The following is a 72,089-nucleotide window of genomic DNA, read 5'->3' on the forward strand; positions in this document are numbered from 1 at the left end:
TAGAGGATACAGACCTGTGAAAGCAGGGTGCGACGAACACGCGCGATTTGCGCTATAAACGCACGCGTAATTAACGCCGAGCAATTACAGCTGCAGTTAATGGCGGTCGGGAACTGTGTAGCGACGCCGTCCAGTCAGTCGTACCTCCGCGATAGCTATCGAGAGGTCGTCAGGGGCTGAGGGGTTTGGGGGGGGGGGGGGGGGGGGGGGAAGGATCAGAAGGTAAACAGGAATACGTAACGCGGCACGTCATATTCAGATTAACGGCGGCGCCGATGTGCAGGAAACGCGCGGTGCGAAGCGAGCGGCGACCCCGCGGGGGTAGGTAGGCGCCTGCGATAAGCACGACCCGGGCCGGACATGGAAAGCGGCCATTACGCTACAGCTCGCATGGGTTAACCAATTAGGGGCCAGGAAATTAGGACTGCACCGTCTTGCGGCATTACCCGCGTCACGGCCGCCTATCGGAAGCCGGCGCGCCGCCCTCTGTAATCTTCCCACTCGCGCAACAATGCGAGACCCTCGAGAATTCCGGGTGCACTGGTTTCTTGATCCGTGCCGGAGTTTTCTGCCTCCTCTCTGGGGGACGGAGTCTGTCACGAGAGCTCGCCCAGTTCGTGGGCGTATATTTTCTTTCCCCCGCCCGTGTGAGTCTGTATGGAGAGGGAATTCGCGTGCTTGGGGCGTTAATGGTGCGACGGCAGCGCCTATGACTGTAATTTGCCAGATCGTATTTTATAAGAGCCGAGAGAGCCACGCGAACTGTTTTCGTTCGAGGAAAAATGTAAGACACTTCCAGCTTCATTATTTACGTCACCGCCTTTACCTTTTGTCTTTATTGTGCGTACGAGCTGCAGTCATAAAGATTTAACTATCACCTTGAAGAAGTAAAGTTACGTGTTTTTATTACTTGCTCGTGAATCTTCCAGATTGTGTGGTCGCCGTCCAAGATTCTTTCTTGCTAAAATAATTATTATGTATACGTTATGGTGAACTGTTATCCACGGCCATATAGAGAAGGTATCGAAATACATAGTTTTTTGAAAAATTATGGTTTGCACACAGATGTATTGTCACTTTTTTTAAAGAACCAGTTTCGGTCAGAAGGGTGCCATCCTCAGGTATCTACATACCACGAACAAGGAGAACAAAACAGCCACAGTCAGTAATTACAAATACCAGCAGAAAATCCTAATCACCAGTCTTGATCCATTGTAGCCTATATTGAGATTTGCGTAACTTGGCTTTTAGTTTGTCCTGTAGCAGTGCGGGCATCCGGTTGGACCTTTATAAAACAAACATGGCCCTCGCAATATTAAGATCTGCGTGACTTGTCTTTTAATTTGTTCTGTAGCTAGGATGATGGCCAATGACAGCCTAAAGCGGTAAATTCGCTTAGAGATTAGTGCAGCTGGCGTCAATCTGGGGCACGCGGGCCGCATGCGGAGCAAATCAAGTACTCTTGCATCCCCCTGTTCTCATCCGTATTTTATAATAATATGCACCTAGTAACTAACAGTCGAACGCGGAAACCGCAACTATCGTTAGGAGCTTTTTTAAGAGTGTGGTTTTCCTGCTCGGTAAGAAACAAAAATACATACTGAGATGTGCCAAATTTTAATTGATGTTGGTGAATTCAGCCATGAGCTTGGCACTTACCCCAGTGTCAGTTAAATAGTAACGGGTACACTGCGGGGTTAGAGGATGTGAGAGTGTGAATGGTTTACTGCTTGTCTTCCAGCTCCGACAACTCGCGGGAGAATGCGACTTGTACTGACCAGCTGCAATATTATAAATTTTGACACGGAAGTAACATGTATTCGTGAATGTGCATTGCAAAGACGGTCACCTGCAAGTGTGGTATTTCATACAAGCAAGGAACTTTAATTAAGACTGTTGTAATACAACGCAGTAAGTAGAAGGGAAATTTACCAAACATTTATGATCATGTTCCACACTGCATAATGTATTTAAATTCAGTCAGCTCAGTGGTTGCCGTCACGGTAGCTTAGCCTCTTCGTTCAGGCGACTGGCCACTCTGTGTGATAAAGGACCTGAGTGAAATTCTCATAGGATCTGAAAATGTCGTACGACGTTCGCACAGAACCACTGATTTCATAGCGACGAATGAACAGATCGAAAGAAATAAGACGTAGTCAGCGTGCGTGGTAGCTGTGCGGAGGACTCGGTTTCGACTCCCGGCACGGCCAGGGATTTTCCATTGGTGGGAGGACTCCAACGGGGTGCACTCAGCCTTGTGATGCCAGCTAAGGGGTTACTAGAATGAGAAGTAGCGACTCGAAAGTCCAGAAAGCCAACAACCGCCGGGAAGGTGGAGTGCTGACACTTGGTCCCTGCATACTGCATCTAATAGCGCTCTTGGCAGAGGATAGCGCGGGGTGTGGCCCATCATGGTCAGAAGGTGCAGTTATTAATGAATTAACCATCCGTTCACACAAATACTACAATATTTCGTCGGGTAATTACAGTGTCACAACTTGGGGATCGCTGAGGGTGGCAGCGATCTGACACAGAGGTCAACAAGATAGGCGGCAACATATCGGGACCTAGTCTACTGAAGGTTCATAACCCACTTCCCTATGCAGGCTTCCAATTAGTGACAATTTCAGTATCTAAGGGGCCCGACGTGTCGCCCCAGAATGTCAGTATTGTCTCTTGAGCAAAAAGTTCTGACGGCCAATGGACAAAAGTGCGCGTCGTTTAAGACGGCGGCCGAGTTTAGGTTCGTTCTGCGCATCTGACGTCACAAAACACAGTCAGCCAATGAACAGAGAACGACGTTGCCAGAGCTCGACTGCAGTGCAGAGCATGGACGAGTGTCTTCAGTTTTAGAAACGTTCAGTCATAAATAAAGCAATTGAACAAAAGCAATGTCTTGATAGCAGAATTTCTTTTATAGAAAGTTTGGAAAAAGCATTCTTTATACCAGTTGCTCCTAATTCAGGCGATAGCAAGGAAAGTTGTTTGTATCATTCTCACTAACCGCTTTTTCGCAATAAAGAACAGCGGTAATTGTTTATATCCTATTGTACTTCGACGAAACGTGAGTAATTCATACTCATACCAACAGTGTTTGTCAGTATTTTGCGTCATATTTTAAAATCCTTCAGGAATCCTGTTGGATGCTGAGCTCTGTTAGCGTAATGGTTAAAGTGTTTGGCTGATATGTGAAAGGTTCTGAATTCAAACCTTGTTCGGTGCTTAATGTTTTCTTTATTTAAAAACAATATCGAAGTGTCTTACTTCATGAATTTTATTCGTTTGAATGTAATTTTTTGAAATTTCTAGTGGCAACTAAAATCGACCATACGGAAAGTTTACGCTATGGACTTTTACCTCTGCAAACTCTTCAAAATTTCGTGCAATGGTTTACTACATTTAATGCTGCACAATATCTGCGTTGAACATCGAAACAAAATTAAGTCATTTATGGGGGGAAGGTATCAGTCAAGAAGATGTGTTAAAATCAAATTTTTGGACCAAATAGTTTTTGTGAAATCGAATAAGTGTGTCAAAGCAGTCGAAACACCATGTGTCTGCACAGGCGAGCAGTGAATGCGGGGAGCACGTTTCTGTAGCAGCGAAAGGGTTAATGCGGCCGTGGTGGCTTTACTTCATAAACTGCGCGCTCTCCCCTAAACGTAATTTTGCTTGGTGCGTACAACTGGCAACGCAGCAATCTTCCGCGTCTGGGCGGGCATGCGCGAACCGCCAAGATAAAAGAATTGAACTCTAGTGTGATTGTGCCCGACAAGAGGTTACGTTTAGATTCGGCAAGGCTTACGGCCACTGCCATGGAGATGTAGCAAGGTGTGGTCGTACGGGAAAGCAAGGCGGTTGGGCGGCGAGGATGGACGCCGGTTTCCGGACCTCGGCCAAACGTTACTCGCCGATGTAGGATAGAGACGGTCCAGCCAGTGTCTGGCGGCTTATGGAGTCGAGCTTGCGGTCTCCGCCGCCAGACCACGCATTCTCTAGACGGAGTTCCGCAGCCGGCAGACAGCTCTCCCTCAAATTAGACGCTCTGCCCCCCACTGTCCTCTACCATACGGTCCGCAGCCGGAGTGGATTAGCTCGCATGTAGATGCACGTCGGATTCCGCCAGTCCGCGGAATGAGTTCCCGCTAAGCTCCTCCGCAAGCGGACGGCAATGACGTACTCCGCACGGGGAACAAAAGCCGACCGCTTCATTGTTACAACGCTGCACTCGCAGTTACCTCTCCCACACGCTCCATATTTATTGCGCAGTCAGCTACTGTCTTAACACGCTCCATATTTATTGCACAATAATGTTCCGTCTCAGAGCTGTTTTGACGGTTTGCGCAATATGTCGAAGGAAAAGTGCCGAATTTTAAAACGATAACCATCGCGCAGTATATTGTGCAATATATTTTATCTTCTAAGGGTGCTATCTGAAATACGAGTCACAACTGTTACTGCCGAGACTTGGTGATATTCGTATAAGCAAACATCTGTTACAGCCACGCCATATGAATATGAATACAACATGAAAGCCAGATGTAAGGAATTAACTGTTGAAGAGCATTCAAGGGAATGGTTTGATTTCATACTCTGGAATTAATTGTAGAGACATTCCATGAAAGTGTTTTAAGTTCAGGGAAATAACACTGCAACTGCTTATTTGTTCGTTTCAGAAGCTTGAATCATGTACCGCAGACATATGTAACAGCACTAGCTATCGATCGTTTGCAATAACGTATCTTACACTTTTCAGGTTTTCTTACGTCGCTTCCATCATTGCGGAAACTGAAATCCGACGATTACATGAACAATACACTTTCTGTGCCCGTAAGCGTAACGAAATTAACCAGTTCGTTGAAAGTATTCTCGTTCATCTTGACTCTGCTGCACCTTTTAGTGTGGTGGCGTGGCTGTGTGTAAAACGCTTTCCAAACCACCCTTTCGCCCATCACCGCTTCCTCTTTTACTTCTGTCACACGTACCGAATGCAATCGCAGTATATGCCAGTTTCGCGTCATGGACCGCCGACATGTTCCCCATTAACGCAATGTTTTAACTGACGCATCCCGGGCACAAATATTGCGCAATAGTATTGTGCCGTTCTCGGCCTCGCACTTTCGTGTAGTATATTGACACAATTTCATTGCACAATAAATATTGAACGTGTGTGAGTGTTTCACTCTGCAAAGAGTATGTCGGATCGGGTCTCGAAACCAGAACCTTGTTCTCCGCGCTCAGTTCTCTTACCATACGAGTTGTCCAGGAGTAGGACGCACACCACTCCCCAAGTCCTCCCCCCTCCCTCTCTCTCTCTCTCTCTCTCTCTCTCTCTCTCCAGGCACGCTCATTCATTTCTTTTAGTATCTTTTTGCAATATCTCCACGTATCATTGCTGCTGAAAACGTGATGATGTGGACAGTTTGTAACAGCCAGACATTTCACGCGAGCGTTCTAATTGGAGATTAGGCACACGTCTTGCTACTAATCTTGCGTCTTATTAATGAAAGAAATACATATCCGTTATGAATCCGCGATCATTGTAATTATTTGGTGAATAAATTCGTCTAGATTGCTTAATAAAATTTCCTTATTTATTACAGCGTTTCGGCTGCTACCATCATCAGACATCAGCAATTAAAAGGAAAGGAACGCAAGGAGCGACAGGTGTTTTTTATAATTCAAGCAACAAGGAATGAAAAAGCAAAAAGTTTAAAATATTTAAATAGTGCACTTACCAGAAAGGTTGCAAAACAAATCAGTATTAAAACTCGAGGCATTGACTAACTGCTTGGCTCAAAAAATTATACAAAGATGTGAGTTCTAGCCGAAGGCGTCACTTGTTTGGGGTCTTGCCTTGAATTTTTTTATTTCTCCCCCCCCCCCCGCCCCCTTCATACTTATAAAAAGACAGATTGTCTTTAAATTACAATCATTTGAAGCCATTTTTTAAAAAAGTATTTAAGTGAGTACTGTTGTCTACTAATCAGGTTAGCTTTTCTGATGGCCCCAATTATTACACTTGAAGTTCTCCTAAACTTTACACCAAGTGTTCATTGAAATTGCTACACAACGATAGCTATACACAAACAGCATAAAGCTTCATCAATTTATATTCCATTAGGTTGGTTGGTTGGTTGATATGGGGGAGGGGTCCAAGCAACGAGGTTATCGGTCCCATCGGATTATCTATACACAAACAGCATGTAGCTTCATCAATTTATATTCCATTAGGTTGGTTGGTTGGTTGATATGGGGGAGGGGCACAAGCAACGAGGTTATCGGTCCCATCGGATTAGGAAAGAATGGGGAAGGAAGTCGGCCGTGCCCTTTCTAAGGGACCATCCCGGCATTTGCCTGAAGCGATTTAGGGAATCACGGGAAACCTAAATCAGGATGGCCGGACGCGGATTTCATCCGTCGTCCTCCCGAATGCGAGTTCAGTGTGCTAACCACTACGCCACCTCGCTCGGTCCTTCCATTAGGAACGTGGGCGCACTCAACGAATGTGATATGATTTTCAAATGATAGAGTACGGCAACCAGTCGTCCTTTTCTTTCAGGTTTTATTAGACAATTCTAGATTTCGGCCAGAGTCTGGCCGTTATCAATGCATTATTTCATGGTATCATGCATGTCCTAGTACGTCAGTCCCCTGTTGTTCAGACTTCTGTCACAGTTCGTTCAAGACTACCTGAGCGAGCTATGACGGAAGCCCGAATAACAGGGAACTGACGTACTAGGACATGCATTGATACCATGAAACAGTGCACTAGCCCATATATAGATTTGCCTAATAAAACCTGAATGAAAAGGACGACTGGGTGCGATGCTCTTATCAGTCGAAAGTATGAAGTTTATTTAATACTAGTATCGATACTGTCTGTGCCGTCAAACCATTAATTACCGTCACCCGATTCCCACTTTCGCCGTTCAGATGGGTAGCATCCTTTCTTCTGTGCCAATGAAAATGTAAAGATGAGATAAATGGTCTATGTATTAGGGACAGCTTCATCGCCGACGCCAGCGCCCCTAGCGGTAGCTCACGGGCTAGCTCGGCCGCTTGCGCGTACGCCACATTTTTCAGCTCGGTGCTACCTGTGTCATCAAGCCACTAATTACTGTCAGTCCGTTTCCAGTTTCGCTGTTAAGATAGGAAGCATTCTTTCTTCAGCGAAAGTGACAATGTAAAGATAAGGTTAACAACTTTTGTGACACGACGCGAGAGCTTCGTCGCTTCGCCGGCGACGCCAGCGCCCCTGGCGGTAGCTCAGCGGCTGCTTGCGGCCGGTCCTAATTCGCGGTATCGGCCGCTGCTGCTGGCTAATGACGGCCATTAGGGGGGCCCCGCGTTATTTAAGCGGCGGCTTTGTGTGTAAACAGCACTCGCCGGCGCTGACCGCGTGCTATCACGGTCGCCTCAACTATTCACAGGCGCGCGTCCGTCCGCCCGCGCACACTATTTATAACCGCTCCCAAAATTTAATAAGCCGTCCGCAGCAGTGCCGTCCACTACACGGCCGAGTTGGTTAATCACAGTGACGTGAAGTGACGCCGGCGCTCGGTGATGGAGATGGGAGAAGTTTCGAGTAACACAACTTGACAAATTGTTGTGTCGGGGGGGGGGGGGGAGGGTGCGACAACGAATGTGTCAGTGGTTGCTAGTGGTCATCGAATTAAATGAATGGCGAAGTTGGAAATTTGTGCTGGACTGGGATTCGAAAACGGGTCTCTTGCTTTATATCCAGATACGGTGACCACTGGACACAGATGGACACTCTAGAACTTAGAACTACTTAAACCTAACTAACCTAGGGACATCACACACATCCATGCCCGAGGCAGGATTCGAACTTGCGACCGTGCGCCTAGAACCGCTCGGCCACTTCGGCCGGCCAGAATGAAGTGGTGGTTCCTCATGAATACACAATGGATTTGCAGTACTCCACATACGAGAATTTTGGGAGTTCATGTACCCAGATAAATGAAACCACGCCTCATCAGTGAAAAATGTTTCATTAAGAATATCCCTTCCATTTTGTTGAACGAAATTTTTTGAACCATTGACAGTAATGCTGTCTCTTGCGATGATCAGTATTTTTCAGTTATTGCACGACTGTCACTTTGTATGGGAAAAGTTCTAATTTTTTTTTTCCTTACAGTTGTGTGGGCTCTTCCGACACTAACATCGATTTCCTGGGCTAGTTTTCTTACTGACTTGTTCGGACTCATGGACATTTTATCGAAAATATCGAGTAGTTTTCAGACAAAACGCTAGGACGACCACTTCTCGGTGCATCTGTCACTGAACCCGTACTTCGAAATTTGCTAATAAACTCTCGCACAGTGTCGCGATTTGGGAGTTTTGTCTCCGGGAAAACTGAATTAAATGTTTGACGAACTCAGACTGTGTATTTACCGCCAGCTTTGAACACTTGTTCAACTAAAAACATACGTTATTCAATGGTTAGCATTTTAACACTGACAAAAACGAAACAAGCGAACAAAGGAACTAGAACGTTCACATCGACACGTAACGACACACACCAACGATACTACTGACGATGGCTGAGATAAACGAAACAGTGGAATGTTTGAAGTCCACTCGAAGGGAAGTAACCCAGGCAGGCGAACAATCACACGGCACGCGTGGCTAACAATCATACGGCAATGCGGATAGACTTTTTGAACACCACGTAATCCACCACGACAAAGACAATGCCTGGTCCGGCTCAAATTTTCATTGTCGTCATTCCATTACACACCTGATGGTTGTCTATATTCGCAACTGTGAGTACATTTCTTGTCTGGCTATGGTAATTATACAATTTTGGTAAACATTTTTGGAATACAGTGATCAATAGATTATTATATTTTGACTAAAGTTCAGTCTTGATCACACCATTTATGTTTCAATGATATAGGTAACCGGTTTCGGATCAGGAGTGTACAAGATCCAATGTAGAGACTGTGAGAAAATATACATCGGCCAAACAGGTCGAAATTTTGCAGTAAGGTACAAAGAACATACGTCGGGTACCTCACGAACAAAGTCGGTATTCTGCCATCATAAAGCATTCAATAATCATGCTGAGGGGACAGTAGAGCAGAATTTACAAGTTCTTCATTATGCAAATAAAGGCTTACTTATGAATATCTTAGAAGATATATGCTCATTTGAAAACCAAATCATCAATGCTGCTCAATGAACAATTAGATTTTCGCGAAAAATATTTTTACGACCTTTTTCATGAAATTTTATCATAAAAGCACCTACTCTTTTGTTTTAAAATATAAGACTAGTTATACCCACGGCAAAAGCTATGTATGTAAAATATGCAGTACAACATATAAAAATTTTATTAAATTGAATTTGATTATTATAAAAACTATTAGATCGATGAGTTCTAAAAATTTTATCAGCGGTCTCATCAGTTATTCAGACATACATAATGCGGAACGTACTCTTGGCTGCTACCCTACTGCTATAAAGAATATTGCTACGAAAACTACAGTTAAAATAAGACGATTCTGCAGCATCCAACAAAGATGCAATTGTGATGTAGGCGACTCGGTATAATTGATATATACCACAACTCCAAGGACTTTCACATCTTTGATGTAACTGACACTGTAATAGTATTAAGGTTGCCCATAGAGGGCACAACTATTACACATCGTAGTTTACTGTCTTTATGTAAAATATAAATAAGCTGTACACATACTAACTATCTGTTAATCAGACATTTTAAATGAATCAATTTTATGTTATTAGTGTATTTCCTACTTTTATACTTTGACGATGGCGTCATATTATGAACGCTGATTGGCAGTTGTGAAGTAGTGTGACAGGAAGTAGGCGGAGCCTCTGCATATTTAAGCTCGTGCTCAGCACTCATAACCATCAGTTGACTGCGTAGCAGCTGAGGAGAGCTCCGCCTACCATCCTAAGGGAGCCATGGGTATAATTAATTTTATTTTATCTTGTTAAATTTTGACGTCATTAGACACTTTCATTTTATTTAAAGATTGGTTTCTAGTATTTCCTAAAAATTAATCCACAGGTCTGATGATGGTTATGTAAAAGTAACCGAAACCGGATACCCGTATCATTGAAACATAAATGGTGTGATCAAGACTGAACTTTAGTCAAAATATGGTAATTATCTTTTGTCGGAGTGGATACACCCTGCTTAAATGCCTGTACTCAGAGTTCCCAAGCCTACCAGACTGGAAGGTTAGAGATTAACACTAATGGAATGTAGCAAACGCATGTAAAAAGAGGTATATGCTTTTAACAGCTGTTTTTAGCGCCTCCAGTAGTTCCATCAGGAGCATCCGATTGTTCACCTACAACCTCCCTCCCCCCCCCCCCCCCCTCTACCATGCGATGTGTAGTTTCAGTAAGACAATGTACCATCCAATCACGCGCGAACTTCGTCACAATGACTGGATTCTCTAATCCTTAAAGTTACTACGTACTTCTAATGATGATGATGATGGGAATGACATCACAATATATTCCTTTCTTTATACACTGAATCTTTCTATGTGCTGTCCAACAAAACAAAGCCGTCATTTGTATCCCATATTTCAAGATGCTCATTCTATCAGTTTTGCGGAATCGTTGCTTTCTGCTATAACTTTTTGGGGGAAAATGACTAACCGTACTCGATTAGGATTCACAGTTGTCCACCACTGTCTCGCTTTTCTGCAGGGCTAAACCTGTCGCCCTCTCCCATAGTCCTTTCGTCTAGCCGGACAACCGTCACATTCGAATGACCACCGGGAGTAGTTTTTGCTGCGATATCATGCCTCAGTTGCTTGTCACGATTAGGGACGCCGTCTTCCGAGAACTACTACAACATAAAAAAAGACGTTCGCTCCTCTAATTACAGCCGTCTGCAGGTGTCTCGATCCCGATTCCAGATCAATGAAGCGACGCTTAAAAATTGAGCACAAAAAAAAAAAAATCTGGCTACGGTGGACTGATCTGAACAGTCCACTGAACTTCAGATCGCAAAGGCAAAAAAAAATAAATAAATAAATATGGGCGTGAGCCAGTTTGCGCTGTGATTAAAACGCTTATTCGGTGAGTAGGATCATCGAAAACATCATCCAGTCCTTCTGCTGTAGCACGTCCTTGGTAGCCGTAAATCATGTGAGCTAAATTTGCTCATCACTGCCACTACTAGTTTCTTTCATCACTCGTGGAAAATTGAACACTTTTTTTTTTTCTGCGGCAACGTCCGATAGAACGTCGTGTTAGTTGGGATCCCCAATTTGCTACGACGCTACAGAGATTCGGAACACAGTGGGTCATCTGACGACTGCAGAACTACTTACCACAAACTTAAGAAGAAAACTTGGAATAAGCTGCATAGAAATTAAAAGCAACTTCTGTTGATACCTGTGTAACGTCCCCTTAGAAAAATTAATGAATTACTGTGCTGACAAGCATCTACGTTATTTGATTTTCAAACAGCTGAGCAAAACTGAACGTACTCAGACATTCACTAAAGTAACACACAATATTTTTAGCGCAACGCAATCTGACTTTCAGTAATCGCTACAAAAGAATGGCCCTGACTAATAATAACCTATACCTTTCATGAATTCTTACCTCACAAAAATCTTCGTTACTCGAACTACTGCAATACAGCGAGCGCCAATACTGCCAGCTAAATAAGGGATTCTAACTACTGAAGGCACTAACTACTGATAGGCATAGTTAGCAAATGAAAGATTTTGATAGAGAACAAACAATGTATTTACCTTAATAGTGTTCAAAAGTCATATATATATATATATATATATATATATCAGTTCATGACAAATTTACTGTCTCTGTACAGATCATCCGCTCTCAAAACTCTGCCATCTCCCTCCCCACATCCACCACTGCTGGCGGCTCACCTCCAACTGCGCAGCGCTACGCGCTGTTAACATCCAGCTGCCCAACACTACAATAGCGAACAACAATGCAAACCAGCCACAGACTGCACACAGCACAGACAGTGATTTTCATACAGAGCGCTACGTGGCGTTACCAATAAAAAAAACCTAAACAACCTACTTACACCTGTTATGATGTATAGAAATTAAAACTTGGCGCACAACAAAACACAACAAACTGTTTCTCAGAGATGAGGATCTCGAAGGAAATTACGGGGCACACCTTGAAAGATCCCATCTGCAAATCAATTGCAGGGCATATTCAATTTCGGGAGGCGTTGGGAAAGGGGGGGGGGGGCAAGGGACACGATGGTTGTCATGCGACACTGGTGTTCCCACAGGAGAAATATGAGAAGTTACCCGACACAGCTGTTGGCAAATAGCCTCATATATGGCACGTCCCCGATAGCCTCATCATGGACAATTTCCAAACATGTCACGTATTTGCTTAGTAGTGGAAAGAGTTATAGCTCTTCTTCTAGCGTTAAAAACAATTTCGATTTTATTAGCTTCATTTGCGATGCATCAATGTATGACCTAAAATGCACCAAACGTAAACAGCCAGTGACTACATTTTTTACTGCATACTTCTCAAAATACACGCTGTTTTACCCGATTTCGAAGTATGACAGTAACTATGAGCAACATTGAAAGGAAACCAGTTCACTGTCAAGCTGTGACGTCAGACTACAAGGTGCAAAAAGTCATTTTTTTAACGAATAGTTTTCTCGAAATCTAATAAGTAATACATCGTGGAGACCATACACCAAGCCCAAGATACACTGAGGTGACATCGAGCGAGGTGGCGCAGTGGTTATACACTGGAGTCGCAGTCGGGAGGATGACGGTTCAATCCCGCGTCCGGCCATCCTGATTTAGGTTTTCCGTAATTTCTCTAAGTCGCTCCAGCCAAATGCCGGGATGGTTCGTTTCAAAGGGCACGGCCGACTTCCTTTCCCGTCCTTTCCTAATCCGTTGAGACTGATGACCTCTCTGTCTGGTCTCTTTCCCCCAACAACCCAACCCCAACTGAGGTGACAGAAGACATGGGATAGCTATATGCAAATACTCGTATACAGATGGCGGTAGTATCGAACTTTTTTTTTTTTTTTTTTTTTTTTCATCAGTGTACTGACTGGTTTGATGCGGCCCGCCACGAATTCCTTTCCTGTGCTAACCTCTTCATCTCACTTGCAACTTGCACTAGCAACCTACGTCCTCAATTATTTGCTCGACGTATTCCAATCTCTGTCTTCCTCTACAGTTTTTGCCCTCTACAGCTCCCTCTAGTACCACGGAAGTCATTCCCTCATGTCTTAGCAGATGTCCTATCATCCTGTCCCTTCTCCTTATCAGTGTTTTCCACATATTCCTTTCCTCTCCGATTCTGCGTAGAACCCCCTCATTCCTTACCTTATCAGTCCACCTAATTTTCAACATTCGTCTATAGCACCACATCTCAAATGCTTCGATTCTCTTCTGTTCAGGTTTTCCCACAGTCCATGTTTCACTACCATACAATGCTGTACTCCAGACGTACATCCTCAGAAATTTCTTCCTCAAATTAAGGCCGGTATTTGATATTAGTAGACTTCTCTTGCCCAGAAATGCCTTTTTTGCCATAGCGAGTCTGCTTTTGATGTCCTCTTTGCTCCGTCCGTCATTGGTTATTTTACTGCCTAGGTAGCAGAATTCCTTAACTTCATTGACTTCGTGACCATCAATCCTGATGTAAAGTTTCTCGCTGTTTTCATTTCTACTACTTCTCATTACCTTCGTCTTTCTCCGATTTACTCTCAACCCAGACTGTGTACTCATTAGACTGTTCATTTCGTTCAGCAGATCATTTAATTCTTCTTCACTTTCACTCAGGATAGCAATGTCATCAGCGAATCGTATCATTGATATCCTTTCACCTTGTATTTTAATTCCACCCCTGAACCTTTCTTTTATTTCCATCATTGCTTCCTCGATGTACAGATTGAAGAGTAGGGGCGAAAGGCTACAGCCATGTCTTACACCCTTCTTAATACGAGCACTTCGTTCTTGATCGTCCACTCTTATTATTCGCTCTTGGTTGTTGTACATATTGTATATGACCCGTCTCTCCCTATAGCTTACCCCTACTTTTTTCAGAATCTCGAACAGCTTGCACCATTTTATATTGTCGAACGCTTTTTCCAGGTCGACAAATCCTATGAAAGTGTCTTGATTTTTCTTTAGCCTTGCTTCCATTATTAGCCGTAACGTCAGAATTGCCTCTCTCGTCCCTTTACTTTTCCTAAAGCCAAACTGATCGTCACCTAGTGCATTCTCAATTTTCTTTTCCATCGCATACAAGACGTAAAGAATGACAGTGAATTGGCGGAGCTGTTCAAAATGGTTCAAATGGCTCTGAGCACTATGGGACTAAACTTCTAAGGTCATCAGTCCCCTAGAACTTGGAAGTAATTAAACCTAACTAATCTAAGGACATCACACACATCCATGCTCGAGGCAGGGTTCGAACCTGCGACCGTAGCGGCCGCGCGGTTCCAGACTGTAGCGCCTAGAACCGCTCGGCCACCCTGGTCGGCGGCGGAGCTGTCATTTGTACTCCGGTGATTCATGTGAAGACGTTTCCGAAGTAATTATGGACGCACGACTTTGAACACGGAGTAGACACATATGACATTTCATTTCGAAAATCGTTAGGTAAATCAATATTCCGTGAGCCACAGTGTCAAGAGGGTGCCGAAAATGCCAGATTTCAGGCATTACCTCTCATCACGGACAAAGCAGAGGCCGACGGCCTTCATTCAATGACAGAGAACGGCGACGTTTGTGTAGAGTGCTAACGTACAAGCAACACTGTAAAATAAACGCAGAAATCAATGTGGTACGTCCGACGAACGTATCCGTTAGGACACTGCGGCGAAATCTGCGGTTAATGGGCTATGGCAGCAGACGACCGACGCGAACGCCTCTCCTGGGCTCGCGACCGTATCTGTTGGACTCTAGACGGCTGGAAGACTGTGGCCTTGTCAGACGAGGCCCGATTTCATTTGGTAAATTGACAATGTTGACTGGAACACTCTCTTTCAAATTCTAAAGGTGGCAGGGGTAAAATACAGGGAGCGAAAGGCTATTTACAATTTGTACAGAAACCAGATGGCAGTTATAAGAGTCGAGGGACATGAAAGGGAGGCAGTGGTTGGGAAGGGAGTAAGACAGGGTTGTAGCCTGTCCCCGATGTTGTTCAATCTGTTTATTGAGCAAGCAGTAAAGGAAACAAAAGAAAAATTCGGAGTAGGTATTAAAATTCATGGAGAAGAAATAAAAACTTTGAGGTTCGCCGATGACATTGTAATTCTGTCAGAGACAGCAAAGGACTTGGAAGAGCAGTTGAATGGAATGGACAGTGTCTTGAAAGGAGGATATAAGATGAACATCAACAAAAGCAAAACAAGGATAATGGAATGTAGTCTAATTAAGTCGGGTGATGCTGAGGGAATTAGATTAGGAAATGAGGCACTTAAAGTAGTAAAGGAGTTTTGCTATTTGGGGAGCAAAATAACTGATGATGGTCGAAGTAGAGAGGATATAAAATGTAGGCTGGCAATGGCGAGGAAAGCGTTTCCGAAGAAGAGAAATTTGTTAACATCGAGTATAGATTTAAGTGTCAGGAAGTCATTTCTGAAAGTATTCGTATGGAGTGTAGCCATGTATGGAAGTGAAACATGGACGATAAATAGTTTGGACAAGAAGAGAATAGAAGCTTTCGAAATGTGGTGCTACAGAAGAATGCTGAAGATTAGATGGGTAGATCACATAACTAATGAGGAAGTATTGAATAGGATTGGGGAGAAGAGAAGTTTGTGGCACAACTTGACCAGAAGAAGGGATCGGTTGGTAGGACATGTTCTGAGACATCAAGGGATCACCAATTTAGTATTGGAGGGCAGCGTGGAGGGTAAAAATCGTAGGGGGAGACCAAGAGATGAATACACTAAGCAGATTCAGAAGGATGTAGGTTGCAGTAGGTACTGGGAGATGAAAAAGCTTGCACAGGATAGAGTAGCATGGAGAGCTGCATCAAACCAGTCTCAGGACTGAAGACCACAACAACAACAACAACAACAACAACAAAGGTGATGGTAGGCTACAACGGTGGCGCTGACTTCACGAAGTTGTGTACCCAAGTTATCAAGAAGACACCGTGCAAACTGGTGGTGGCTCCATAATGATGTGGGCAGTTTACTTGGCACGGAATAGGTCCTCTGGTGCAACTGAACCGATTATTAGCTGGAAACGATTATGTTCGGCTACTTGGAGATCATTTGCAGCCATTCATGGACTTCATGTTCCCAAACAACGATGGAATTTTTACAGATGACAATGCGCTACGTTACTGGGCCACGATTGTTCGCGATTGGTTTGAAGAACATTCTGAACAGTTCGGGCTAATGATTTGGCTACCCAGATCGCCAGAGGTGAATGCCATCGAACACTCATGGGACCTAATAGAGAGGTCAGTTCGTGCAGAAATCTCTACACCGACAACACTTCCGCAACTGTGGACTGCTGCAGAAACAGCATGGCCTGGTATTTCTGCAGTGGACTTCCAGTGACGTGAGTTCATTCCATGTCGCGTTACTGCGTTGTGCCGGGCAAAAGGAGGACCGGCACGATATTAGGAGGTCTTGCACGACTTTTGTCACTTCACTACAGTGGTTTCTAATATTTTACGCGAAAAGTAAGAGCTTTACTGCGCAACTAATTGCAGAGACGGATGCAACATTGCTTCATATACGTAAAACAATTTTCTGAGGCGCATCAGATGATTTGAAATTTCCCTTTCCTTGTGTTGAATGATAGAGTGGCGAGGAGCAACCAGTACTCCGTGACATGCCGCGTGACACGACAGAGAATATTATCTTAAAACTCTGTTGGTCCGTTATGGACAGGGAACATCAGCTGGTTCGGTAATTGTCTATGTCAATGAGACTCAGCAACAGCCGTGTAACTTAAGATGTTATTTTATTTTGAAGGCTACTAATTTCAGAATTTCATTATCAGATCTGCTTTCTCAGGCCCCATGTGCATCTCTCCAAATAAACGAAGATTTATATATAGCCATATATCACAGGATGTCTTGAATGGCATCAAGTCTTCGAATGAAGCACGACTGAATTCACTACATCCAGTGATTTATGGCTATATATGACATCTTTGTTTATTTGGAGAGATGATTATGGGGCTTGAAGACCGCATAGTGAAATGCTGTAACTGGTAGCCTTCTAAATAAAATATGATAATATCTTAAGTTACACGGCTGATGACCAACTGCATTGACACGGAGAATAGTACCAGTCTGTCGTCCTAGTGTGGAACAAATAAGTAGCTTCAACTACGTTCCTACGCGCTCCATCAATGCGGACGAGCTAGGTGTCGAGTGGTTAGCACAGTGGACTCGCATTCGGGAGGACGACGGTACAAAGCCGCGTTCGGCCATCCATATTTAGGTTTTCCGTGATTTCCCTAAATCGCTTCAGGCAAACGTCGGGATGGTATCTTTGGAAGGACACGGCCGACTTCCTTTCCTATCCTTCCCTAATCCGATAGGACCGATGACCTCGCCGTTTGGTCCCCTTCCCCGAATCAACCAACCACCAACACTTGTTGCTCTTGCGTCGAGTGGCGAGTCACATCGCGTACGGTATCGCATATCTCATCGCCTTTGTGAGAACCGCGCCGTAGAGCGCTTGCCGACGTGCGTGGTGTGACGTCCACGATAGGAAGTCGGGCGGTATCTCCGCAAAGCAGAGTGCTGGGCGCGCGTCATTTGTCGCACAGTGGCGAGCGCCTGGCTCAGGCAGAAATACGCGGCGCTGCAGCAGCGGCAGGGGGCAACGTATCACCCCCTCAGGTCCGGCCGGCGCCCACGTGCACCGTCCTAAATCAGCACGTGGTGGACGGCGGAGGGGGGCGCAAGGGGGGGACGGGCGCTGCCAGAAGGGGGCAGCCAGCGGCCAAATAAATGAAACGCGCCGGCGTCCGTCCCCGCCTATCGAGCGCCGCCAGTGCACGAATGGCGCGCCATTGTCGGAACGAATGTCGGACATTATCCGCGAAAAGTTCCGCCTCCCCGCGGCCCAAATTCGCCACTAAATCCTGACGGCGCTGCACCGGGAGAGCCCTAGCGAAACGTCGCAGATGCACTGCGGGGCAGCTATTGTGCAACACGCGGTAATTGCGCCAACATAATGGCCGTGCATAGTAATACAGGTCGATAGCAGACGGCGAGTAGCCTAGTCCCTCCTTCGTGTTATTAACTGGGGCACGGAAAAAGTAGCGGCGATTCGCCAAGGGGTATTCGGGATATTCCTCATGTTGTAACTTTGTAAGGTTTTCATATATTCTCCGACATTGTAAATGATTCTCCTTTGCTGTACTGGGACAAAGATGAATGAGCGCGCTGCAAGAGTAATGTATAAGATTCTTGACTCTGGCTTTCCCCGTGGCTCGATTGCTCCCCAGTCACTTGTGTGGCGCTGTGCCGTTCTTACTCGAGGCATAGTAGCGAGCAGTTGAGATTCTAGAGAAGGAGATTTGATACTTGTGAATCTGAGAGAATTATGTGGAATGCTTTATTATGGAGATGAAAACTCGTTTGAAAACATACTTTATTGATTCTATTGATGAAGATTTTGTGGAGGAATTTTTCAAGGCAACCAAAACATGGGCAACAGTGAAACGTTTATCACAACTATTAATTCAAGGAAATGTTTGTCGCTCAGATAACTAATAACATTCACAATTAGTGTTAAATAGTTCAAATGGCTCTGAGCACTATGCGACTTAACTTCTGAGGTCATCAGTCGCCTAGAACTTAGAACTAATTAAATCTAACTAACCTAAGGACATCACACACATCCATGCCCGAGGCACGATTCGAACCTGCGACCGTAGCGGTCGCCCGGTTCCAGACTGTAGCGCCTAGAACCGCACGGCCACTTCGGCCGGCAATTAGTGTTAATTTGACCTCTTTCTTTTCATTGTGCTATAAATAGCGCAACTGGATGGAATGTCTGTAATTTTTTTATCGACAGAATTTCGTAATTCTTGGGGTCTTCTTATATTGTACAGTCATTTTTTATAATAATCAAGAGTTTAACTTTTCAAGAACGACATTTTTTTAAATAGAATCCTCCTCCATCATTGTTAGTAAAGTTTTGAATATTTTGTCGTGCGTGCATTGCACCTTACGCCACACGGAGCGAGAGATTGTTTCTGACAAGCAAAAACCAATTTTTGTAGCAAGTAGGTAATTTTTTCTTTAGCAGCTGCATCTGGTGCTTTCTATTTACTTTCGGCAACGTCAGTACTAGAGATGGGTCTTTCGCGAACTAACGGCTCCAAAGGAACGGTTCACCAAGATGAACGGAATGATCGAGGAACGAATTCTAAGGAACGGTATTTCATAGTTCACTTCGGTCGCGGCTTTCTACTTATAGTTCCCAGGAACGGGAAACGGTCGGTCTTGTTCCCGAACGGCACGTCGGCCGGTTTCGTTCCAGCTTCGGTCCCGTTCCCATCTGTCTCGGTATCGGTTTCCCTCGGCCGGACTCGTCCTTCTTCGTGTGGCCACTCGTCGCAGTTCCACTGCCGACTGCTCCAAGTTAATCCACTATTGAGTTGTTGTTCGTTTCGTTCGGTTCGCACGCCCATTCTAGCTCTGTTTCAAACGTTTTTTGAGCTCTGAACTTCTGGTTCTCTTTGAATTCTATTCAGTGTCCACTACCACTAATTAAAATGTATTTTATAATTACGTAAACTACATAAAAATTACATGGTATGTAATACATACATCTTTTCACGTAACAAAACGACGTATCAGCTTACTTCACTATTTCGATTAACAGCAGAAGAAATATTTGTAAAAAGGCAAGATTTTTTTTGTTTCACACATGCAAAGGACGAGGGCAAGGCACACAAGAGTGGCCATTTTCCGTCTTTTTTTGATCCAAGGTAAAAGAGCATGTTCATTGTTATGGAAGGCAGATCGACTTACAACCGAATGAATCCCACGCTTCGTAATCGAGTGTATGGTGTCACATTCTGTAAAGAGAATATGATAACTCCTACAATATTATTTCAGTAGTACAGGGTGGCGCACGAAAAATCGGCCCCGAGGACTAGACTGCTCATTGTCACTTACCAATAGTCGTTTCTTGTTTCGAAGTTGTTTGCATTAGCTTGTTATTTCTTCACTGCCTAATTATTACGTGTTTATCTATTCTGCTCGTAGCGGTCAACGAATCGTGCGTAATTGGCGAGCAATCTGTACTCGGGGCCGATTTTTCGTGCGCCACACTATATTATTTACTGCGATTAGCCACATAACGCTACAGTTGGCTAAAGGAGATGTTTTGCAGAATTACGAAAATTACGAGTGTGTGAGAATTCTGTTATGAATAAAAATGCTGTACTCCAGAGGTAAGGCAAGTCTCTTGGCGCCTTCCATCCTTTAGTCACCTATGCTACTAATTTTCAATTTTTCATAACAACCATATACTAAGCACAATGAACGGTGAACGTGTAAAAATGAACGGTTCCCCAAAAAGAGCGATCACCGTGAACTAGTTCCCAAGGATGAACAAATTTTCCCATCTCTAGCCAGTACACCAGACACCAAATACCATGCTGAGAACGGTGTAAGTTACTTTATTTCACGGTAGATCTCACTTTGCACTCTCGTCAGCAAACAGTACACAGTAGGAATTTTCAGACATTGCGTTTATTAAGCAGATTAATTCACAGTGATGAGTGTAGGTAATATAGAGGCTATTGTGTATCAAGCTGAGGACTATTTTATTTCGTGGACGTGATTCCTTGTGTCTTTTTTCTTTCCCCAAAATTAAAAAAATGTCATTTTAGCACTCTGGAGGACATTCAAAAGAATGTGGTCGACTGCTTAAGGCCCTACTACTTCAAGCCTTCCAGCGCTGCTTGCAAGACTGGGAACAACGACTCTGCCGGTGTATATCTCCAAAAGGGAACTACTTCCAAGGAGACAATATTGTTGTTTGAAAAAAGTAAAAACTTTGGTAGATTAAAAATGAGTCTCATTACTTTTCCCATAAATCTCGTATATGGATATTTACACCACTGGCCATTAAAATTGCTACACCAAGAAGAAATGCAGATGATAAACGGGTATTCATTGGACAAATGTATTATACTAGAACTGACAAGGGATTACATTTTCACTCAATTTGGGTGCATAGATCCTGAGAAATCAGTATCCAGAACAACCACCTCTGGCCCTAATAACTGCCTTGATACGCCTGGGCATTGAGTCAAACAGAGTTTGGATGGCGTCTCCAGGTACGGCGTCCCATGCACCTTCAACACGATACCACAGTTCATCAAGAGTAGTGACTGGCGTATTGTGACGATGCAAAAACAGACATAATGTCTTATGGGATAACAGCAATCAGTGATTTTATAATGTTACTTAAAATCCGTCTTGATTGCAAATTTTTTTATTCATATGACCGGTTTCGGTTCATTCAGAACCATCTTCAGATCTGATATTTCAGTTACAGGAATAACCCGTCCAAATCCAGCAACTTTCACATGCTACGTCGAACCGAAACCGGTCATATGAATAAAAAAATTTGCAATCAAGACGGATTTTAAGTAACAGTATTGTGAAGAGCTAGTTGCTCGGCCACCATTGACCAGATGTTTTCAATTGGTGAGAGATCTGGAGAATGTCCGGCCAGGTCAGCAGCCGAACATTTTCCGTATCCAGAAAGGCCCGTACAGGACCTGCAACATGCGGTCGTGCATTATCCTGCTGAAATGTAGGGTTTCGCAGGGATAGAATGAAGGGTAGAGCCACGGGTCGTAACACATCTGAAATGTAACTCCACTGTTCAAAGTGCCGTCAATGCGAACAAGAGGTGACCGAGACCTATACCTAATGGCACCCCATACCATCACGTCAGCTGATACGCCAGTATGGCGATGACGAATACATGCTTCCAATGTGCGTTCACCGCGATGTCGCCAAACACAGATGCGACCATCATGACGCTGTAAACGGAACCTGGATTCATCCGAAAAAATGACGTGTTGCCATTCGTGCACCCAGGTTCTTCGTTGAGTACACATCGCAGGCGCTCCTGTCTGTGATGCAGCGTCAAGGGTAACCGCAGCCATGGTCTCAGAGCTGATACTGCATGCTGCTGCAAACGTCGTCGAACTGTTCGTGCAGATGGTTGTTGTCTTGCAAACGACCCCATCTGTTGACTCAGGGATCGAGACGTGGCTGCACGATCCGTTACAGCCATGCGAATAAGATGCCTGTCATCTCGACTGCTAGTGATACGAGGCCGTTGGAATCCAGCACGGCGTTCCGTATTACCCTCCTGAAACCACCGATTTCATATTTTGCTAAGAGTCATTGGATCTCGACCAACGCGAGTAGCAATGTCGCGATACGATAAACCGCAATCGCGATAGGCTACAATCCGACCATCATCAAAGTCGGAAACGTTACGGCACGCATTTCTCCTCCATACACGAGGCATCACAACAACGTTTGACTAGACAACCGGGTTCGATTCCCGGCGGGGTCAGGGATTTTCTCTGCCTCGTGATGACTGGGTGTTGTGTGCTGTCCTTAGGTTAGTTAGGTTTAAGTGGTTCTAAGTTCTAGGGGACTGATGACCATAGATGTTAAGTCCCATAGTGCTCAGAGCCATTTGAACCATTGACTAGGCAACGCCGGTCAACTGCTGTTTGTGTATGAGAATAGGGTCGGAAACTTTCCTCATGTCAGCACGTTGTAGGTGTCGCCACCAGCGCCAACCTTGTGTGAATGTTCTGAAAAGCTAATCATTTGCATATCACAGCATCTTCTTCCTGTCGGTTAAATTTCGCGTCTGTAGCACTTCATCTTCGTGGTGTAGCAATTTGAATGGTCAGTAGTGTATGTAGCGAGGTTTTTGGATTACTTTCATTATCTCACGAAAAATATGGTTCTAAGGCAGTATGTCCCACACAGTGCTTTCGAGAAGATCGGTCCGAAAACCTATGCGCTGTAGCAGGTGCGGCGGCCGGACTGATGGTGGACAATCAAATCAGGACAGCCGGGGATTACGCGCCGGCCAAATATTAGGGAAATAAATATTTTAATGGCAATACTGGAAAACAGTTTATACAAGTACTAATCCCTGTTTGTGCGTGTTGCATATTTGATGCTTTAATACATAATCTGGCCGTTGTAATCTGCGCAGGACGAGGGCGGGCATTCAGAAGCAGGCTCGCTTGTCATTATCCGATCACGGCTCGTCAAAAATTGTGAACTAATTATAAATTAATGTAAAACGTAAATGGTTTACGCATTTTTTTTTTTTTTTTTTTTACTGTTTCGTTTTGCTTTTCACGTTTAACTGCGACCACTCGCGCTGTCAGACAGCGTCACCGCGGTCCGTTGAACTGCTGTTTCCGCCATTTTATGTGGCCGTCTACCTTTGTGACGCGAGATACGAGTATAATTGAATCGGGACCGCCCACAACGCCAGTCACGGTTGCAAACATGCGCGCGTCGGAGACCAGCGTAGTGTGCGACGCAGGTTGCTGCAATGGTAACAAAATACCGGATATGCATTACAAAGCAGTCACCCTGAGCTGCGTTTTTGTTTTGTCCAAAAAAAAATTTTTGGGGACTGTAAAAATAAGATAAGAATGGGGATGGGGGAAGAAAGTCCAATTCCGGCAGACCGCAAAGTGTTTGGGGGTCCCCCAGAAGCTTGCTGGTTGGCATATTTCGTAGCCCAGAATAAATGTGATTACCGTGAGCATCGACGCACAAACCTATATGATCTCCCGCAATCCGACCGGCCACCCACAGCTATGACTCCTGCAAAGCTGGAACGTGCGGACACTCTCATTCGAGGTGATCTCCTTCCCCATGGCAACGCATCCGATAGGAACTCATAAAACTTCATTGAAGTGATATCAGGTGTTCTCCAGAGAAGCGTCCTGGGACCTCTGCTGTTCCTGATCTATATAAATGACCTGGGTGACAATCTGAGCAGTTCTCTTACGTTGTTCGCAGATGATGCTGTAATTTACCGTCTACTATGGTCATCCGAAGACCAGTATCAGATGCAAAGCGATTTAGAAAAGATTGCTGTATGATGTGGCAGGTGGCAGTTGACACTAAATAACGAAAAGTGTGAGGTGATCCACATGAGTTCCAAAAGAAATCCGTTGGAATTCGATTACTCGATAAATAGTAAAATTATCAAGGCTGTCAATTCAACTAAGTACCTGGGTCTTAAAACTACGAACAACTTCAGTTGGAATGACCACATAGACAATATTGTGGGGAAGGCGAGCCAAAGGTTGCGTTTCATTGACAGGACACTTAGAAGATGCAACAAGTCCACTAAAGAGACAGCTTACACTACACTCGTTCGTCCTCTGTTAGAATCTTGCTGCGCGGTGTGGGATCCTTAACAGGTGGGATTGACGGAGGACATCGAAAGGGTGCAAAAAAGGGCAGCTCGTTTTGTATTATCACGTAAAAGGGGAGAGAGTGTGGCAGATATGATACGCGAGGTGGGATGGAAGTCATTAAAGCAAAGACGTTTTTCGTCGAGGCGAGATCTATTTACGAATTTTCAGTCACCAACTTTCTCTTCCGAATGCGAAAATATTGTGTTGAGCCCAACCTACATAGGTAGGAATGATCATCAAAATGAAATAAGAGAGATCAGAGCTCGAACAGGAAGGTTTAGGTGTTCGTTTTTCCCGCGTGCTGTTCGGGAGTGGAATGGTAGGGGGATAGTATGATTGTGGTTCGATGAACCCTCTGCCAAGCACTTAAATCTGAATTGCAGAGTAATCATGTAGATGTAGATGTCTTCCTCCTCCTTCTACAGCCCGGATCTCGCATCTTCCAATTTCCATCTGTTTGACCCAATGAAGAATAGACTCCAAGGGAAGCAGTAGTAGATGATGGGTTCAAATGGTTCAAATGGCTCTGAGCACTACAGGACTTAACATCTGAGGTCATCAGTCCCCTAGAACTTAGAACTGCTTAACCTTAACTAACCCAAGAATATCACACACATCCATGCCCGAGGCAGGATTCGACCCTGCCACCGTAGCGGTTGCGCGGTTCCAGACAGAAGCGCCTAGAACCGCTCGGCCACACCAGCCAGCTAGATGATGGGAAGTTTATTGATGCAGCAAGACTTTGGCTCCGACGTCAAGCACCAGAGTGATACCTTGGGGGCATACAAGCCCTTCCAGGAGCTGGCATAAGACCGTCATTTACTGCACCCCCTGACCACAAAACCCACTAGATTTCAATTCACTCCAGAATCTGTGTGGAAACACTCACCTCCGTCGGAGTGTTCGCGCCGAGGATCCTCAACTGAGAAACCTAGGGCAGCTAGCCACGCCATAGGAGTGGGTACCTTCCAGAAACCGAGCGAGGTGGCGCAGTGGTTAGCACACTCGACTCGCATCCGGGAGGACGAAGGTTCAATCCCGTGTCCGGCCATCCTGATTTAGGTTTTCCGTGATTTCCCTAAATCGCTCCAGGCACATGTCGGGATGGTTCCTTTGAAAGGGCACGGCCGACTTCCTTCCCCGTCCGTCCCTAATCCAATGAGACCGATGACCTCGCAGTTTGGTCTCTTCCCCAAAACAACCCAACCCCAACCTTCCAGAATCTCATTCTCTTCCTGCACGTCTCGCATCAGTCCTGGGTGCAAAAGTTCTTTATTGTGTCTTTCGACAGGTGATGACATTACTGTGACTGAATAGTGTATCACTCGTGAAAGAGTGGAATGGAGGTGGAAGGTACTGGAGCAAGTGAAACTGTCAGGGCGGCTCGTGGGGTCTTTAAACAGCTCAGCGATAGAACACTTGCCCATGAAAGGTAACGGATCCATCACACTCCGCTGCATAGGGAAAATTCATTCTCAAATTCATTGAGCAGCTGCGAGTTTTATTTATAGCGCTAGAGGTCAAGGTCGCCTCTTAACTAGGAAGTACGGCTGAGTGATCGTGAAGGGTGGCGTGTAGCGCAGCCGGACAATTCGAGTTGCTTGGGCAGGTACACATCTCGCGCCGAGATGCCCACGCGGCGCCTTTTGGTATGCACGATCTTTGTGGCGCTTTCCGCTGGCCGTGGTGGCGGACAGCGCCTACACGAAAATGAACCCCGCCACTGTGGGGAAGTCTGGCCGTCGCTCATCAGCGCGCAACGCCACGCCGCGTGGGTCGATATTAAATTTCGGAATGATACCCGAACCGCCGCCCGGCCTGGCGGGACTCTGTTTTAATTCCGATCCGAGTCGCCGCGTCCGCCCATCCGATTCTCATTTGGAGCCCGGCCACCTGCAGCCGGTAATAACTCCTGCCTCCGTCGGCGGCGCCACGGGGCATCCTCGCCACGATTCCCCCCAGCTCCCCTCCCACTTTCCACCCTTCCACTTGCGGCTCTAAAACTTTTCTCCGAATTTTCGCATATACTGTAAAATTCGGAGAGTCGCGTACGAATTTGCAGTGCTGGCAACAAATTTCAATTGCAGGAGGGCTAGAGTCTATTATCCTGAATATTCTGAAATTGCTGGAGCGGCTTTCAAAACCGTCATTATTATCACAGTGTTATATCTCTCTCTTACAGAACGTCTCATCACTACTGACGGCATTGTCTCGGTGAGTGACTTCAAAGCGAATTCGTCTGTCTCTCTCTCCTACGACAAAGAAATTATGGAAATAAATTTCTAGTCCAGTAATCTTACGTCAAAGTTTTTTGGACAAGATTGTTGTGGAGATGAAGCAGCGATTAGTATGATTAATCAATTATTCAAAAACAGTCATAATCGCATTTATTATTATTATTATTATTATTATTATTATTATTATACCGCCAACCAGTTTCAACCCGACGTCGGGGTCATCATCTGGGCGCTGACACTATTGGTCGATGGCTGGTGGTGTCACTCCAGTCTACATAATGGCCGTTATGTAGACAGGAGTGACACCACCAGCAGTCGACCAATAGTGTTAGCGCCCAGATGATGACCCCGACGTCGGGTTGAAACCGGTTGGCGGTATAATAATAATAAATGCGATTAAGACTGTTTTTGAATAATTGACGAGGTTAAAGTGCCACTAAGAAAATAGGGAAAAACACAAATAGCTTAACACAGTCAGCTCTACTTCCTTGCCGCAACTATCTCTCTCTCTCTCTCTCTCTCTCACTCTGTCACACACACACACACACACACACACACACACACGCACACACACATGTTCGCGCACGAGAGTTAATACAAGTAATACGCAAAGTCTCACAACGCTTGCTGGTTCAGTATAAGAGTCATCGCTCCTTGTCTTTTATTTCTTCCTCTCTCTTTTGACATTTTCTTGAGGCGTGTCACGATTTCCTACCCTGCACTAATTCTCAGTTGTTGTTAGATATATTTCTGTCTCTGCCGTCTTCTATGATATTGCCCACAATGCCCCTCGGTTTTCTTAACACATGTGCTATCATCGAACCCCTTACTCTGCTTTGTGTTTTCTACATATTTCTTTCATCGTTGATAATAAGTTCACATCATGTTTTAATTCTGTCCTCTTTCGAGGTATCCTCGCAGCCCTTAAATTACATCTATTACAGATTGTATGGTGACGGCAATGACTCGAAATTTTTTTGGTAAGATTTGCGTGACTTTAGGTCGTTGCCAGTATTAAAAATTATATTGCAATGTATTTGATGTTTCTAACACTTTGCATCAAACGTCTAGGGGTGGTAGGTCACGTCCTTGGGTAAAACTTTTGTTAGAATGTTCGCTGATGCTTTCCAGGCACGCTAGGTGTCGTTTTGTTAAATTCCCAGGCCTGAGCGATTAGGTTTCACCGAACTATCAGTGTCTGCTAACCAGGTGTGCTGCATATCATCTGCCACATTAAATTAATAGTGATTTTGAACAACAAAACCTTGAGAATGAGTGTCTAAACGGAGGAAGGTATTTTAGAAGCGAAAGAGGCACTGGCGTACCCTTTTTCATGTGGAGCAGATGACTGGATTATATGGATTATAGGCAACACACACTGAATATGCATATTGCAGCGTGTCTGTCGCCTCTCAGGATCATAACTAAAACCATAAGACGCCTAGCATCGTCAGGGAACGTCAACAAACATTCATCTCTAACAAAAATTGTTCCCCCTGACATGGTCTTTCACCCTTAGATGTTTGATGCAAAGAGTTTGAAACACCCTGTTAACAGAGGAATAAATAGTATCATTGTCTGCTGTGAATATGACAGTAATTTTCTTCGTTAATTAAACTAGTTACCCGAACAAAATCTGGAGGATAGGAAACATGGATTCTGGAAGTATGTGTACGTGTACCCATCTAGTTGTTGTTTATTGAAACGCTGATGGAGGCGACAGCTTGATGGGCTCCATGCCGGCTAGACCGCCGTAGCGCGGCTGTCCTTTAAGCAGTGACCTAAGGCGCTGACCTGCACTTTCCGCAACAAAGGCAGGCCTACGCATAATCAGGCCGGTCCCCTGGAGAGTAGCGGAGAACGCCTGCGGGGCTGGGGGGGGGGGGGGGGGGGGAAGTGGGGGTGGGCAAAGGCTTGTTGCTTGAGACACGCCCATCACACAGCGCCGCTGCGCTGCCCTCAACACACACACGTACACCGAACGTCCTTGAGTAGAGACTGCGGCAGTGCAACAAAATACAGATCACTGTACAGGCGCCTTCGGTTATGTTTCTGTGCTTTCTCAATAAACAGTTCCGGCTAAAGCCTAGATTGCTCCTTCAGCGTTGTGATGGCCGATTCCGTACACCACCATTATTCAGGTAGGCGAGAGCTCTACCTTTCATTACCTCGACGTTGATATAGTATCAATTCGCAATCTCCTCATTGCTAATATCTCTCACTCGTGCGTCTCAACTCTATACTGATATCATTTTGTAACTTTTATTTTTAACTGATACTTGACGACATGAGAAACGTGTTGCTTAAGACGGCAGTAAAAAGGTCGCTAGCGTATGAAGTGCCTAATATTCGTTTTCCTGTTTGTTTGTACATCTTAAATGCGGAATGTATTTCAATTCATGAGTCATATTTGGGTACCTTCCATGGTCATAACTATTACGTGGCCTTTCTTGTTGACCTTCAACCCCAAGATAGAGCCTCGATTACTCGATTATCAGATCGACCTATCGATTCACGCCTTTAAGGAGGATCCAGTCAGAGCCTTCTAAGGCCACAGGGTACGGCATCACCTTCTTTGCGTTCAATTTATTATTGGAAGGTATGGGCAGATGAGGTGTACTAGAACAATTAAGAATTCCTATGTTATGTTTTATTAACCGGGGACCTAGAAACGACGGAGAGGCTCCGTCCCCGCCGCAGCCGCAGTGGTCCACAACCACACGACGACTATCGCAGTCCGCTCACCCCTCCGCAGCCCCACATCGAACCCAGGGTTACTGTGCGGTTCGGCCCCGGTGGGCACCCAAGGGAACGTCTCACACCGACAAGTGTAACCCCTGTGTTCGCGTGGTAGAGTAATGGTGGCGTAATCGTACGTGGAGAACTTGTTTGCGCAGCAATCGCCGACATAGTGTAGCTGAGGCGGAATAAGGGCAACCAGCCCGCATTTGCCAAGGCTGGTGGAAATCCGCTTAAAAACCATCCACAGACTGGCCGGCTCACCGGACCTCGACACAAATCCGCCTGGCGGATTCGTGCGGGGAACCGGCGGTCCTTCCCGCCCGGGTAGATTTCCTATACTGATAATACACAGGGTTTTCCACCTAACTTTGCCTCCTCCTTTTATTTCCTAAATGAAAAAAAAAAGTGTGGGAAATTCAGTTGCCCCGGGATGCATCTATGTCGGCTCACTCAATGGGCAGGAATGCACAATCCCTACAAGTAAACAAACATCGTTTTCAACACAAAGTTACGTTTTTTTATGGCATGTGTGTATGTTTTTTCTACCGAAATGAAAACTAGAGGTACACTTAATCATTGTAGACTTGAATTCAGTGCTCTTGACCTTATCCTTTCTGGAATACTTAGCCTTCAAATACTGGCAACGGTGCCACAGTTCATGCCGTAGTGCTGCAATGCCGTAGTGCGCGTAGCCTGCATTGCCCTGAAGCCTACTGTAAGCAACCCTTGCTCTGTGCATTACGGCAGAAAATGTGGCGACCTTGCCATTCCTTATAGTCTACGTATTTCCGAAGGTATGAGGTTTAGAACAACAACAAATTTCCACAGCAAATTCCAGTTTTTCAACCGAACAACCGAAATTGGCATAGAAAAAAGAAGTATTGCATTACTTATTGAACACCCCTCTTAAGTGCACCAGCCTAATGTGTGGGGCGCACTAATGTGATGTGTATGTAACAGTGACAGAATATAAAGAAGAACCACGTGCAGTGTAACTTAAAAATACGTAATGAACAACAAACCACTGAGAACTCACCTCATTTCATGTATCAATGACAAACTTATTCTCGTGGTATGTCCATTTAGAGTTTGTTTTTACTTTTAGCGTTGGTTGTTTTGACTTTTCTACTTGCTGAATCAGCCTTCCGACGACCGTGCCTTTACGAACGTGTAATTGTGATTGCACGGAACGTGGCTGCGGACCGAGCAGTGATCCGTGAAAGGTCCGTCCGGAGCAGTGTCAGGGAAAGGCAGCCAACCTCAGCGCTGCCCTCTGGCGACGACCGTCGACTGTCCGTTCACCGGCGTCCCTTCACCCGGCCCGCAGACCGCACATTTCCCTCGCCTCCGGCGCGCTCTCACTACATCACTGTTACCGCTGCAAATGACCCACATGCTTCCTCAAAGCACCGCCTCTCTGGGGAAGCTTACGAGCGAAAGACAACTCATACGTGGCAGAATTACTGACCACTTAAAGGGAAGCTGTTTCGCGAAACTTCTCTGTATTTCCTCGCGTGTGGCATTTAGGAGGGGCCATGCGACTCCAGATGTACAGACGGAGAAGAAGAGGTGCAGCTGTTGTGTTTTGTACTTTCTCATATTGAGATAAGTAAGACAGGTATGCAAATACAATCGCTTAATAGCTGAAAGACATAGGAACCGGATGAAATACCCGTGAAATTCTACTCAGATTTTGCGAAAGAACTTGTTCCCATCTGGCAACAGGTTACCGTAGGTCGCCGGAGCAACGAAGGGCAACTCGAAAACGTTGAAAGCTCCGTGCGGTTGTTTCCAAATCATGTGGTTGTGTATAAGAAGACAGCTACATCAGAAGACTGTAATGTAATGAATTGCAGGAATATCTGCAGATTACTGATGATTAGTGTCCGCCCCTGGTAGCTGAGTGTTCAGTGCGACAGAATGTCAGTCCTAAGGGCGCAGGTTCGATTCCCGGCTGGGTCGGAGATTTTCTCCGCTCAGGGACTGGGTGTTGTGTCGTCCTAATCATTATCATTCCATCCCCATCGACGCGCAGGTCGCCGAAGTGGCGTCAACTCGAAACACCTGCACCAGGCGAACGGTCTACCCGACGGGAGGCCCTAGCCACACGACATTTCATTTCATGTCACTGATGATTAGTGCAGGGGCAGGTTGTTGACATGGAACGTAGACTTTAAGATAAAAAGAAAACAATCGTCACGAAAGAATTATCCGAATGGGATGGAAATCAGAAGATGTGATGTACAGACAAACAAGTGATTACAGTGTCAGAAAAATTGGATGATTTATTCAAGAGAAAGAGCTTCACAGATTGGGCCCTTATGCAAGCAGTTGATCTGCTGTGATTGACAGAGTTGTTGGATGCCCTCCTGAAGTGCAGTGATCGTCAAAATCACGAGCTTGTTGGAGGACCTGCCCGTAATGCTCCAAACGTTCTCAACTGGGAAGAGATCCGAATAGGTAGTGTTTGGCAAGCACGGAGAAGTGCAGCAGAAACTCTCGCCATCTCGGGCGGGCATTATCTTGCTGAAATGTAAGTCCAGGATGGCTAACCATGAAGGGCACCAAAACGAGGAGAAGAATGTCAACGTACCACTGTGCTGCAAGGGTGCCACTGATGACAACCAAAGGGATCCTGCTATGAAAAGAAGTGGCACACCAGACCATCGCTCGTGGTTGTCGGGTCGTATGTCGGGAGACAGTGAGGTCGGTATCCCACAGCTGTGTGAGGCGTCTCCCACTATGTCATCGCTGGTCATCGGCGCCCAGCTCGAAGCGGGACTTACCACTGAAAACATTTCTACTATGATCAATGAGATTCCAGGCCGAATGTGCCCGACACCACTGCAAAAGGTCTTGTTTGTGTACAGTGGTCAATGGTAATTGGCGCAAGGGGTGCAGTGAGATCAGCCCCTTTTCTGTGTGCCGCATACTAATGGTTCTTATTCTCACTGAAGCACCAGTTGAGCCGGCCGTTGTGGCTGAGTGGTTCTGGGCGCTTCAGTCCGGAACCGCGCGACTGCTACGGTCGCAGTTTCGAATCGTGCCTCGGGCATGGATGTCTGTGATGTCCTTAGGTTAGTTAGGTTTAAGTACTTCTAAGTTCTAGGGGACTGATGGCCTCAGATGTTAAGTCCGATAGTGTTCAGAGCCATTTGAACCATTTAAAGCAACCACTGCTCTGAGCGCCTTTATGACGATTGCCTAGCCCTCAGGTTCTGCAGGTTCTGTCGTCTCTTTAGATTGACGCTGTGTTCGGCCATTCTGCACCCATTCCTACCAAAGTCGTCGAGTGGTGGCATCGCTCCTTATCAAATATCGAGCGATTTGCCGATTACTGCAGCCGGCTTCTTCGAGCTCAAACTCATCTCCTCCTTCAAATGCTGACATCTGCATAGGCCTATATAGCTCAAGAGTCATAGTTACTGTTCAAGAGGTATAGTTACTTTTCACTGAGTACACGGAATGAAATTCGCATAGGCTTTATGATCTGGTATCGACATGTCCCTTTTGTACTATCGTTGCCAGCTGCGCGGTGAAATTACGTTGCAGCGTCACACATTAATCCACTGGCCTCCAAAATTTAGTTTCTCATTCTCCGTCGATAACAACCTGCGACCAATCTTCATAACTTGTTCATGGTGCGTCTTTTCTTTCTTTAAACTATAAATAAATTTTACGTATTTCGCATAATTAGAGAAGAAATCCGCTACGGGACGATTACACTGCTGGTGAAAAACCACTGGAAACAATAACTGCCTTAAAATACACAGAGCAGGATTCCTCCAGCATTAGAAAGAGAAATAGGCTGTATTAAAATCAGAAGTAACGCTTTATCCTAGCACCAAATATACTACAGTACAATGAAAAGATGGTACATTTCAGAATTAGCAAAGATAAAGAAGTATCACAGACTTCCCGAGTTACATCAAAGGAATGCCAACAGATTGCGACTACAACAAGAGATACTAACTCAAATTTAAAAATTCTCTAGACGTTACTTGTTCTGAAGTATGAAATAACGTAGGGAAAAAAATGGTATACTATGTACTTCGACTGCAAGAAGTCTTGGGATTATACCACACCTCCTCCAAAATACATTTCTATAATGCACCATTCTCTAACAAGTTAAATTATATTATTTTTAGCTTATTTTTAGCTCTTGTACCAATGCCAACAAAGATAAAATTTATGCATGAATCTGCTGTTGTTTCCTAAAATGCAAAAATCTTGTAAAGTCTTGATAGGCGATGATTAAGCCTTAAGTGATACCAAACAGGTATCACTTGTACTACCACAAATATTCAGCGTTGCCAGAATACATAAAGGTTAGGAATTACTTCGAGGAATACACAGCTGCACTTACTTTTATTTTGACGATCGCTTTCAGCTATATTCTGATCATCCTCGGCTCATTCCTACAGTACGAGAACAACTATATAAAGTGCATACATTGACTGTAAATAGCGCCTCATAAAACATTTTTCAACGATTACAAGTGCATTACACACAGAGTGTCAATTATAGAAAGAATGTACTTACAAAATACATATGTAACTAATCAGAATGTTCCATTTTGGTATAAATTGTGATATCACAGTGAAGTGCTTCGGTTTTGCAAACTATCAGCACGCTGGAACAATTTTACTGCCTTGTATAGTGCTACGACTGTCCAAAGACCTTACGTTATAAGCTCAAAATAATTCAAACGTTTTTATTATGGATGTATACTGACCACCAACGTGTTCAGGACGCCATATTGCTCTAAAATTACGATAAACCATCGCAGGAGCTAGACCTTACCCCTAAGTTTGAGAATGGTCCAGGTAGGCTGTGTTCTTTTTATTACCCGCGCAATTAGCCCCCTTCAACCGTGGTCATTTTCAAGCTCATATCTTAAGCTTCCAGCTACATTTCACATTCTAATACATCGCTGGTACATGTGGTGGAGAGGCATATATCGTACTTCTGTAGGTATGTGGCGCCAAAACGATACAATAGTGTACACGATTGAATGCAGGTAATGCAGGTAATCAAATACACTATTGTATAGTTTTTGTGCTGCATACGTACAGAAATACGATGTGTGTCTCTTCACATGTACCAGTCATGTCTTAGAATGTGAAATGTAGCTGGAAGCTTAAGATACGTGACTCAAAATGATCCACGTTGAAACTGGCCAGTTTCAGGGATGACAAAAACAATACGGCCTACTTGGACCTTGTATTCATTCTCAGAAGTCGCTGGGGCTGAGTATCCCCACTAAAATAAAATTTTAAAATGTTTATCATTAATTGTTCTTTCGCTAGTTAGTGATAATTATTCAAATATTGTAGTAATACATGTAAGAAGTTTAAAACATACTTGAAGAAAAATGTTTGATGAAGCACTATGTACAGCTGTTCTCCTTTGGTACAAATGGCCCAAGGTTAGTCAGATTGTCACTGCAGCCGACTGTCAATATAAAGTACAGTTGCTTACTATATAATTCACGTTTATTCAGTTCCTATCCTTTTGAAAACAGTGTAATGTTAGTGCAGTTATTAATACATATAGGCTGGATAATGCTGCAGCGGGTCACCCTCGTGCGACGAAACGAAATTACGAAAAAGGAAATTTTTAGTCGTCGTAATAGTACGTTCACAAAAGCTTCAGTGGTGGCTCTTTTCAAACTGTTTCATAAACGATATTGTGACGCCGCTGCCCCTGGGTGGGTTGTTATGACAGGCCGGCGCCGTGGCCACTGTGCGCTTTGCGCGGGCGCGCGACGAGGGCGCAGCGAGGCGTTGTTTACCAGCGGGTCGGCCACTCGCTGTTGACGGAGTGGTAGGCGGCTAAAGCACGCGTTTGCAGCAATAACAGCCGACCCGCTGCGCAAACACCGCCTGCTACTCGCACCGGCTTTCCGGAAACCGAGAATCGCCCCGCGCTAACCGACACTCGACCGCTCTGCCAACTTTTGCCGCTGTGCCAACACTAGGTGCGTGCAAGACTGATCATATGTGCACGCAAGTCTTTGTGGTGTAACACAAAGCCGTGTTTGCTAGGTGCAGCTTACCGCATTGACTGATCGCCGCCGCGGTCGCTGGGTACTAACGTGATTTCGTGGGGAGTGAAGCTCTGGATCAGGGTCCGCTCAAAGTCGTGATGCTAGATGGGAAGCTGCTTGAAACGACACTCAACAGAATTTTAAGTGCGATAAGATGATGATGATGATGATGTTTGGTTAGTGGGGCGCTCAACTGCGCGGTTATCAGCGCCCGTACCAATTCCCAACCTAGGCTCAGCCCAACTCGCCACTTTCATGAATGATGATGAAATGATGAGGACAACACAAACACCCAGTCATCTCGAGGCAGGTGAAAATCCCTGACCCCGCCGGGAATCGAAACCGGGACCCCGTGCTCGGGAAGCGAGAACGCGACCGCGAGACCACAAGCTGCGGACAAACGTCCATCTTGGGACTGTGCAAGTTCGGTACAGGTCGAGATGTTTCAAATGGCTCTAAGCACTATGGGACTTAACATCTGAGGTCATCAGTCCCCTAGACTTAGAAGTACTTAAACCTAACTAACCTAAGGACATCACATACATCCATGCCCGAGGCAGGATTCGAACCAGCGACCGCAGCAGCAGCGCGGTTCCGGACTGAAGAGACGGGCTGTGAGTTCGACGCACACCAACTTCTGAGTGGCTCGGGTTACACAAAGAATGAACACTGTGACACGGTACAAATCTCTGAGTAAAGCCCAAGTCCGTCTCCACCAGCCAGTGCGGGTGAAGGAATACCGCTTGGACCCCCGCGGCATCGCAAGCCCGCCTACAACCCGCCGCGCACCAGCCGCCCGCAATCAAACACCATTAACAGAAGGCGATTGGCTGGCCCCCCAAAAGGCGATTGGTAGGCCCATGGACCCCCCAGGCTGGCCTTCCAATTTCCATTTCCATTTTGGTACTTGTGATTGGAATTCATCGAGAAATACAGCCAGGGTCAAGCAGCCAGTCCAGACTCGCAGCGTAGGTAGTCGACAGACATCAGGCGTATATGTTTGTAGACATGCAGACCCTGTGTGATATTAGGTCGTGGTCGCTGTGCGTGTCTCATCTCCTCCGGGCGCCACAGGATCACCCCACATGACGTGCTAGAGAAAGGCGTGAGAGCACTTTTAATATCACCCCTGAATGGGTTGCTTGAAAAGAGCAGATCACTTGCTGTACAAAAAATGTTTTATGAGTTTCGGCGTAGCCCATCTTCAGAATGCCATGTCCGCAGCTCGTGGTCTAGAGGCTAGCGTTGCTGCCTCTGGGTCACAGAGTCCCAGATTCGACTCCCTGCCGGGTTGGGAATTTTCTGTGGCCGGGAACTGAGTGTTTATGTTTTCCTCATCATTTCATGATCATCATTCACGACAGTGGCTAGATTGGACTGTGAACAAAATTAGACTGTGTGAAAATTGTAATTTTGCACGGGCGCTGATGACCGCGCAGTTGAGAATCTCAACAACCAAACATCATCATCATCAGAATGTAATAGAAAATGCCTTCACATAGGTTTGTCCTCGCCTTGAGCATTGACGGTGAGAACGTACGTATGTCAAGCTACACTTTGCATGCGAACATTTTGTATGACATTCTGAAGATACTCGTAGATTACACCAGAAACGCATCAAATACAGTGCTATTCAGATAGAGGGAACACATTTCAAACATTTATTGCTTCCGAACTACGAAAGGTAAAAACATAATTGCAACGTTCCTGGAAACAGAAAAGTTCAAATTTTTATGAATTCAGTGTGATCATTATGTGCAACACTACAAATATCAAAACGGTGGCTCATTACCTCTCTCACACGAAGTAGCTGGTCTCTCGTTATCGAATTCACAACTCCAACAATGCGATGTCGCAGACTTTCAAGAGTGTCAGGCAAAGGAGGGGGATAAAAACACTTAGAAGATTTCTCTAAGAACATCCGACGTCACCTGAGTGACACGATTTCAGGACACTGGATTGGATGAGGAGGAGTGGAAGACGAACATCAACGTTGGTGGCCTGCCAGCTCACCACACGTAACACCTCGTGACATTCATCTGTAGGGTCGCGTAAAAGACCGCATTGTTATCGCTGTAGGTTCTTCACGTAATAATTGTTGCTAAGTAGGCCCTATGCACGCCGTGTATCCTCGGAAAGTCGCGATGGTATGCCTGAATAGAATCTCCTCCGATTACAGTGAGTGTCAGTTGTTTTCTTAGTGTAGATGATAGCGCACGGAACTGTTCAGTCTTTGACTCAGGTTCGATTCTTACTAACGTCCCTCGTCCAATTTTTTGTCACTCTCTTGTTGGGTTTTAGGGAACCAAACGAAAAACACATTTGACGAACACGTCTCTGGCGGGTCGCTTGAATCTGCGCGCGCAGAGGCCTGTTTGGCTGACTTCAATGCTAATGGACTCGGGACGAGCTCAAGGTATCGAACCTTTTTTAATAACAGTTATTTGTCTGCACACCCAGCTCTGCAATACTTTTACAAGGTTTTAAGGTCCTCCGTAACAGAGGATTGAGAACGCCTGCTTAGGCTCGCACGCAGCTCGCCGGCGTGGCCGCCTGCCGTACTCGCCTCCAGTCGACTCCCCGTTTGTCTCCCGTGGTCCTACTTCGCCTCACGGCCCCATTGCTTTGGGATTAGCGACCGGCTCTGGCGTCGCTCTGCTATTAGTTTCGCTTCAGGTCGTGGACCCAACTTATCCCCGGAGTCGGTCTCTCCCTTCAGATGCAGAAGTAACTGGAGAGCGGCCTGGCCCGACTCGACACCCGGCGCCAATCACGTCACAGTACTCCCAGAGCGCCCACTATTAACGCGCACAGATTACTGATTTTCGTTTCTCAGCGCACCGTGTGGAGAAGTGAAGTGTTGCACATCGTTTGTTGAAGTCCAAGATATCTATGCATTTTTTACTCATGAGAAGATTTTGTTCGTTCAACACAGTCGACTCCCCGATTTCAAGCCAGCATACCGGTGTTTCATATGCTTCACATCTCACCTTTGAATGCATTACTCGATTCGTCACCAGCGCAGTTCAACATCCATCCTTTTGAGCGCCCCTGTATGCATAAGCAATGACGGAAATAAAAGATAATTTCAAAATTGGGGTCAAAGGTGAAAGGCTATCGGTGGTAAGGTTCGCTATGACATTGTTGTCCTCAGTGAAAGTGAAGAAGAATTACAGGATCTACTGAACAGAATGAACAGTCTAATGAGTACACAGTATGGACTGAGAGTAAACTGAAGAATGACGAAACCAATGAGAAGCAGCAGAATGGAGAACAGCGATAAACTCAACATGAGAATTGGGGATCACGAAGTAGGCGAAGTTAAGGAATTCTGAAAGCTAGGCAGCAAAATAACTCATGATGAACAGAACAAGCAAGACATAAAAAGCAGACTAGCGCTGCCAAAAAAGCTAATCCTGGCCAAGAGAAGTATACTAGTATCAAACGGGGATCTTAGTTTGAGGAAGAAATTGTTGAGAATGTACGTTTTAAGCACAGTATTGAATGACAGTGAGACATGGAACTGTGGGTAAACTGGGATAGGAGAGAATGGAATCAATTGAGATGTGGTGCTACAGATGAATTTTGAAAATTAGGTGAACTGATAGGATAAGGAATGAGGAGATTCTTCGCAGAATCAGCGAGTGAAGGAATTTATGGAAAACACTGTGAAGATGAAGTGACAGGGTAGTAGGACATCTGTTGAGACATCACGGAATAACTTCCTTAGTACTAGAGGGAGCTTGCAGAGCGTAAAAACTGTAGTCAGAGATTCGACGTGTTGCAAGTGCTACTGTGAGATGAAGAGGTTGGCACAAGAGAGAAGAGGAATCGTGGCGGGCCGATCGAACCCGTCATAAGACTGATGACTCACAAAAAAAAAAAAGTTCTTCAACAAAACAATCTGAACGCCCTCTTCGCGCTCGATCTAAATGCCGTCGCCATACAGTCCCAAATGCCCCTGTTTCTTTCTGTCCCGCCTAGATGCCACTCGGTACTGTCCAACTTCAAGCTTGTTCTACCCCGCTGCTCATAGTCCCCAACGCCATGCGGAAAAAAGTGCTGTCTCATTATCCAAATAAAAATTTTCGCTAACAGGCACTCTCCTCTAGCTCACACCCGGCAAATCAACCCTCTGTTCATATCCCACTCCAATTTTCGTCCACATCACACCATTTCAACTAAACCTTTCAGCTAGAGATAATCGTTAGTCACCGGATTATTCCTTCTCATTCGCTCATATCACTACTAACATAGCATCAGCTGAAAAATAACATTACGCCGCACGGGGTAGCCGCATGGTCTCAGGCGCCTTGCCACGGTTCTCGCGGCTCCCCCCGTCAGAGGTTCGAGTCCTCCCTCGGGCATGGGTGCATGTGTTGTCGTTAGCGTAAGTTAGTTTAAGTTAGATAAGTAGTGTGTAAGCCTAGGGACCGATGACCTCAGCAGGTTGGTCTCATAGGAACATACCACCACCACCAAAACCACGACCATAACATTATGACGACTACAGCTGAAGTCTCATCACTACACGAGGACCACGTGTTTTTACTTACAAGTCTACCATCCAGATCTCTTGTCATGCGTCAATATTTTCGGTTCTTGTTCCTTTATTTGTGTGCAAAAGTACCGTGCGGCTGCTTTCAACCGTCATGGGGGAATGAAATACAATAAGCGGAGTAGAATTTTTGTAATAATTCCTTAAAATGTTTTCTACTACTACCATTACTATTAGTAATATATATTAGTTCCTGGTATGAATTCCCGATTTCTTCAGTAATAGTGCGCAATATTTCACGTATTAGTCATCGTAAGCTGCACTCACTAGCCTGCATTAAAGATACAGAAGGATTCAACAGATTGCCAAGAATCGAAGTAGCAGATATTCGGGCCGAAATAAAACCATCTTAAACCATGATTATACACACAACCGTGTTCTGTAAAATGTATGCACGTTTTCACAGTAAATATCGTATGACCTACACTGCAGACGGATATTTCTTTTAATGATTAACATGGAAATTTAGTGCGCGGGCTTCAGCATCATCTCACGCACAAACGATGAACACACATTTATAATGGAAAATTAAAACAATGTAAGCACACATCAGCGTCATTGGTTTTAAACATCAGTAATAAGTAACTCGTTCTCAAGAAGATAGGTTTACAAAAGAAATTGAATAATTAGCCTATGTTAAGCAGGCGAAAACTGTTGGTATTTCACTATTTCCACATGAACGGGGGCCTTAAAGAGGTTCTGAGTTGGGTGTCGCATAATGTCATGTTCCTCGCAGCACAGTTAATGAAATATACATGTTTTGATACATCTACCAGTTTACTGGATTCATTTTCATGTTTTAATCTCGGCTCGGAATCCAGTACGTATCCGTAATTCACATACGAGTGTGTGCGAAAGCATGAATAATAGTGATCGGCCTAGTGGAAAGCGAATTCCAGTCCATAAAGTAATCCTTCGGAATGGGCAGTATTGGCTAATGAAGCACAGGCCTCCTAGTGTAACAGGAAATAATTACGAAGTGTTAACAGAGGTCGGGTGACTGTAACAGGGGCGAGTTCGTCGCCGAACTGCAGTAATACGCGGAACTCTACGCCTGTGGTACTAATTTGTATGCAAACATTGAACAGCCCTGTCAGAAATGTTCTGACAAATCTCGTTCTGCGATAGGCAGATAATCTGGTGTTATTGTGTGCTCTTTTGAAATTGAAATGCGCGGAAGTGTTTCACCAGCGTCGATCACTGCCTTTTACTGCTTTTACCCGTGCACGCAACAGATAACTGTGTGAATGTGGGAGACAGATAAAAATAATGAAATTTTGTTCGTAAAATGCCTGCCATCTGTCGTGTTATGCAGAATGAGTAGAATAGTAAAAAGTTTCATAACTTGTATAGAGCCCGCTTAGTTGATTACACAAAAAGTTCGCAACTGAGAAGTGCTGGAAGACGTCTGTTAAACTGCTTTTTTGTCCCTATTTAATTTGCCGAATAGCTACGCCACTGCACTTCAGGCGCAGGAGAAGGCGTGGCATGACGCATCAAACCCGTCAGAAGATTGAGGACCCAAAAATTATGGTTGCCGCATTCACCCTGAAAACTACAGATAACTTTTCGCCCATAAGCAAAATAAAAAATGTACCAAGCAGATGTCGTTTAGTTACCAGGTGGACATAAACCAGCATGACTGCCTTTCTTGTAACTTAATTTGTTACGAAGATATGTACAGCAGTACACTTTTTTAAACAGCACTTTATATTTGCTATTCGGTAATCCATTTCTTCTCCTCAAAACTTGGTCATATACGTATCACAGTGTAGCATATGGTAACCACGCCCCTCGAAATTCGTCTACAGACAGGCGCCTTGCATCGTTCATTCCCATAAATGTTTGTCAGCTAACTCAGAGTGTTATCAACTATCCAGGAACCTTCAAACATCAGTGCAGACACTCACATACACACAACGTAACATATACAATAATGGGTTGGTCCCTTGTTAGGCGAAACGGGGAAAGAAGAAGAATGCGATTGTTTATCCACGGACGTGGACACTGCTAGCGGTAATGAAAAGTTACCTGTCTTAGTAATACAATGCAGTTGTAAATCAGATTCTGGTTTGTTGGATACAGAGTATTCCAAACAAGTGTGAAAGTTGGCCTAAGGATTCGTAGAGGGAATTGGCGCAACTGTGACATTTATGTCACATAACGAAAGTGTTTATCTCCTCTAATAACTCTGCAAATCTGTATACTTAATCTTTTTACACCCTGCACTTACCTCACAAAGGGAGAAGGCTTGAGGAATTCCTGGTGTGGTGGAATGTGGCAGCCCAGTGATTCACTTTGGGAAGGAATGGCGATTTTCAAATCGGTATTCATAATTCATTTGAGAGGAAAGCATGGCTGTCTTGAAATTAGTCGTGGTTCTAGTGCTCTAATGACCTCGATTTCAACGTAACTAACCGTCTTCCACACAGTAATTATGACGCTTTTACCACAGAAAAGTCACCAAACAGCTGTACGTTTTCAGAAGTTGTTATTTTATTTACACCACCAGTTTCAATATCTCATTAATGCCATCTTCACGCTCCTATGCACTCCATGTCTAGAGAAGACAGCATTAATGAAATGCCGAAACTAGACATGTAAATAAAATAATAACTTCTGAAAACATACGGCTGTCTGGTGATTTAATCTTCCTAAATATCTGACCTGCCGCTGTCCCGCATCCACGATGGATCAACGAAGATAAAATCCATTTGTCCGCCAGTGTCGCAGTTTGGTTAGTTCCAGTATCAAATACGCGACTAAAAATGCAACCGTGACTGTTGAACATTTTCTCATCGGTGTATAGTCGTTTTCGAACTAGTCCTACTCATCTCTATAGAACTGTTCAACCTATTGCTGGAATCCGCGTTTTAGTATATCGTATGCTTCTTTGTCGATGTTCCCATTACGAAAATGAGAAGTTCGATCTTGAACTGTGCTTTAGAAATCTTCACTACAATTATATCAGTTGGATTCGTGTCTCAGAGTGAATGTGTTGTTCAAAGGTGGTAATCTGAGGATGCTAAATTGCAGTTAATTATTCTTAGATACATTTTCTAATGATTGTAAAAGACGGTACTCTGGCTCTACTGCGGCTTCCACATAGGCAAAATGCCCATATACACACATGTTATGGCACCAAGAAGAGAGTGTATTTGTTCACAGTGTATCAAGTAATCAAAGTAGGTGACAGAGGGGTTATGATAAGACAAACTAATTATGAAAAAGTCATAGTTTAAAGCGACATCTCTCTCTCTTTCAGGTACGTTCTTTGATTTATTTATAAACTATGAACATATACGCCGCATTCTTCACAACAGGACCTATGCCTCTGAACACATCTTAGTGTGTTACGATAAAATAGTGCCGAGCGGTTCTAGGCGCTTCAGTTTGGAACCGTGCGACCGCTACGGTCGCAGGTTCGAATCCTGCCTCGGGCATGGAAGTGTGTGATGTCCTTAGGTTAGTTAGGTTTAAGTAGTTCTAAGTTCTAGGGGACTGATGTCCTCCGATGTTTAGTCCCATAGTGCTCAGAGCCATTTGAACCATTTTTTTGATAAAACAGTGCCAGTGAGAAATTTTTAGAGCGATTGTAAAGTGTATTTAAAAATAACTAAGTTCATCTAAGACGGACCATCGCTCCAGCACAACATGATCAGACTCAGATGTAGTGACACAATTTCCCGTATCACTGTTAGAAACTGCGTTTTATTTCAAACAAAGTGGTTTTGGCATTTAAAGGAGAAAGTTGGCGGTTGAAGTTTCGCAAAAAGATTCAACCGCAACGAAAAACGCCTTTGTTTTAATGATTGCCATCCCAAGTCACCTGTCATATCCGTGACACCGTCCCCCGAATTTCGCGTTAATACAAAACGAGCTGTTCTTTTTCTTACTTTTTCGACGTCCTCCGCCAGTCGTATAGGTAAGAACCCCATACCACGAAGCAGTAATCCAGAAGACTATGGAGAAGCGTAACGTGGGCAGTCTCTTTAGTGGACTTTTTACATCATCTAAGTGATCTGCCAATAAAAGGTAATCGTTTGTTCGTCTTCCGCTCAACATTTTCTACATGAAGGCTCCACTTTAAGTTGCTCTAAACTGTAGTCTCAAAGTATTTAGCTGTACTACAACTTTTAAATTTGTGTTATTTATCGACTAAAACTAAATTTAAGGAATTTTTTTAGTGCTCACGTGGACGTCCTCACACCTCCCATTGTTGAAAAGTCTCTTGCCACCTTTCGCACCAAACAGACGACTATATGACTTTGCAGTTCTTTGGATCTTGGGATGACTTTACTGGATGGTTAACATGCGCAATGAATGTACGAGTGCTGCTTAGACTGTCTTCTAAATCGTTCATATAAATGAAGAACGGCAGAGGTTCTATGGTATTTCCTTGGGGAACCCCAGGAACACCGAGTGCTGAAACCACAGTAAACAAACGAGCAACTGGACTCGTCAGTATTTACTACCTGGGACCACAGAAAATACGTGCCATGGCTGTAGTCATTTCAAGCCATGTGGCATGGACAAGCGTCGTCTCCAGGCTGGAGCGGCCCGCCGCTGCTCGACGCACCATGGACTCGCCTGTCCACCTCAGTATTCCTGTCGCCTCCAAGGACGGCGAGGCGCGTCCGCAGCACGGAAAGGAATGCGTCGCGCAGGTAGTGCGCCACAACTCCAGGGAACAACAGGAAAACAAGTTAGGATTACGTACCTGAATGCTTGAGGAGGTCAGAAACGGAAGAAAAATAATGTTATAGCGGATTGATACAGAAAGACGTCGAACAGGACAAAGGATACAGCAATTTGTATGTAAGTCTACAAACAAACTCTCCAAACGACTATGAAGTGCACGGCAGGGCACATGCATTACATCACATGTTACGCACTGCCTCATCCAAAGTAGGAGGGCTATCAAGAAAGTAAGTTCCGATCGGTCGCTAAATGGAAACCACTGTAAAAATCCATTGAAGCTTTGCACAGATGTGTTGCACAGTGTTTTGTAGAACGCCTGTCGATCGCGTCACATCGCTCTTTTCAGTTCTGAGCGCACAATGAGCACGTAAATGTACCAAGAAAACAGTGTCTCTCGCCAAATACGAGGGCCTTATGAGAAATTTCGTCTGAAGCTATGCAGCCCACGGGACACAACTGTCACGCCGTTCCATCTTCGTGACAATTCTCAGCTGCACTCTGCAGGGGCAATGAAGATCCTCCTTCAGCGTTTTGATCACCCACAATACAGACCGCAAACTTCTTCGGATGTGTCCCACTTCAGGCTTTAAGTTTTTCGTTTGACTCTCCCGTGAACAACGTTCAATATACACTATGTCATCAAAAGTATCCGGACACCTGGCTGAAAATGACGTACAAGTTCGTGGCGCTCTCCATTGGTGACGCTGGAATTCAATATGGTGTTGGCCCACCCTTAGCCTTGATGACAGCTTCCATTCTCGCAGGAATACATTCAATCAGGTGCTGAAAGTTTTCTTGGGGAATGACAGCCCATTCTTCACGGAGTGCTGCACTGAGGAGAGGTATTGATGTCGGTCGGTGAGGTCTGGCAAGAAGTCGGAGTTCCAAAACATCCCAGAGGTGTTCTATAGGATTCAGGTCAGGACTCTGTGCGGGCCAGTCCATTACAGGGATGTTATTCTCGTGTAACCACTGCGCCACAGGCCGTGCGTTATGAACAGGTGCTTGATCGTATTGAAAGATGGAAGCGCCATCCCCGAATTGCTCTTCAACAGTGGGAAACAAGAACGTCCTCACATCAATATAGGCCTGCGCTGTAATAGTGCCACGCAAAACAACAAGGGCTGCAAGCCCCCTCCATGAAAAACACGACCACACCATAACACCACTGCCTCCGAATTTTACTGTTGGCACTACACACTCTGGCAGATGCCGTTCACCGGGCATTCGCCATACCCACACACTGCCATCAGATCACCACATTGTGTACTGTGATTCGTAATTACATACAACGTTTTTCCACTGATCAGTTGTCCAATGTTTACGCTCCTTACATCAAGCGAGGCGTCGTTTGGCATTTACCGGCGTGATGTGTGGTTTATGAGCAGCCGTTCCACCATGAACCAAGTTTTCTCTCCTCCCGCTTAGCTGTTGTAGTACTTGAAGTGGATTCTGATGCAGTTTGAAATTCCTGTGTGATGGTCTGCGTAGATGTCTGCCTATTAAACATACTACCCTCTTCAACTGTCGGCGGTCTTTGTCAGTCAACAGACGAGGTCGACCTGTACGCTATTGTGCTGTACGTGTCCCTTCAAGTTTCCATTTCATTATTACATCGGAAACCGTGGACTTAGGGATGTTTAAAAGTGTGTAAATCTCGCCTACAGACGTACGACACAAGTGACACCCAATCAACTGACAACATTCGAAGTCCGTGATTTCTGCGGAACGCCCCATTCTGCTCTCTCACGATGTCTAATGACTACCGAGGTCGCTGATGTGGCAGCAAATGTACATAGTATGAAAAAGGTATGTTTTGGGGGGTATCTGCATACTTTTGATCTCATAGTGTCTCCTATTAGTCTTATTTGATATCGGTAGCACATACATGAGCACTTTTCTCCAGAATTGTGCCAGTGAATCGATTTCTGAATTTCCCTTTCTTCAGACGGAGCCTATAGGGTCCTTCCATTTCATATGCTTACAGATTTTCAAATCATGGTATTGTTTACCGAATACTTTCAGCGTCTCACTTCTTAACTGAATTCCTTCACTATGATCCGACTTGATGCGACTACATTACCATTGCTTTACTTTTATTTAGAATTAATCATTTTCCCGTGGCTTTCCCTGCATATGCATTGGCTGCATATGTCGAACTACCTCCTTCTCGCTCTTTCTGTGTCCAACTCTTTCTCCCTCAGTTTGTCCAGCTCATATTCCTGCGTCAATGTGACTATCTCCTCCTCCCCATTCTCTCTATGTCCTCCTCCTTCTACTCTCTTTGCCCATTTCTTCCACCCCATCACTCTAACCATATATTTCTTCCCCTCACCTATGACCATATCCTTCTCTCCTCTCTCTTTCCATCTCCACTTCCCCTCTTCCTTTCTCACTTGCTCATTACTCGTCTACACCTTCCACATGATTCATGCACCTCTCACCTCTCTTTGTCCATTTCCTCTTCCCTCTCTCACTGCACATCCCCTATTCTATCCATTTCAACCTGTCCCCAGCCATGCTCATCAGCACATGGAGACCCTGCAGCACGGTTCAGTAAAGCATTCTGATACTACTCCCATAGCATATCATGCCAGGCAGTCTACAAGTAGGGGCCCAGAAAACTGTTTCTTGACCCTGATATGTAGGGTGTACAGCAAAGCAGGTTAATTTGGCAGCTGATAATGTTCCCACACAACATGCCTGTTGTGAAGGGCAGGGGATGGAGTAAACACATTATAGCCTGTATCTCTAATTCTACAGGAGTTAAGATCTTATAAAATCCACAGTGCTTATACTCATGAGGCGTGCTGTTTCTGCGCCAAATTTAGTTCAAATTGATCCAAGTGTTTGGAAGTAGTTCCCTGATATCTGTGCGTAAAATATAACGGATCATCAATACGAAAATCGTGGTGTGAGACTGGGTGGGAGGTTGCCTACGGTCCTCTGGCCTCCCCAAGTATAAAGAGGACCCAATGCTGGCTCCATTAATGGCCAATTTCGCGACTGGGCTGCGCGTTTCCATTTGTTTCGCCGGTGCTGAAAGGCTGACGTCAGTTGCTCGAAATTCGGACTGATGAAAGCCACAGAGGGACGTAACTTCGTTTCATATCGAGAGGTGCGCGACGGAGGTGAGCCAAATTAAATATCGCGGCCGCTACTGCGATCGATGGAGATTTAATTCGAGGCCCAGGCCCTCCGCTGACGGCTGCGACTGAGAGATTGCGCCTCTTTGTCGCGACTCGTTTGCGACACCGGCCCTGGCGAACCCACCCCCTCCCCTCCCGCCACCCACAGCTTTATTAATCGTGCAGGCGTCCCGGCGCGTCGCTGGGGACATCCTCACTCTTATTTGAAAGCCGCCGACCGCAGAATCAGGGCGAGCAAACCGAGTAACGCAGCGTGGGCGCCGTGTGGTGTTCCAGCCATAAACTGTGTTATCACCACTGCACTTGTTCGCCGCGACAGCAGCAAATCATGGCAAGCTTCCTGGCATCTCTGCCCAAATAAAACTCGAGGTTGCTTGATTATATTTCACATGCGGCTGTTGTCTACCTTGTTAGAATACCCGATGACGGAGGAAAGTTGTGTGCACCCAAGAAGGCTGCTTCGAGATGCATTGTGCGTCGAAAGAAACAGAGAATATTTGAGGTGTTGCCACTGTGCTTTCTCTCTCTCACTCTCTCTCTCTCTCTCTCTCTCTCTGTCCCACATCCAGCTGTTAGGTACCCTAGTAATTGACGAAGTTGGGTTAAGTGCCAAGTTAGAGCACTGATTCTCCCTAGCAAAATTTTATGTTCAGACTAGCTCCACCCCGCAGTGATATATCCAGGGTAACAGGTGTTTATAAAAAAAAAAACTGTTCCGACGGTGTATTTATTCCAGTCTTAGTTCACCTCCTTTCCCATCTCCGTCCATCTCCTCCGCCCCTCCCTCACCCCCCCCCCCCCCACTCTCTGTCGATGTCCTACTTCCTCCTCTCTCTGTTCATCTCTTCCTCCTCGTCTTCCCCATTCTCTGTCTGTACATTTATTCCTCCTCTCTTCTCTCTTAACGTCATCACACTTACCCCACAGTAATGACTTCCCAGATCGTAAATAATATGTGTACCAAATTTGGTTGAGATTGTTCCAGGGGTTTATGATGAACTTTTTGCTCGTGACTTTGTCCGTCTATTCATCGATCAAATATATTTCACGAGTATTTAACATATTGCACACGTATGTGTATACATATTGCACCTGTACTTCTAGCGAATTTCGCCCTGCAGTTTGATTTTTCAAGCTGGCCTGTGTTTATGAAGTATCTCCTGAATTGTTATACAATGATATAACTTTATACGTACATCGAGTGGTAGATGTGGTCTGCGACATGTATTTTGAATAGAGTTAGTAGTAAATAAGTAACAAATTAAAACGCCATGCATGATGTAGAAATTTTTCAAGCATCTCACTACTAGACGTCATATCTCCTCATCTTTGAGTCGTGCAGTGATACATTTTTGTAGGTACACTTAGCAACTATATGAGTGCTGTCTGAGACACGTGTCGCGAATGGAGTTAGGAGTAATAAATTAAAAGGTCATGTCTGATGCAGCAGTTTCAAGAACTGCGAAAATGTAGTGAGCGACAAACTTTTTTTCCTTTCATCGTTTTTGGGGGTTATCAGTGAGCAAAAGTTTCATAAAGGTTTCATATTATGTCTAAAGTTTTTTGCAAATAGCAAAGTGCTCACGTTCTCAAACACTGGATGAGTAAGGTATGAGTATCCGCACGTCGTGGGCTACACTTCTAGTGTTAGTGTAACACTGGCATCGTCTGCAAAAAGTATCAATTCTGCTTGTTGAAGGTTCACATGTATAAGGAATAACAGTGGACCCAAAATTGAACCCTGGGGACTCCGTTTGTGATTTCTCCCCAGCCAATAAAAGTTTCTAGCCTTCTCACGTTGTTTAAATTATTCAGAACACCCTAAAATGAAGAGTGTAGGTAAAGATATCGAGCGTGGCGTTTGAAAAGAAACATCCTGGCAATTTCCTGATGTGATTTGGGGAAATTATGAAAAATAGTAATCTGTATCGCTATACCGTTAATTATACCACTACACTCCACTGTTGATGGAAATAGTCATTCCTGAGTAATACTGTTCCTTGTCAACGCATGTTCAGAGCACTGCTCTGCAAGTGGATGCTTACGGCAAGGCTGTACTACTTTTAAAGTACTGGAGTCGCCTCGAGAAGGAGTGGAGATCATATTCCTGTACATCTATTGAGGTTTTTCTTTCTCTTTTTAAGTACATGTGTCAGATTTTAAAATCCTCCGACATGTACATATCTCATCGTTAAAAATTTTAAAGTCTTACACGTGCTGAAGCAAAATCTTTTGCAGTGCCACATGAAAATGGCTCAAAGGTCGGAACTGTAATTGTGAAATAAGTAATTTCTACACTCAACCGCGAATATAACGCCCTTTAAAAAATTTTACATGACTGTGAAGCCTCACCATGCGAAATAGATTAGCTATCGAATTTTACTTTTTTTTTCGATTTTTAAAGTCGCTTTCTCATACAGGATTCTGCTTTGACCTTAATGAAATAGCCGTCGATGAGACTTTCAGACCTAAACTTCCATCCTTCAGTGCAAGTGTTGCCTTCTCATATTTTATTGGCTCTGTGACTTTATGGGCACACGTAACGAACGCTCGACTTCTTCACTGACGACGCTCCTAAGTATTTCAGATTAACAGTCTGCATACCATGTAAGCCATATGCTCCGGGTCGCTTTGCGCTCTCTTATCTTCCGCAAGACTCGCTGCGCAAAAACTGCGCCGACGAGAGGAATAATCGCGAGACCGTAAACTGAGTCACATCGTACGCCCGTGCATCCGGCAAGAGCAGAAAATAGCGTCGTGACCTCAGCTTCGAGGATTACAGTTTTTAGTCAAGATAGTGGTTCTTGGAAGTGTTTCCGTGTCAGCTGAGAAGAAGTCGTCCAGTTAACAGATATAGGGCCATATTGGGCTACAGAAATAAAGGGTACACGATTTATTAGTTGGACGTGGAACGAAATCTTAAGCCTTAGATATCGTTTTCTTAGCGAGATTTCGCACGCGAAATGCTCTCGGAGCTCCGGACTTGTGTTCGGCTATTCCGTAAATGAAGTTAGCATTAAGAAAAATGGAATAACGGGGACACACGCTACCTGAATGTCAGAATGGTCGACGGCGATCATTGTATAGCAGTGACACGTCAAGACTTAATTTGTGACCTGGTATAGCTTACCAATAAAATCTCAAAGACCTGCATCACGAAATAAGAAATCTCGAAAATTTGCAGACAACATCCAAACCGAGAATTCGACGACTAGACAAGTCAGGAATAAATGATACTGCCGTAAAAATGATGCTCTGAAGTAGAGCTACGCTTCGAAGCATATAGTGTTCTGCATACAATGTCCAACGTCTACCTGACAGATAAGGAACCCACTGCGCATGGGTCATAATTGGATCTAATGTGCGTTGACGTGTTAGGTGTGACGTATCAGAAGGCTGTCAAGATATGATGTGAATTTCTCGCACCGAGGAAACGGCTTTAAGAAATGAATTATCCGAGTTGGCGAAAGCGATGTACCTGGTAGTATACTCATTCAGGTTACGGTTACAGTGAACATGAACCAGGGGGTTTATTTTAACAATGTTGCCTTTCATCTTAATCTCCATGATGAGTATGCCGTGGAAGCGCCCATCTTCCAAGATGGCGACAGCAGTATTTACAGGACAGTACACATACGTTTGTGGTTTGACGAACACTCACTACTGCACCGCAATAGGTCCGCCAAATCATCCTGCCTTATTTCCATAGAAAAAATTATTGTAGATTGTCTTCCATAGCTTTGGTGAACTTTAGAAATAGTTCGATGTTGTTAAGTGTTCTTTAGTAAGCGACTGGTTTTGGTGAAAGACTATATTCCAACACAACAGGGGTTAACAGCAGTATTTGCGCTGGAATACGATGACGTCAAAAAAAGGAATGCCAGACAGCTGACTGGGAACTGTCTAGGGAGTAAACAGGCCTATGTGGTATAGTATGTAAATAACGGCGTAACCGAACAACAGACGTAGTTTGAAAATTTTTAGAAACATAGTCCTGCAGATTCGTGCCGTTAGGACAAATTAGGCGAAGTTTCACATAGTATTTGCTTATGCACTCGGTCCCGTATGGTATGATGTGTGTAGCGCCAATGTGCACGTATTTTGTAAAACTTTTAAATTTATTTCTGCAGTTCTGCTGTATCATATACATTTTTATACCACAGAAGCATGCTTAGTCGCTACTTTTTAACATCGAGTTCCTTTTCTTTTTGTGCCTTGCATTCCCCTGTGATTCTCACTGTTGACCCAACCCTTGGTGGAAAGTAGCGTTTCACAGTAGCTTACGATAGCACATGTCATTTCAGGAACGCATAGAAAATTTCACGGAATATTCAGAGGATGAAATGTAGAAGATTCCATATTCCTGGGTTTCCGGGAAGCATTAGACCCGGCGCCCCACTGCAGACTGTTAACGAAGACACGAGCGTACGGAGTTAAGTTGCCAGATATGTGAGTGGCTCGGAGACTTCTTAATAGAACCCAGTATGATGCCCTGAAAGAGTATCGTCGGGACTGCCTCAGTAAGCGTGATAGGATCGCTCTTATTCCCTGTATACATAAATGATCTGACGGACAGGGTGAGTGGAAATCTGAAGCTGTTTGCCTATGATGCTGTGATGTATGGGAAGGTGTCCTCGTTGAGTTGTTTACTTATTTAGCGTTTAGCTTACGTAATAATGTTTTGACAGTACATAAAATTAACTGGATAGAATAAAAAATGATAGAATCATTACAAGCAGACACATCTGATAACGAAAACTGGAGAACCAGCAGCAGATAAAATAAGTTAAGATATCCATTTTCCGTCATAGTTGGATGTTCACTCAACTTCACTCCACTCCAGCCACAAACCTGCGGCAGGTGTTGCGTCTACGAAGTCTTTCGAGGCACGCATTAATTTTCTTTTTGGGTTGTCGTGCAAAATGTGCTCTACATATTTATTCCGACGGTCCGCAGTCGCAATAGTCATCTTGGTGATTCCTTACTTGTGTAGCCTTGCTTTCGTCACGGCTTGGCTAGTTCTGATACGGTTCAGGGAGCTCCGTATTTTTCTTGGGTGTTTCGCTCCCAGGAAGTGGACGGTCGGATCTATTTTACCTTACTTCTTATTCTGCGAAGGACGACCACTGATATCTCCTTTCATCTAAGATTATAGCTCTTTGGGGCGAATTGGCCGTTGTTTACCCTGATTGATTCTCTAGATTTTAGCCGGGTTCGTTGTAAGTTGTTCAGTGTTTTCGTGAATTAGTGATCCTCTAGGCCTTTTGAGTTTCATCAATTCACGTGTTGCCGGCCGCTGTGGCCGAGCGGTTCTAGGCGCTTCAGTCCGGAACCGCGCTGCTGCTATGGTCGCAGGTTCGAATCCTGCCTCGGGCACGGATGTGTGTGATGTCCTTAGGTTAGTTAGGTTTAAGTAGTTCTAAGTCTAGTGGACTCATGACCTCAGATATTAAGTCCCATAGTGCTTTGAGCCATTCGAACCAATTCACGTGTTACTGATCGTTGTCGTCGGAGGTTTGGAGGGAGGGTATTGGTGTGGATTCAAGGGTTTCTTTCACGATCCCCATCGCCTCATATAGCTGAATATCTACTTTGTTGACACGGCTACTTCTACTGCAAATAGGAGAACAGTTTAAGGCGACAGGATACACAAGGGCTTATGTTGTAGTTCGTAAGGTGTTTGCATTTGATCCTCAACTAGCGTCAGCCAGTTTCCTTACTATGTCATTTCTTCATTTTAGCTTCTGTCCTGTTAATTATAGGTGTCTTTAAATGTGAGGGATCTGTCGAGAGCCAAACCGAAATATTTGGCGTGTCGACGATGTCGTAAATATTTGTTGGTTAGGTGCAACGAGCTACATCTGTATTATTAGGTTTCGGATAACGTCTGTACTTTTCTGGAATGGTGGTCGAGCTTTTCTAGATCATTAGTGTTTTTTCACCTTCTTAGAATGTGTTGCTTTGAATTGCTGTCGCTGGGTAGTCAACGTAGCTAGACATTACACGATCAGTGGTGACTATTCAGGTGACTGTGAACAACGTGAAACGTACCAGTCAACATCCCCATACTTTGTTCACTCTACTGTGCAATCATCAATGAGTGGCTCCAGCTGGATGTGGCACACCTGAAAAAAGTCGAAGCCTTTACGAGGGGATATCAGTTTCGAGACTAGCTCTGTAACACGCCAGTAAGTGACGGCGCAAGGATGCACGCACGGTTACAGGGAGTTCTGCCCTTCACAAGTCACTATGACGAGAGGTACATCGGGAATTGCGGAGCTGGGTGCTATTCTGACCACGTTTGTTACCACGTCTGCAATCCAGCGTGAACAACGAGTCAGACCAATGAGCTAACCTGAAATTATTTGTGAAACTGACCAGATCTGCCATAGAGTGGTTTTACATGATTCGGCATGCTGCAATATGTCGTGCGGGGTATTTTGAGTGGCACGCGCACTTCAAGAGCCACTGGAAGTCGAGGAGAGATCAGGACGACCTTCCACGACAAAAACACCCGAAAATGATGAAACTATTCGGCAACTTACGCTTGGGAACCGTCGGAGTCCGACCCACAACGTTGTTGCCACTATCGGTATGTCGTACGGAACAGTACAGGCAGTCCTCACGGTTTATTTGAACAGGCGGCGTGTTGCTGCCAAGTTCTGCCCCAGGAGCAGACGGAACACTGCGTCGAAGTCTGCCACGAACTCTTGTCAGCGCGCTGTGGATGATCCGTCCTTCATGTCGAGGATCATTACGGGTTGTGTAGCGTGGCTGCATCGTTACGACCCTGAGGTAAAGCTCTGCAGCGGAAGAGCTCATCAGCTCCACGACCGAAAAAAGACGAAGCATGTCCGCGCGACAAAGTGCACGCTCATCGTCTTTTTTCGACATTCGCAGTCTTGTGCAACCCAAATTCTTCCCCAGGGGCCAGAGCACCAACAGCGAGCTTTACGTACAGGTCCGAGGTGCCTGAGGGAGGATATTCGACGAAAACGACCGGATCTTTGGCGCACACCTCCTTCACACGTGAGTTTCTCACCAGGAACAAGATTACCGCCCTTCCGCACCCAACCTACTGGAATTTGCCTCCTGATAACTTCGCCACTTGCATCAAGTTGAACGTCCAACTCGAATTCTACTGTCTCCTCCATAGTCGTGTGCAAGTAAGAGGTCAGTTACGTGATGTGTTCTGTGCAGTAAGAGAGAGGGGAGAGGGGCGAGAAGACGGACACTTCGCGGCGTCGCAAGTATTTTCGAAGCCTTTGTTCCAAGTCAACAGGCTCCAGCCGCTACCTGCCAGTGCCACATTGGGCCACTTCCGAAACTACTACAAAACGATATTTACACACTATTTTATCAAAATCATCCGGACACCGCCTTCTTGACGGCTTGAATTGTGCTAGCTGGAATGATGGTACCACTTTGGAACTCAAGAGTGGCGTCTTCTGCTGACTTTATAAACTTTTTTACAACCACCCATCGCAATATTCGACCTTCCCTGTCCGTCATTACAGGTATGCCTGTTCTTGCTATAGCTATGGTTGTTCCTTTGCGTTCCATTGCACTATTATATAACCAACAGTCGACTTGGGCAGCTTTATTGGAGTTGACATGTTCTGACGGATTTGTTACTCAGGTGACACCCACTGAGCTCTCATGACCGACCCATTTGCCATTGCTGACAAGATTTTTCTTTTTGTTGGTTGTGTGCTGAAGTGTTACCACCTTTGTGGCTGTGTGATTTTATTTAAGCATAAGAGAGGCTTTGGGCTCGATGAGGTCCCTGAGCCCTTCTGGGGTGGGGTTGAGGCAATGTGAGGTGTGGGTTGATTTCATTTGACTTCATTTAATGTTTAATTGTGGGGCCTCGAGGGTGACTGGTGGTACCCGGATGAGCTAACAGGCCGGCCGCAGGTGGCCGAGCGGTTCTAGGCGCTTCAGTCTGGAACCGCGCCACCGCTACGGTCGCAGGTTCGAATCCTGCCACGGGCATGGATTGTAATGTCCTTAGGTTAGTTAGGTTTAAGTAGTTCTAAGTTCTAGGGGACTGATGACCTGAGATGTTACGTCCTATAGTGCTCAGAGCCATTTGAACCATTTTTGAGCTACCAGTGTGCAGGGACGACTATCTCCGTGTAGCCCAGGAGTCTTGTCGAAGGCCTCAGTGCGTCCACTTTGTCCAAAAGTTTGCGTCTGTGGGAGTTCATGGAGAGCCGGCATGTCGAGTTCCTGGTGCAAGTCACCACAGACCACAGCACACCTGGATGCCCCAAGGATGCGCCGAAGGTGTCGTTTTTGTAAAACCTGCAGTAGTTTAATGTTGGATGCTCACGCCGTTCCCCAGTGGAGCACCCAAAAAACATGGCTAGAAGAAATGTTGCTTTATAGAGATGGAGTTTTGTACAGATTTTCATATGCATGCTGACCAAAAGTGGAGAGAATTGGTGGACCAATCCAAGTATTTATGTTCTCTTCTCAGTCAGGTGGAGCTTGCTGCTGAAATGTACACCGAGCTACCTGACGCGGTTTGTCCAGGTGATTTCTGTTCCACTCATCAGTAGCCTGTTCTGAAGGTCGGGTCTGCGACGTGTAAATATTATGGTTTTCGTTTTTTCGGCGTTGATTGAATGAGGTGGCTCAAATGATTCAAATGGCTCTGAGCACTATGGGACTTAACATCTGAGGTCATCAGTCCCCTAGAACTTAGAACTACTTAAACCTAACTAACCTAAGGACATCACACATATCCATACCCGAGGCAGGATTCGAACCTGCGACCGTAGTAGTCATGCGGTTCCGGACTGAAGCGCCTAGAACCGCTCGGCCACCGCGGCCGGCGAATGAGATGGTCGGCGCTCAATTGGCCACGAGGTTGAGTTGGCGCTGCATTCTATTGATGACGGCAGTAACTCAAAAATGTTCGAATGTGTGTGAAGTCTTATGGGACTTAACTGCTAAGGTCACCAGTCCCTAAGCTTACACACTACTTAACCTAAATTATCCTAAGGACAAACACACACACCCATGCCCGAGGGAGGACTCGAACCTCCGCCGGGACCAGCCGCACAGTCCATGACTGCAACGCCCTGAGACCGCACGGCTAATCCCGCGCGGCGGGAATAACTCGTCGACTACTGGAGATCAAGGCTGTATCGTCGGCGAACGGTGCAAGCACCACCTGGGGAGGTACCGACAGATCGTTTACATAGATTATAAATAGTGTGGGCGACAGAACTCAGCCTTGCGAAATTCCTTGCGTAGATGGCAGATTGCTGTCCGTCAATCTTGACAAAAAAATCGACGTCCCATTAGGAAGATGGAGAGAACTTTGGCTAGGTAGTCCGCGAAAATTGGAAGGTTCACTAATTAAAGGAGAAGTTTTTCCTTTCTGACTGTTTCGTACGCCTGCTCCACATCCAAGAACACTGTTGCTTTATAGCTGGCACGGGTGAGATTGTAGGCAATGATTTCTCAGGAACACAGTCGCGTGACATTTAATGGTCGATTCCTTACTTCATAGGGATGTGCGTATACTTTTGATCACATAGTGTATGCTCGGGAAACTATTGCTGTTGCTTCTTAACGTACTACTTGCTGACTCTGCAGAGAAGCTCTTGATTTATTATCTTGTCAGCCCACACAACATCCTTCTGTAACGCAACATCTCAAAGGCTTCGATTTTTCCTTCATTTTAGGCTTTCCGTAACTCCGACAGTGTTGCCAATACACGCTCGTGCCGCTACTGAAAAATGCTCCCTCGTCACGTATCAGGTCACGCGCGTAATACAATGACCGCAGAGGTCCCGCACCCCAGCCTTTTTTTCGTTCCACTGGAAGCTTTTCGCGGTGGCCTTTAACGCGAAAGCGCGACGCAAAAAATAGCAAATTAAATTAGCGCGGCAGTGGAGGTGTGGAGATTTGTGTCGGAGTGGGCTGGCGGCGGCGCGGCGGCAGCGCGATGCTGATAGCCGGCGAGGTTGGCAGCACGCGACGTACGGGCCCGCCGGTAGTCTGGCTACCGGCCACTGGCTAACCCAGAACACGCGCCGGCCGCACGAGGCGCGACACTTTGCCGCCCGGACAGGCCGCAGATGTGGCGATACTGCCGCTCCACTGCCGTCTCCCTGCGCTGCGTAAAGAGGCGCGTGAACTCGTTCTAAAACAGCGGCGGTGGGTGATACACTGCCTTACAGCACGTTACCTGGCTTCCAATAATCGCGCTCAGAATGTCTTCGGACCACGCACCCACCGAAATGTAGACTCACCGGCCAAAAATTAACCTCCACTGCCCCATGTCACAAATTTTCCGTACTTGCTCTATTTACAGCTACATCTACATACATACTCCGTAATCCACCATACGGTGCGTGGCGGAGGGTACCTCGTAACACAACTAGCATCTTCTCTCCCTGTACCACTCCCAAACAGAACGAGGGAAAAAAGACTGCCTAAATGCCTCTGTACGAGACCTAATCTCTCTTATCTCATCTTTGTGGTCTTTCCGCGAAATGTAAGTTGGCGGCAGTAAAATTGTACTGCAGCCAGCCTCAAATGCTGGTTCTCTAAATTTCCTCAGTAGCGATTCACGAAAAGAACACCTCCTTTCCTCTAGAGACTCCCACCCGAGTTCCTGAAGCATTTCCGTAACACTCGCGTGATGATCAAACCTACCAGTAACAAATCTAGCAGCCCGCCTCTGAATTGCTTCTATGTCCTCCCTCAATCCGACCTGATAGGGATCCCAAACGCTCGAGCAGTACTCAAGAATAGGTCGCACCAGCATTCTATAAGCGGTCTCCTTTACAGATCAACCACGTCTTCCCAAAATTCTACCAATGAACCGAAGACGACCATCCGCCTTCCCCACAACTGTCATTACATGCTTGTCCCACTTCATATCGCTCTGCAATGTTAGGCCCAAATATTTAAACGACGTGATTGTGTCAAGCGCTACACTACTAATGGAGTATTCAAACATTACAGGATTCTTTTTCCTATTCATCTGCATTAATTTACATTTATCTGTATTTAGAGTTAACTGTCATTCTTTACACCAATCACAAATCCTGTCCAAGTCATCTTGTATCCTCCTACAGTCACTCAACGACGACACCTTCCCGTACACCACAGCATCATCAGCAACCAGCCGCATATTGCTATCCACCCTATCGAAAAGATCGTTTATGTAGATAGAAAACAACAGCGGACCTACCACACTTCCCTGGGGCACTCCAGATGATACCTTCACCTCCGATGAACACTCACCATGGAGGACAACGTACTGAGTTCTATTACTTAAGAAGTCTTCGAGCCACTCACATACTTGGGAGCCAATCCCATATGCTCGTACCTTAGTTAGGAGTCTGCAGTGTGGCACAGAGTCAAACGCTTTCCGGAAGTCAAGGAATATGGCATCCGTCTGATACCCTTCATCCATGGTTCCCAAGGTATCATGTGAAAAAAGGGCGAGTTGCGTTTCGCAGGAGCGATGCTTTCTAAAGCCGTGCTGATGCATGGACAGCAACTTCTCTGTCTGAAGGAAATTCATTATATTCGAACTGAGAATGTGTTCGAGAATCCTGCAACAAACCGATGTTAAGGATTTACATGTAACTGCCTTATTTATGTGTCTACACCCACACATTACCAGATTCAAAATACACTGAGATGACGAAAGTCATTGGATAGCGATCTGCACATCACCAATGACGGTAGTATCGCGTACGCAAGGTATAAAAGGGCAGCGCATTGGCGAAGCTGTCATTTGTACTCGGGTTATTCATGCGAAAAGGCTTCCGACGTCATTATGGCCGCACGACGTCAATTAACAGACTTTGAAAGGGGACTCGTAGTTGTAGCAAGACGCTTGGCACATTCCATTTCGGAAATTGTTAGGGAATTCAATATTCCGAGATCCTCCGTGTCAAGAGCGTGCCGAGAATACCAAGTTTCGGGCATTATCTCTCAGCACTGACAACATAATGCCCGACGACCTTCATTTAACGACCGAGAACAGCGGCGTTTACGTACAGTTCTCGGTGCCAACAGACAATCAATACTACGACGAAATTTGGCATTAATGGGCTACGGCAGCAGACGACCGACGCGGGTGCCTTTGCTAACAGCACGACGACGCCTGCAGCGCGTGACCATATCGGTTGGGCGCTAGACGACTGGAAAACCGTGGCCTGGTTAGATGAGTCCCGATTTCAGTTGGTAAGAGCATATGGTAGGATTGGAGTGTGGCGCAGACGCCATGAAGCTATAGATACAAGTTTCCTATAAGGCACTGTGAAAGCTGGTGGTGACTCCATAATGGCGTAGGCTGTGTTTACGTGGTATGGTCTGGATCCTGCGGTCCAACTGAACCGATAATTGCCTGGATATGGCTATTTCCGGCTTCTTGTGGACCACTTGCAGCCGTTCATGGATTTCATGTTCCCGAACAACGATGGAATTTTTATGGCTCACAATGCGTAACGTCAGCGGGCCACAGTTCGCGATTGCTCTGAAGGACATTCTGGATAGTACGAGTGAATGATTTGGTCATCCAGATCGCTCGACATGAATCAAATCGAACATTTCTTTGACGCAGTGGAAAGGCCAGTTCATGCCCAACATTCTGCACCATCAACACTTTGGCAGTTATAGAGGCGTTAGGCTTAATACTTCTACTGGGTACTTCCAACGACTTGTTGAGTCCATACCATATGGAGCTGCTGCACTAAAACTGGCGAAAGGAGGTCCGATACGATCTTGGGAGATATCCCATGACTTCTGTCACCCTGCGCAGCAACACAGCACTCCTAGCGTTTCCGACACAGCTGACTTGCGTCCTGGAAGTCTTTCCGAAATGTCCTGTGGTAATGTAGTTTAACCTTTGAAATTGCATTACCACCACACTGTCGGATATAACATTTACTGTGTGTTTGTGCCTTCGTCTAGCTTAGTAACATCTTTTCCAATATTATTTACTAACATTGTAGCTGCTTTTACCTCAGCAGTCAGTTAAAGTCTGATGATGGACTTGTAAACCGAAAAACGGTTAAACCAATAGAATAATACTGCGCAAAGTAAGCAAAATAGTGTTTTTCATGTATTAATATGGTTTTATAATTTGTGAATGTACTCATCTTTGTTCGAAAAACCATGAACCTAGCGAGTGTGCTTAATGTAGCCACAGGAAACTCGTCATTCCAATTTGCGAATGGAATGATGCACAGAAGTTGAATATGTAATTGTGTACAAGAGCATTTGCAATATATTGGTGCCGGTTGCATGACTGTAGATGGCAAATCCAATGACATAATTTATAAAATACTATAGTAAGGACGGTCTGTGGAATTAATTAACATTTCATTTATCTCACTGAAACAGATGTCCAAGAAAAGTCACTGTGGTTGCCGTAACATTTGCGCGTGTTGTGCGTTAAAAGGAAAGAATAAAACTTGTGTGCTTTTAAATGAAATGCGTGGCCGCTAACGTATGTAGGTAACATTGTTACTCCCCATTTCTGCTTGCGGCTCCCGGTTTACCGTGTGTTACACAGTAATAATACGTTTTTTCTGTTCTTGTTCCAGGTGGGTGGAGCGCAAGATTGAGTGGCGCGACTAGCTTTGCAATTGTTGGTGAGTCCAGCCCGTTATTGTTTCTGCACAGTGCTCTACCCTCAGAGGGACTTGGCAGTCTCAAAGCTTCAAAGAAAAGTCTACACTAGGCAATAAATTTGCGGGAATTGCGTGACGTATGAGAAGACATCTGGTACCATTACCAAAGATTTGTCGAACCCATGGCACGCAGAAGGCGGATAAACAGGATATTAAGTAGGTGGTTATAATGAACTAAAAAAAATTAAAAAAATAAACTCCTCCCGAACAGGCCATGAAGACCCAGCTGCAACGACAGACCGCCGTGTCATCCTCAGTCCATAGGCGTCACTGGATGCTGTAGGGAGGGGCATATGGTCAGCACACCGCTGTCTCGGCCGTATGTCAGTTTACGAGACCGGAGCCGCTACTTCTCAATCAAGTAGCTCCTCAGTTTGCCTCACAAGGGATGAGTGCACCCCGCTTGCCAACAGCGCTCGGCAGACCGGATGGTCACCCATCCAAGTGCTAGCCCAGCCCGACAGCCCTTAACTTCGGTAATCTAACGGGAATCGGTGTTATCACTGCGGCAAGGCCGTTGGCGGTTATAACGTACACCTACGGAAAAAAATCGTAACATCAAAAAATAACTGATGAAGAGTGATGAAATTTCGAGAATACATTTGTATACATAACATGTTTAAGTGATTAACATTGCAAAATCGCAGGTTAATGTAAGCACGAGCCAGGTCATCGCTAATGTGAAATGCTGATACATTAATGACCGGTGTGGCCCAGACTACTGAAGCAGGCATGAAAACGTGTGTGCGTTGAGTTACACAGGTGCCGGACGTCAGATTGTGGGATGTAGTTCGGTGCGTATTGCACTTGGTCGGTCAATACAATGCTGTTTGTGGATGACGCTGAAGTTATCGTCCGATGATGTCCCGTTTTTAATCGATTGGGGACAGATCTGGTGATCGAGCAGGCCAAGGCAACATGTGTAGCACGTTGGATTACAACAGCGGTATGTGGACGAGCGTTATCTTGTTGGAAAACACCCCCAGGAGTACTGTTCGTGAATGGCAGCACAACAGGTCGAATGCCCGAGGCACCGAGGCACAACCAGCTTTCATCAGAAAACACAACAGACCCTCACTCTGCCCTCCAATGAGCTCTCGCTTGACGCCACTGAAGTCGGATGTGGCGGTGGTTTGGGATCGGTGGAATGCACGCTACAGGACGCCTGGCTCGGGGCTGTCCTTGAAGTAACCGATTTGTGACAGTTTGTTGTGTGACTGTAGTGCCAACAGCTGCTCACATTGCTGCTGCAGGTGCAGTACGATGGGGAGAGAGTCACGCGCCGAACACGATTGCCCTCAATCTAGGAAGTGCCACGCGGCCGTCCGGAGTCTGGTCTCCTTGGATCGTTTATTCTTGTGACTGCCGCTGCCAGCGATAGTGTGCGGTGGCTACATTCCTTCCACGTCTTTCTGCAATGTCACTGGAGGTACTGAAACGTCCCCTTAGAAAAATTAGTGAATTGCTGTGCTGGTAAACCCCTTACGTTATTTGATTTTCAAACAGCTGAGCAAAACTGAACGTACTCAGACATTTCTCTCTTTACTTGTTCTGATCATTACTAAACTGACACACAATATTTTTAGCGCAACGCTATCTGACGTTCAATAATCCCTACAAAAGAATGGCCCTGACTAACAATATCCTATACCTTTCATGAATCACTTACCTCACAAAAATCTTCGTTACTCGAACTACTGCAATACAGCGTGCGCCAATACTGCCAGCTAAATAAAGGATTCTAACTACTGAAGGCACTAACTACTGATAGGCATAGTTAGCAAATGAAAGATTTTGATAGAGAACAAACAATGTATTTACCTTAATAGTGTTAAAAAGTCATAACATCCAGTCTTACAAATTTACTCTCTCTGATGGACACACGTCCAGATCATCCGCTCTCAAAACTCCGCCATCTCTCTCCCCACATCCACCACAGCTGGCGGCTCACCTCCAACTGCGCAACGCTACGCGCTGTTAACAGCCAACTGCCCAACACTACAATAGCAAATTCCAGCAATGCCAACCAGCCACAAACTTCACACAGCACAGTCAGTGATTTTCATATAGAGCGCTGCGTGGCGTTACCAACATAAAAACCTAAACAGCCTACTTACAGTACGTCCAGCTTCCTGTAGCCCTAATACACTACCTAGTTCCAAGTCAGTGAGGCGTTTTTAACGGCGTTTTTGTCGGCTTAAAGCCATTCTTCACCAACATCAACTCACCACGACCAATCTCAAAGGTAACTAAAACCAACGGCGTGTATTTAAAGCAAACCTGATCTGCATCTTCACAGTGGTGCTAGGTACGAAATTTGAATAGTCATCGAAACTTCCTGGCAGATTAAAACTGTGTGCCCGACCGAGACTCGAACTCGGGATCTTTGCAACTAGGTCGTTTCTTTCAGGAGTGCTAGTTCTGCGAGGTTAGCAGGAGAGCTTCTGTAAAGTTTGGAAGGTAGGAGACGAGGTACTGGCAGAAGTAAAGCTGTGAGTACCGGGCGTGAGTCGTGCTTCGGTAGCTCAGATGGTAGAGCACTTGCCCGCGAATGGCAAACATCCCGAGTTCGAGTCTCGGTCGGGCACACAGTTTTAATCTGCCAGGAAGTTTCATATCAGCGCACACTCCGCTGCAGAGTGAAAATCTCATTCTTGAATAGTCATCGTTTTCCAGATGTAGAAACACGACTACTAACTTTCGTTTATGTCGCACAACTCCTCCTTGGTCTTGCGATTTTTTTTTCCGTCAGCGTCTATTGTGGATTTTTCAGGTGGCAGTGAAACGATAGAAGGATGGTTGCTTTTTCTGCATCAACAGTTGACTCACAGAGTGCCCGGGGTGGAGATAAGACGTCTGTCCTTCAACAGGCTGCAGAGGCAGTCACTCCCCGGCGAGGCAGAGAGTGGTCTGTCCGAATAGCCGCGGCTGCAATATTCTGCACGAAGCCCTGGGAACTCGCCGGGTCGCATCACGCAGAGCCGTATATCTTTTGAGTGCAGCCCCCGCGCCGCTCGGGCTATCTCGTGCCACCATCTTGCCCGTCAGTCATGCGACGGCCAACCGGTGGCGCCCTGCCAGAGCCAAAACTCTCCATCTTCTTCTTTACGCGTCGGCTCAGAGATTTTATTTTTATTGTGCCTCATTTTTCCGTGCCTAATATTTACACTGACTTGTTCTCATGGTGACATGTCGAAGTAGCTTATCACTCGTTGATCTGTTGTTGTTTTCAGTCCGAAGAATGGTTTGATGCAGCTCTCCAAACTGGTCTATCCCGAGGAAGCCTTTTTGTTCTGCGTAACTACTACAGCCTATAACCATGTGAACAGCTCTCTGTACTCATATCTTGGTCTCTCATTACAAAATTTACCCCCCCCCCCCCCCCCACACACACACACTGTAAGTAGGCTGTTTAGGTTTTTATATTGTTAACGCCATGTAGCGCTCTGTATGAAAATCACTGGATCTGCTGTGTGCAGTCTCTGGCTAGTTGGCATTGTTGTAATATTCGCTATTGCAGTGTTGGGCAGTTGGCTGTTAACAGCGTGTAGCGTTGCGCAGTTGGAGGTGAGCCGCCAGCAGTGGTGGATGTGGTGAGAGAAATGGCGGAGTTTTGAGAGCGGATGATTTGGACGTGTGTCCATCAAAGACAGTAAATTTGTAAGACTGGATGCCATGAACTGCTATATATATTATGACTTTTGAACACTATTAAGATAAATACATTGTTTGTTCTCTATCAGAATTTTTCATTTGCTATCTATGCCTATCAGTAGTTAGTGCCTTCAGTAGTTTGACTCTTTTATTTAGCTGGCAGTAGTGGCGCTCTCTGTATTGCAGTAGTTCGACTAACGAAGATTTTTGTGATGTAAGTGATTTGTGAAAGGTATAGGTTAATGTTAGTCAGGGCCATTCTTTTATAGGGGTTGTTGAAAGTCAGATTGCGTTGCGCTAAAAATATTGTGTGTCAGTTTAGTGTTGATCAGAATAGGTAAAGAGCGAAATGTCTGAGTACGTTCAGTTCTGCTCAGCTGTTTGAAAATCAAATAATGTAAGAGGTTTATCAGCACAGTGATTCATTAAATTTTCTAAGGGGACGTTTCAACACGTCTTTCCATTAACAAACTGACAGTTCCTTTATGTCGTAGGATGCGTCTAATCAACTGTTCCCTTCTTTTGGCCAACTTGTAACGTTTTTCACCCAGATTCGTTCCGGTACCTCTTTTTTAGTTATTCGAGCTAGCAATCCAATATTCAGCGCCGTCTTTAGGATTCCGTATCTCAATCGGTGAAAACGAATACATTATAGGATCACCCTGTTCTCCATCTATCTGTCTCACTGTCTGTCCGATTGTTAACCATTGTTCTCAGGAGCGGACAGACGTATCAAGATGATATTTGTCACATACTAAGGTCTATCGTCCCTTGGTGATGTAACAGATATAAGCTTTCAAGTCAATGAAATCAGAACATTTATGTCACATATTTTGATATTCGCAAACTCACTGACCAAAACTTTTAGGGTAATTCTCGTTGACCTAGAATCATGAAATCTGGCGAGAAGCAAGGCTTCACCGTGCAAGTAAAGAGAAAAAATTCGAAGAATGTTAGTTTTTAATTATACCATACGAAAAACTACGTTTTTTTGTCATTTGTTACCCCCGACTGTCTGTCTGTCTGTTAAGACCCCTTTTCCTCAGTAACGGGCAAACGAGTGACCTTTAAATTTATGTCACATACTAGGATCTACGGTCTGTTGAAGTAAAATACTTGTGCTTCTGTCAGTACAGTCGGAAGATACGGCTATTTACGTCATATTTGATAATGGGAGCTGGCCGGTGTGGCCAAGCGGTTCTCGGCGCTTCAGTTTGGAACCGCGCGACCGCTACGGTCGCAGGTTCGAATCCTGCCTCGGGCATGGTTGTGTGTGATATCCTTAGGTTAGTTATGTTTAAGTAGTTCTAAGTTCTAGGGGATTGATGACCTCAGATGTTAAGTCCTATAGTGCTCAGAGCCATTTGAACCATTTTTTTGATAATGAGAAACTCATTTATCAAAACCTTTAGGGTGCTTTCCGTTGACCTAGATTCATGAAATTTAGCAGTATCTTCGAAAGGAATTACAAAATATTTTTTCGTGTGATATAATTAGAAATAAAACATTTTCGGTTTTTTCCCTTGTATTTATTTATTTTTTGTTTAAAAAATGAGGGCAATGAATGAGAGAAAGATAGCGGCTACCATCATAACAAGTTGAATAATTTAATTTGAAAGCTAGGGTCATTCCCAGAAAAGTACTACGGTCTTCAAAGAAACCACTTATCGATGACAGCTTTATCTTATCAATCTGCCACTGAAACTGAATTATTTCCGTACAGTGAAATGAATATTACACTTAAACTGTTACGAAATCAAAATGCCGCCTCAGACGTTAGGACTGATATTTGAATGGTTTAAATAGAGAAGAAGGATAAGATAGAAATAAAGCCGTTTTTAGTTTAACATTTCGACCCGAGCAAAAACCTAAGTCATTATAAGCACAACGGAATGACAAGTAAGGAAAGATTCACCGTTAAGCAGCCAAATGACGTCGTGTTCTTTTATACAGGGTGTAAGTACTGATATCTCTACTGGTGACTTAGAACGGTATACTGAACGATATTACATCAGACGAATGATTATAGCTATTACACGTCATATGTTTTTAGTGGCAAGAACAAGCCTTTAGTGCTTACTTTCACTTGGGCAGCAAGTCAGGTGTTGAAGTATGGATCTGCGGACGCAAAACGGTCAGTCTATACTGACGGATGGAGTCAACTTTGTTGTTAAGCTACGACCGTGCAGAAGACATCGGGTAGTAAGTTATGTGATATGCTTGTGGGAAGGCTTGTCGACCCAGAGAAAAAAACAAGCGACACACTGATGTGTGTGCATATTAAGGTACCACATATAAAAATACCGGCACTTCTGCCAGTTACATCCCGCAAGTTATTAACTGTTATTAGAATAATTGGACGTCTACGCCCATCGCTGCAATATGTTTTTAATTATTCTTTGCCTAACTTCACTTTACGCCTGGTACTTGGGGCAAAATACGCACTCGAGACCCAGTTTCATTCCGCTGCCACCTGGGGCGCCCGTATCGTACGGAAGCAGTGAGCGCAGGTTTTGCGGCGCAGAGATACTATGATAAACATCCGGGCGAACGCCATTGGGGGGGGGGGGGGGGGGCGGAAGAAAGGAGTTGTAAAGCCACTTCCGTGCATTGCAGATAAAGCCAGAAGCAATCAACTACACATTCAAAATCAGCTGCTTTACTAAGCTAAGAGAGATGTGCTTCCCAAGACAGAAGTTGCCGCAAAAATGTGCACAGCCACAGGAAACTTATCTTTCCGATCTAATAGTGTAACTAATTTGTGCTTGCTGTGTACTGCATACAGCCTTTTACCCTTTTTATTTGTGTCTGCGTGGGGGGGGGGGGGGGTCATCAGTCTTCTGACTAGTTGGATACGGCCCGCCACAAATTCGTCTCCTGTGCCACCCTTTTCATCTCAGAATAGCACCTTCAACCTACGTCTTCAGTTATTTGCTGGATGTATTCCAATCATTGTCTTCCTCTACAGTTCTTACAATCAGTTCCCTCTAGTACGATGGAAGATATTCCCTAATGTCTTAACAAATGTCCTATAATCCTACCCTTCTTCTTGTCAATGTTTTCCATATATTCCTTCTCTCACCGAGTTTACAGGGAACATCTTCATTCCTCGTCTTATCAGCCCACCTCATTTTCACCTTTCGTCTGTACCACTACATCTCAGACGCTACGGTTCTCTTCTGTTTCGGTTTCCCAGTACCCCACGTTTTCACCATCATACAGTACTGTGCTCCAAACATACATTCCCAGAAATTTCTTCTTCAGACTGAGACCCATGTTTGATACTAGTACATTTCTGTTGGCCATGATCGTCGCCTTTGCCTGTGCTAGTCTATCAAGGGTTATTTTGCTTCCAAGGAAGCAGAGTTCCGTTACTTTATCTAGTTTATGGACACTAATTTTGACGTTAACTTCATCGCTGTATTCATCTCCGCTACTCTTCTTTTCTTTCATCTCGCTTAGGTTTACTCGCAGTCTGTATTCTGTACTCTTTAGACAGTTCACTCCATTCAACATATCTTGTAATTTTTCTTCACGTTCACTGTGGATAGCATTGCCATCAGCGAATCTATATCACTGATATTATTTCACCCTGCATTTTAATCCCAGTCGTGAACATCTTCAGTTTCTTCGATGTACGGACAGAACAGTTGGAGTAAAAGACTGCATACCTAATTCGAGCACTTCTTTCCTCAACTTCATTCCTAAAGTTCTATCTTGGTTCTCGTACGTATTGTATTCTATCCGCCTATCTCTTTCGCTCACTCCTGTTTTTCTCAGAATTTCCAACATCTTGCACCATTTTACATTGTCGAACGACTTATTCCAGATCGACAAATCTTATGAAATGAAGTGTACTGACTTTTCTTAAGCCTTGCTTCCATTATCAAGCTCAGCGTCAAAACTCTCTTGTGCCTAAAACCCAATTGGTCATTTTCCCTTCTTCTTTTGAGCAGCTTGGATGCACGGCTTGTTAAGCTAGTTACGTGATAGCTCTCACATTTGTCAGCCGTCGCTATTTTCGGGATCGTGTGGTCCTTATCAAGTTGGTCTTGCGCATTGAGAGACGACGACAGTGGAGACGAGAATTTAAAACCAACAAACAAATACCGCCCGAAGAGGACTTGATGGCGCAACGGTATCGACCGCCATGTCATCTCAGCCCTTAGGAGTCACCGTATGCGGGTTCGGGGGGCATGTGGTTAAAATACCATTCACCCGGGCGTTGTCAGTTTTCGTGACCGGACCGTTACTTCTTAATCAAGTACTTCCTCAGTTGGCTTCACAAGAGCTGAGTACAGCCCACTTGCCAACAGCCCTCGGCATACCCGGTCGGTGACCCATCCAAGTGCAAGCCAAGCCCGAGAGCGCTTAATTCGGTGATCTGACCTGTGTTACCACTGTGGCAAGGCCGTTGGCAAGAAATGTGACGCCACGAAAGGCTACTGAAGATAACACAACAACTCTAGTTACAGTTATATGAACATCATTTGCCATTATTTCGTCATCCATTTTTAAAGGGTGCCTGAGACTAAATGGCCAGGTAGCCGGGGTGCGGACAGCTCTAGAATTCCATCCCATTTCGTTACTCTGGGTAATACGATTCGTTGCCTGCATCAGGACCTGTGTCTCTTCACGGCTTGTTCTTCTCCATGTGCCGGCCTGGACTGAAGTTGCTTATCTGTTTAACGTTTCGCAGCGCACGGGCGACAACCCCCTCTCCCACACCGTACTACGCCTCACCCCCTGCGGTGGCGGACAGCATCTGCCACCCCCAACATTTCAGTTCTCCCCTGCCCTCACCAGTCTCCCACGCATAGTGGCAGGGGACGCGTCCTCGCGACGAAAATACCCGCGAGGGATTTTTGCGAAAGCATTCAACCCCTGACTCCGGTATTAAAATTTTTGTATATTCGGGGATATCAGAAGTGAGCTGACAGGGAAGAGGTCGTGATAGGGCAGAAGGGAGACATTTAGACGAAATACGGCCAGACGTGAGCCGGCTTAAACACCTGGCGAAGCACTACGCATGTTACAGAACTGGCGCATTTGTCCGTCATAAAACGAAACCGATATTTTTTTCGTTTACTGTTCTGACTGTCATGAATTCCTCTGCTGTGCTAACCCGTCCATTTCACAGATGCAGTTGCACCTAGGGAGCCGTTATGTTTAGCCGGACATTTTGACCTAAATGCCGAAGTACCCGTACTAAATAGAAATAGAGTCAATTATTTTCACGGTAAATGATAACGGCCAAACAGTTGCAGGATAAAGATTTATTGAAATCCTTAACTACGGTTTCATTATATGTAAATATACCTTCATCAGAAGCAAAAATACACTAAAATCACCTCCTGCAGTGGAGATACATAAATCAATCGTGCCAAAGGCGTCGTCAGTAGTTAAAACATCATCTCCATTTATACAACATAATTATGAAGCGAAGGTCGATACGAACACAGCCGCCCGGAGTGGCCGTGTGGTTCTAGGTGCTGCAGTCTGGAACCGTGCGGCCGCTACGGTCGCAGGTTCGAATCCTGCCTCGGGCATGGATGTGTGTGATGTCCTTATGTTAGTTAGGTTTAAGTAGTTCTAAGTTCTAGGGGACTGATGACCTCAGCAGTTAAGTCCCATAGTGCTCATCCATTTTCATTTCTTTCCAGAATATCTTCGAGGACTTCACACTGATACTGATGAAACGATGCAAGGAGAGGCGAGATTATGGCTACGTCGACAGAGTCGCACATTCTACAGTGACAGTATCAACAAACTGGTGTTTAGTTAGGAGAAATGTATTCGTCGCCTGGATGACTATGTCGATAATTAAATAAGTAGACACTTGGAATGAAGACGTAAAATATTATTAATAATAAAAGCTTTAAGTGTTTCATATGAGAATTCAGAGACATCACTTTTCAGCAAGCCTTCATATATGCTTCCCTTTGTCAGATCTCTAAAACATCTTCTCCAAAATCCATCAGAAATCTTGACGGGCGCTTCAGTACCACAAATGACGTTCTCTCTCTGCAGAACCAGTGTGAATAAGGGTCCTCCGTCGCAGCCCGCGCCGCTGCACATTTGTCTTAGCTCCTTGTAACTGGTTTCACCCTCCAGAGCCCGGGGTTTCCTCGTCTGTGGGGTCCCGGAGGCAGCTCCTTTCGGCAGCCACGCCTTCGCCCGGGGAGACGTCGCTATTTATACCTCCGCCGGCGCGCTCGCCTGTTCATTGTGCCGGGTGACGATGACAGATGACGACGTATCCGGCCGGCTTCTGTGAGCGGGCCGCGGCTCCCGGGGTTGGGGCGGTTACGCCGCGCAGCCAGAATATTCAATTTCTTGTCTCGCGGCGCACCCCAGGGGCTGTGACAGCCTCTGTGATACAAATGTCGGCTTTATTATCGTCGTCTGCCGATGCGCCCGTTTCCGGATACCGCTAAGTCTGCTTTCTGCTAGTGGTTTGCACCTTCCGAGACTGCGCGCACTTCGCAAACGTGTTAACCCTGGAGACCTTTTGCACTGTTTGTTCCGCAAATTTTTTAATTTTATGGCTCCGTACCTCAATCGGTAAAGTCAGAACCCTTATAGGATCAGTTTATTGTCCGTCCGACTGTTAAGATCCTTTTTTCTCATGAGCCATCAATCATCTGACTTAAGAACCTTCCACATCGCAGCGCGTCAGCAATCGTTGGTTAATATATTAAAAAACTAAAAACCCGCCTCGATTGCGAAAAAGCACCTACTGTTAAGCGTTAACCCAGGTTTCGCGTAGATAAATACACCTTCTTCAGAACAACAATAAGACCCACAAGTGCCTAAGAAGACCTTTGTCAATGATTAAAAGAACACCATAGCTATACAT

The sequence above is a fragment of the Schistocerca piceifrons genome, chromosome 6 (genome assembly GCF_021461385.2).
Source record: "Schistocerca piceifrons isolate TAMUIC-IGC-003096 chromosome 6, iqSchPice1.1, whole genome shotgun sequence".
Classification (NCBI taxonomy): domain Eukaryota; kingdom Metazoa; phylum Arthropoda; class Insecta; order Orthoptera; family Acrididae; genus Schistocerca; species Schistocerca piceifrons.